Below are 70,180 nucleotides of genomic sequence, written 5' to 3'. Positions count from 1 at the left end.
AATAGTTTCCTTTCTCAGTCAAAGCTGAAGCTTTACAAAACTTTATCCCTAGTATAGATCTTTTTCTCAAAAAAGACAAAAAATAAAAATAAAAAAATAAAAAAAATGCAGCATTTCTGTTCATTTGCTTTACCGATGAACATCTTTCATAAGTCTCTCCTTGCTTGCATCCTATTTAAATATTTCGACATGCTTTTATTGGTTTCCCATTTTAACAGGACATTAATAACGGGCTAAATAAATGGGCCGAGACACTCAAGCTTGGCTTCCCTGAGTCTCATTCAAGCACAGGTTGTTAGAAAATATCAAACGCATTTTTAAGCTTGTAGCTTGAAAAACAATATATTGCATCCTCTTTTAACAGTCAGCCGATTTCACATCCACTAAATAAGAAATCAGTTGAGAGTTTGATCACATATAACAACCTAAGATCGAGCTATTGTAAGGCTCACTAGATCAATCAAGCCAAGCTTCAGCACCCTAAAGTTCAACTCGGCTCACATTTGCTCAGCTCAATTACAACTTACATACCCAGACCCATCACAACTTTTTTCTTCCTGAATTTGGCTATAAATATGCACTAGCCAAAAGTCTACTGTATTTGAAACACAAGAGAATAATCGTTTGTTTCTAATACCATTATAACAACCAAAGCTATAAACAACAATTTGGCCATTTCCACAGACAAGCAAATTGAATCGAGATAAATCAGAAAGCAGAATTAAATATCTAACAAATCCCAATAAGCAAACCCCATTAATTAATATTCAAACTTGGCTGTAGGTAAGCATAAATAAATCACTAGCAAATCTCAACGAGCCAAAAAATTCACTAAAATTCAAAATTGGCTATAAGAACACTTGAACAAATCACTAGAAAATCGCAATAAGAAAACCCATTAATTAAAATCCAAATTTGGATGTAAGAAAACACAAATAAATCACTAACCAAGGCGTTTGGGTTGGGATCGGCGAGCAGGGAGCTGAAGACAGGGAGCGCAGAGTCTGGAGGACGATTGGAGGGATCCAAAAGAGGATCCGTCGGAGGATGAAGCTCCGAGAAAAGGTTTGGTGGAGATGGACGACGCCATTATGCACCGTTATCGGTGGGTCTGATAAGAGTGGAATTGAAGGCAAATTTTCAAGTGTGGGAAAGTGTGTGTATATATATATATATATATATATATATATATGAGTATCCGACTGGCTGCAGTTGGTGTAAAAGAGGGACGCCTCGTGAATCAAGCAAGAGTTGGGTGAAGAATGGAGCCCACACTGGCTTGCCACCTACCCCTTCCACGTTTGTGTGGTGCAATTACAGGTTTATGTTTTGGAGAAGGCTATACCAACCCAAAGTTGGATAATTGAAAGTAGTTCGACTTCCATCTCACGTGCCATGTCAGCTGCTTCACGTGACTAGTCAATAGTGTTTGTTAAGTAAATTGTTTGTATATGTCTCTTTTGATTCAACTAAAATTTTGATTAAAAATTAAATTAATCTCAATAATTAATTTGAACTACATATTTTGTGAATTAACAACTTTTCAATCATACATTTTATTAATTTTTATAGAAATTTACTTAAATTCTTATTTTTATTAAAATCAAATGATTAGACTACATCTACGAAAGGACTGAGTTACATATACAGTCCGAATAGTCCAGCTCGGACTGTACATGTACAGCCCCTCACATGTTGGGGGGGGCTCGCGCTCAATAAAAAAATTGTGGGCTCCTCACATGTGAGGGATTGTCATTCGAGTACAAGCATCAATTCCCTCTAAGAATGTGGAAAAAGGGAAGTACTCATTTCATATTGGAACATTTGAAATTCTAATAAGATATTGTTCTTAGATTTTATATTTCTTGTCTTCTATACTACTTGTCATGTTAACAGGGTCACACTGATTAACATCAATGGCTTTGTTACAAAATACTATTGTGTGCGTTGTTGCTTTGACAAACTCCATTATGCTTGAACTTGTGTATAACAAGAATCCATCAATTCTGGTTGCAAGACCTCTTCGTATTCAATTTTTGGAGAGAAATCTCTCATAGAGAAAGCACAAATGGTCAAAATCATAGTTATTAAACCCAACTGATAGTTGACCCGAAAAAATCATCGGGTCACTAGGTCAATAGTTCAATGGGTGACTCGATGGTTGAATCGGTGGATCATTCTTAGATCGTAGAACTAAAAAGAAAACTATTTTACTAAATCTAAATTATATGTTTGACTCTCAATATATTAGTGAAGTTCTCAAGTTTCCCAAAAGGTCAAGGAAGTGGAAAATGTTTTTGGAAGTCAAGGTTCGATTCATTGTCGTTGCGAAAAGAAAATAAAACTATTGATCCTAAAATATGTTGTCAATGGATACCGAACCCACTCGCGCATACTCAAGCCTAGTCCAACACACTATGACATGTGAACGGTCTGGAACGGGTTGATTAAGGGCTGGGAGCGGCTCAAAGGCGTGGGATAACAATGTTCGAAATCCGGCAAGACTTTATAACAACTGTACAATAATTACCAATTGCGATTTTGTAGAATGTGTATGTAATCTTGAATTATCTTTGTAAGAGAATGAGAGAGTGTAAAAGAGAGAATATTGGTTCTTGTATTGAATCTTGCATTAGCCTTTGTATGGGGTACAGGGAGGAGTATTTATAGTGTTACAATTTAGATCGTGGCCCTTGGTTGGGAGTACACATGACTTCATCTTGTTAGTTTACATGTTAAAATTGTAGGTAATAAGTTTGACCACCTAGCCTGCTATACATTTATTAATTGGCAGTGTCGTCGCTAAGGATGGCAATCAAGCTTGTCGGCTCGGGTCGCTCGTTGCTCGATTCAAAAAAAGCTCGGGCCGGCTCAAGGCATCGAGCCTCATTTTTTAGAGTTGGCTCGAGCTTGACTGGCCCATATTATTATAAAAAAAAGGAAAAAGAGAGAAAAAATTTGCTGCCTGTTTGGCAGCTAAACTACCTTAACCGCCAGCTTCATAACTGTCGGTTAAGGCAGCAAACTTGCTGCCAACAGACAGCTATATCAAGCTACCAATGGCAGCAAATTTGCTGCTGGTTGGCAACAGATTAGCTACCTATTTGGCGGCTAAATTAGCTGCCAAACAGGCAGCAAGAGGTATATATTAAAAAAAATCCAAAAATCGAGCTCGGCTTAGCTCGGGTCGCTAAAGCCCAAGCCGAAAGCTCGGGTTGAGCCTTAATTTTCCAAACAAAGCTCACCTTAAAAAACCTCAAGCCGAGCTCGAGCCAAAAATTTTGGCTCGCGAGCCGACTCGACTTAGCTTGTTGACATCCCTAGCCATCGCTACTTTGAAAAGACAAGACACTTGCATTCTATGATGGGTGTCCCATCAATCATTCAAAGAGGATTCTTGTGTAAGACCAGATCTCTGGGAAGAAGTGATGCCAATTGTCCTGAGCCTCGGCTTCAGTATAATGGGCCTCAATATGAAGAGCCTCGGCTAAATGCACCACTTCAACTACTACACTTCGTCATATAAAATCTAGGCCACGTTGTAGAAGCTGTTTGCTGGTGTTGGTCACTCTTCATTGGCTTAGGGGCCTCGGCCAAAATGCCATGTGGTTCAGCATGGGTGGCCCATGGGCTCCAGTGGGTTGGTCAAGTGTATCAACACGTAACAATAGTCCCCCAAGTCCAAGTATAGTCATTTATATAATGCGTGGACTTTGAGTAAAGTGAGCTCATTTTCATTGGGTAAAAATTGAATGAATGAATTTTTCAACCATGAATAATAGTCCCCCTAAATCCAAGTATAGTCATTTATGTTATGGTTGGAGTTAAAAGTGTACTATTGGGTTGATTTGGTGAAGGTGTGATGAAGGAGCCGAGGCGATGAGTAAATCGAACCTGCTAAAACTTGTGAAGATGTGGCTGAATTGTGATAAAGGGCCGAGACGGTGAGTGGATCGAATCTATCGAGGCTTGTGAAAAAGTGGCAAAATTGTGATCAAAGGCTGAGGTGGTGATGGATCGAACCTGCCGAGGTTTGTGAAGATGTGGCAGAATTGTGATCAAGGGCCAAGGCAGTGAGTGGATCTAACTTGCCGAGGCTTGTGAAGATGTGGCTAAATTGTTGACGCTCGTTTGTAATAATTGTTTTCGATAGATGTGCCAATGATTTGATGTTTTGCGCATGTTTTCGAGAAAAGCCAGTTGAACCGTTACAGCTCCCGAGGCACGTACGGCTGCTACATTAATGTGCAATGACGGCCACAGCTAGAGCTTCTAGAAGGTGGCGTTTTTGTAGAGGTGCGTAGGAGGCACGTTTGAATATGAGCCATTAATCTCAGAGACGATTTGAATCCTATGCCTCAGATTAAATGAGAAAATGAAAGACTGAGATTTGTTGGGCCTCAATCCAGTGGCTGGGGTTTGTCTTGGCCATGTATAAAAGGCCAAAGACTCCCATTTTGAACCCCTATTGATCCGATTTATTTCATTTTCTTCTGAATTTCCTTAACTTTTCGACGTCCAGACTCCGCTTCGATCTCATTTTCTGGCATATCTTAGTTTCCCATCCCTTAGTCACCTCTGTAGGTATTCCATTCTTCAATCAGAACTTGTGATTTTACGTTTCTCGATTTAAATGGCGTCCAGTTCTTGTATGGAGTTAGTCACCATTGCTAGGTTGGGAGTTGAAGAGATGCTTAGGAAGGATTCCGAGGTCGGGCACATCGCTATGGTTGAGGAGCCTATAGATTATGAGCAATATTTGGAGGTATGTAGAATAGCTTCAAATATGACCTTAAAGAGGCTGGGGTGAGATTAGGGAGAAGTGTTGTGTCTTCCATTACATAAACATGTTGGTTCCTGAGGCCGACAAGTGGGCATGCTTTTCGAGGCCTGGATGTGTAGCAGTAAGTGAATACTTGTTTAAGGCAGGTACGCGTCTTCCTCTGCACCCCTTCTTCAAGGCTGTGCTAAGGAACTTTATGTTGTCACTGACCCAGGTTCTGCCAAAATGGGTGGAGCTAGCTCATTAGGTTGTACTTCTTATGGAAGAAAGTATCCATAGGAAAGGACATGCTTCTGCACGTCTTTTAGACCCTCTTTCAACCTTGAGTCTTAGGTAAAAACGAATCCAATGGATGGTACTACATCATTGCCTGGGGGCTCACGCACCTTTCATGGTGGGGCTGCCTTCTTCCATCAAGGGATGGAAAGAATTGTGGTTCTAAGTGAGAGGCAGGTGGCAGACAGTGGAGGGGGACACAGCCTTGGCTTGTACAGTACCGACCTAGTACTACGAAGCTCATGAGTGTCCCAACTTAAGTTGTAGTTTACTTTCTACTAAGTTTTTCACAATTTTTGTCTAACTATTGTTGGTTAGATTCCAGTACGAGGTTTGAGCTCAGTAAGGAGGAGTTCTAGGTCATAGAGGATATAAACAAGCGACCTTTAAAGCTTCGTCACTTTGACCACCTCATTGATCGAAGCCGATATTTTTTTGATTTCGAACTAATGGCCTCTAAGGGTAAGAGGTGCTTATACTTATGAAATTTTTATTTGATTGATGTCTAGTGCTGACCTGGTGCTGTACCCTTCGTAGATAAGTTTAAGAGGAGGGAGTGCCCTATTCCAGACATGGCCTCTCTCCTCAAGGCCACCTCCACTGTAGGGGCGAGCCCTCTGAAGCCCAACTCCAATGCAACAAAGGAGGTGAGAGGCAAGTTGGAGCGCCTCTCCAAGGAGCATACACCCAGGGGCTTTGTGGAGGAAGCGCCCCAGAGAACTAAAAAGAGTAAAGAGCCTCGGGGCAAGAAGAAGGTTCCCAAGGGGTCCCAGAAGAAGAGGAAGCTGGTCCATATCACCAGCTCCTCGAGGAAGTTTGGGACTTTGGTGTCCCATTCGAGCAAAGATGCCCCTCCGTCAAAGTTGTTGGACTCTGTCATAAAGGCAGTCAAAGTTGAACTGGTGAGGCGAGCCGACGGGGAAGAAGCTAGAGAGGAGGCTGCGAAGAGGGCATCAGAGAAAGCAGAGGAGGAGACGAAGAAGAAGAAGCCCACCAGGACTCAAGGGAAGTCCCCTAGCTTCCTGGCGAGGTATGAGGAAGAGCTGGCGCCAGCCTTGTTGAAGGCACTATTAGTGGAGGTCCAGGGTGCCACAGAAAGTTTCTACAAATTCTGGACGGACCAGTGGTAACTATATGCCTCAAGCTGTGATGTTGTAGACCTCACCAGGGCTTTAGTGAGCTAGAGCGTAAGGACTCTGGGCCTTGCACTTGAGTGCACAGCAACACTTATTGACTTCCAGATGAAGAATAAGTCCACGAGGGACAAGTTGGCCTCCACTGAGGAGTAAATAAAGAAAATAAGTGCTGAGGCAGAGGAGATAAAGGCCCAGAAAGTTGAAGATGGTGCCAAGTTGGAGTCTACCTTGGCCCAGATTGAGGTCTTGAAGAAAGAGGTTTACGAGTCTCAGTGTGAAGTTACCTCCCTCACCAAGAAGGTGGAGACTTCCAATAACCACCAAAAGGTGATTGTCGAGGCTCTGGAGAAAGCTAATAGAGAGTTAGCGGGGGCCCAGGAGGCATAAAAGTTTTTGGATGACCAAATAAAACGACACATTGATGAGCTTAAGAAGGCAAAAGATGAGGTCAAGGTTGTGAAGGAGGAGGCAGTTGAGGATTACATTGCCAACTTCCACCTCACTGAGGAGTACCAGCGCTTCCGCTTATACTGGAGGAACTTTGCTTATGTTGAAATGATGGAGAGTGCTGAGGAACTTTACCCAAACAATGACCTATCACAACTGAGGTCAAAGTTTGTGGATAAAGTTCATCAAACCTGTTGAAGAGGCAACCGATGTGCTAGCCTTAGGCCTACCTCTTGTAATATGTTGAAGATCAATGAATGTCATATTTTGCAACTGCAGTTTGTTTATCCTCTACTATATATTGTTGTTTTTCTTCCAAGTAAATTGGCCACGTCAAGTGATCGAACTAAAGGATGAGCTAACAACTTGAACTTGAAATCCTAACTTCAATCACTTGAACTAATAACTCAAGCTACTTGATCAATGACTCAACTAAGATTGAATTTAAGCCTCATTACTTAAGCAAGTTTGATAACTTCATTACCTGAAGGGATGCTTAAAATGAACTCTTTCAACTAAACTAGATTACTTCGGCACGCTAGCAACATTGGTAGATCAAATTGAGGTAGTTTTATTATGTAGATCATAATGAATCAGCCTTGTCGTGCAAATGGTAGAGGAGTTCGATCTAAGTAGAGGCTTCTCCTCTTGGCGTTCAGCCTCACCAAAGGGATAGTACAGCCGTGTAGAGGCTCTTCCCTTTAACGTTCAGCCTCGCCAAAGGGAGGCATGTGGCGTAAGTCTCGGAGTTCAGGCTAGGTAACCCAGAGTTGGGATTAGGACCTCTCTTTCTAGGCGCCCATGCTTCCCTACATGGTGGATGGTGTAACCATGCAAAGGCTTCTCCCTTTGACGTTCTATAACGCCCCAATTTTTTATAAACATCGGAACGTTACAAAAAAAAAACTCACTTTTCTTTATTTTAAGTGTAGAACTATAAAAATAAAATTCTTCATTAAACAAGTAACTGTAACATTTAAAAATTTAAATTTAAATCATGGAAATCGTATCTAAAGATAACATAAACTCCTAACTAATTCAAATAACATGTTCTGAGCAAAATTAAACTAATTGGTAAATTTAAAAACGACAAACTTATTTCTTTTCCTTTTCCTTTGATCCACTTGGCAGTCCACATCACCATTTCGCCACCGTTCCAATCGATCCGAACTAACCTATAAAAATTTGTAAGAGTGAGTATTTGAAAACACTCAGTAAGATACGTGTTGTTTCCATATATAGATATATAACAATAAAATCTAGATTTTATACTACTATGCTCTTATGGAGTATATCGGTGATCAAACGACACACCCATCTTAGGTCCTCTTATAATCCCGTAAGATTTCATATCTTTTAAAAAATGAATGTCCACTGGAAATTCATGCATATTTAATTGTATATAAAAATATAAGGAAACAAAAGCACTTGCACATAAAATAGCTTACCTTGTTATTTCAAGAATCGAAATAAATATGAATGCAAGTTCCACACTTCTAAATTCCTTGGCTAAAAACCAGCTTGCTTTCTTCCGCTAAAAGTATCTCTCTCTCTCTCTTTGTCTTGTGCATAATATTTATGTGAAACTATTTATGATCTCTCTCCTCTCTCTCTCTATCTCATTTTTTTCTTTTTTGTTTTCTATGAAGGATAACCTTAACTTCATGGGGTATTTATAGGACAAATTAGTATAAAGAGTTCTAGTGTTCCCAGGATTGAAAACTGTATCCCACAAGCAAAAGAGCTAGATAGGGATGATACATATAATTTTTTTTTATCTCAATCTTGATGTGTTGGGAAAAGAGTCCTAAGTACAAACAATTAATGAGGTGGAACGAGTAGGGCAAAACATGGCATACAATTGATGAGATAGAAAGAATCTTGGAAAAAGAGTTCACATTATCTACTCCTTCGCTCTCATACGTCTAGAAGAGAAGTTGGTAAATTGACTAGGATTCTAATTAGATAATTGTAACAGGAGTTAAAACGATATCAGATTATCATTACCCATTAGCATTTATCCTAATCAAATTAGGATAATAACTAATAATCAATATTTATCATAATCAAAATAGTACTTAAACTTATCAAAATAAAATATGATAACAACTAACATTTTCTTCACTGGATACATTTAGTCCCATTTGCCTAGGAATACACAGTTGGAAATAAAGTAGAGTTTTAAAAATAAGATTAGAATTTATCTCTATCCGACAACTAATGATGAAACTTTGTCTATTCACCAATAAAAGAAAAGGAAAATATGGATGTGTTTATCAAGAAAACACATGGACGACTCAAGAATTGCAGAAAAAACCAATAAAATGCCATTAAATAGCAATTTCTTTAAACGTTAATATCTTAGGCTTGACTTATTCAAATTAACTTTTTCTCGAGTCAAAGAGTTTTAATTAATTACAAGTTTTAAAATGAATCCAATATCAATGTACTTCATCCATGTTTATCAAAATCTAATTATCTGAATGTGATTAAACATTTTTCAAATTTAAGACAATCTGCTTATATAAATGCAAGCAATCAATTTAAATAATCGAAATTCGCAAAAGTGCATACGTGGGAAATCTTTATTCTGGGCTATTGACGTCTAAATACTATAATTTAAACTAAATAATAATAACCAAAATTTTATATACCATTAAATTATTTAAATCCTTAAATTAGTCCCATTAAATATCTATATGCTATTCAATGTTACTATTATATAATAGGGTAAACAAGATTTCTAATACCAAGGCAAATATTAAATATTAAAATTTATTGACAACTCTTATCTACCATAACCTACCCCTGTACTATGCCAAGAAAATTTTCCCTATATTGTATATAATAAGTCATTCCATTCTAAACGGAAGGCTATTTTATCTCTCCATCAAATCATGACGAATTAAGAAATACATCTCTCTTTTTCCAACCAAAAAACTCACGTGGGATTGAAAAATTTTAAAATGAATAATAACATAACTAATTATAAATTTAGGCAAATCTTTCAACCTCAATAATATGGATATAACTTATTTGAAATAATTATTTTTCGAGTCCAACGTGCATTATTTACTACGAGCTACATAGTGAGCCCAACATTGATATACTTATACTTGTTCTATCAAAATTTAATTATTTGACTCAAAATATAAGAATTGAAAATATATTACATCTTAGTCCCTTAACTTTCGAAATATAAAAATATAACATATAAAACAAATGTGTTTTTATTCTAAAATTTTATGGGGGTTACATGTTCAATCTCACCAAAGGGAGGCAAGTGGTGTACGCCTCGAAGTTCAGGCAAAGTGACCCAAAGTTGGGATCAAGATCTCTCCTCCGAGGCGCCCACGCTTGGAAAAACTTGTATCTGAACTTAAACAAACTTATTGAAACTTGAAGTTTGATATGCGAGTTGGGAAAGATCATCAAGTGAGGCGGTACAATCACTGATAATAAATTTGGAGGTGCTCAATATTCCATGGACGAGGCTGTGCCTTGCCGTCCATGTCTTCAATCCAGTAGGTACCATATCAGATCTCTTCATTGACTCTGTATGAGCCTTCCCAGTTTGGATCCAAGGTGCCTACGTTTGTTTTTTGGAGAAGAGGAAGACCCTCCCGAGAACGAGGTCATTGATTCAAAAAGACCTCTTCTTCAACTTAGAGTTGTAGTATTTTGTCCTCTTACTCTGATAGGCAATAAGCCTCAGCTGCGAGTTATCTATTCTTTCATCAATAAAGTCAAGGTCGAACCTCTGATGCTCGTTGTTTGTTATTTCGTTGAAGTGCAAGCGACGAGGTGATGGTAAACATACCTCAATAGGACTCACAACCTCGATGCCATAAGCCATCAGGAAGGGTATTTCCCTAGTGGCGTCCTAGTTGTGGTCCGGATTGCCTATAGAACTTGTGGTAGCTCATCAACCGAGACCCCTTTTGACACATCAAGGTTCTTTTTGAGGACATGCTCGATTGTTTTGTTCATAGCCTCAACCTGGTCACTTGCCTAGTGGTGGTGAGGAGTGGAAAAGTGTTTCTTTATGCCGAGCTATTCGCACAAGCTCCTGACTTTCTTGTTGTAAATTGCTTTCCATTATATGAGACTATAGAGTGGGAAATTCTGAACCGACAGATAATGTTCTTCCACAATAACTTGGACGTGTTTGTTTCTGTGATTTTTGCCAGTGGTTCAACTACGACCCATTTCGTGAAGTAATCAATGGCCACAATTGTAAAGTTTGCGCCTCGTCTATCTTTCAGTAGGGGACCTATGAGGTTCGCGCCCCACTTGAAGAAAGGTCAGGGACGGAGACTGCGGTCAATTCTTGTGATGCCTGCCATCGGATAGGAGAGAAACATTGGCAGTTGTCATATTTTCGCACAAATTGGAAGGCATCCTTTTTCAAGGAGGGCCAGTAATACCCTTGCCTTAATACCTTCTGTGCCAAAGCTAGACCTCCAGAGTGGTTGCCACAAACAACTTCGTGGACTTCTATTAGAATGTAGGTGGCCTCTTCCCCACCCACGTATTGAAGAAGTGGGGAGGAGAAGCTTCTTTTATAAAGCACATCATCAGTGAACACAAAATGAGCTGACCTCCTTCTCAGTTTGTAGGCCTCGTCCTTATTGGTGGGTAGGGCCTGGTCCTTTAGATAGGCTACAATAAGCTGCATCTAGGTAGGAGTTCCTTCCACCCACATCACATCAGGGGCCTTGGTTGATGGCTTGAAGAGGTACTCAATCGGTACCACTGCAAGTAGTTCGGAGTCTTTGCTGCTCGCAAGTTTGGAGAATGCATCAGTGTGTGCGTTCTCAACACGAGGGATTTGGATCAATTCAAACTTTTCGAAGGATGGGAGAAGGTTCATCACCATCTTCGAGTAGGAGGCCATGGTTTTATCAGCCTCATCTCTTTGGCAATCTAAGGCCTGCAAGGAGTGCACCATACTCTGCCACATTGTTGGTGGCCTTAAATCTGAACCTCACAGCTAAGTTCAGCTTATGGCCTTCTGGGCTAAACAGGACAACCCTAGCTCTCGAACCTGTGTCTCCAGCCGAACCATCCACAAACAGATTCTACGTGGAGGTTGAATAGGTTTCATAACTTCTTCCACGTCGGGTACATTGGCAAACTTTGCCACAAAATCAGCTAAGACTTAGCTCTTGATGGCCATCCTTATCTTGAAGACTATATAAAATTTACTTAGCTTTACTGCCCATTTCAATAGACTTCCCGAGGCGTCGGGCTTCTGAAGCACCTGTCTTAGGAGAAAGTTGGTTAGTACGTGAATGGTGTAAGCTTGGAAGCAGGGCCTCAACTTCCTAAAAGATGTAATCAAGGTCAAGGCTAGCTTCTCCATATCGGGGTAGTGAGTTTCTGGGGATAGAAGTGCCTTACTGGTACAGTACACGGGGAGTTGGGTGGTTCATTCCTCTCGTATTAGGACTGCACTGATGGCCTCATTGGAGATGACCAAGTATAGTTGAAGAACATCGCTAAGCTTTGGCTTGGAGAGGAGAGGGCCTACCCTAGATACCTTTTCAGGTCCTGGAAAGCTCCATCACACTCCTCTGTTTATTGGAACTTCTTCCCAACTTTTAATATTTTGAAGAACGAGACGCATTTATCGGTGGTCTTAGAGACAAAACGGCTGAGTGCCGCCACCCGTCCAGTTAGGCTTTGGACTTCCTTTAGTTTTTAAGGTGATCTCATCTCGAGCAGGGCATTGATCTTCTCGGGGTTGGCCTCAATTCCTCTTTGATTGGCCATGTACCCTAATAATTTAGGAGAGGCAATATCGAAAGCGCACTTGAGGGGGTTGAGCTTCATCCTATATCTCCTTAGGATTTGGAAAGTGTCGTTTAAGTGTGTCACATGGTTGTCTGCCTTCAAACTTTTCACAAGCATGTCATCTACATAAACTTCCATTGTCTTGTCGATGAGGTCCACAAACATTTTGTTGACAAGCCTTTGATATGTAGTACCAACGTTTTTCAACCCAAAGGGTATCATTTTGTAGCAATAAATGCCTCTATCAGTGATAAAGGAGGTGCTCTCTTCATCAGCAGGGTACATGAAAATCTGATTGTAGCCTAAGTAGGTGTCCATGAAGCTTAGAAGTTCATGCCTGACGGTGGAATCTACCAATTGGTCGATCCTACAAAGTGTGAAGCTATCTTTGGGACATATCCTTTTATGATTTGTAAAATCAATACATACCCTCCATTTGTCTTTTTGCTTCTTAACAAGCATCGGGTTGGAGACCCACTTCGAGTAGACAACTTCTTTAGTAAAGCCATTCTGGATTAGCTTCTACACTTCTTCTTTCAGGACCTCATACCTCTCCAGGTTGAGGACTCTTCTCTTTGTCTATGTTGGACAACCGTAGGATCGATTTTTGCATGGTGGCAATTGACCTTGGGGTCTATGCCTACCATGTCATCATGCCTCCAAGTAAAGACATTGAGGTTTCCTACATAGGAAGTCCTTTAATTTATCTTTCAAGTAATTGGGACCCATTTTTGACATGTCATACGATCATATTAGAAGATGACATCTGAAGAAAATTTGTAGTTCTTTGAGCTAACTTTCCAATGCAACTTGAATAAACTTAATTGGACATCGGAAAAGGAAGATATGTTAAAAATACTGAAAGCTGTCCTGTAGAGAAAAATTTATACTATGCTACGCCTACTGCAAGCCTTGTGTACACGAGATTCCAAAAATCCACTACTGAGGCCTAAACAAATCTACTGTGGGTACGTACCATTAGAACCATGCATAACATGGTTCATTCGAGGGCCGAATCTCAGTTTCCTAATTTCGATCAAACTCTTATGATAACTGAATTTTTCACGACTTTTAAACCCTAAATCGACCCAGAATGCAAGGAGACGCCTCCAGACCCATTCTTTTCACCTTGGTGCTCAAGAAACTCCATGGAAAACTAAGGAATTTGGTGAAATTACGAAGGAACTCAATCGGTTTTGGTGATTTCGACATCCTTCAGTTCATGTAATTGAGTTTTTCATTGTTAAACAATTTTAGAATCAGATTTCCATGTTTTGAATGAGTTTTTACATTAATTTAACATTTATTAGAATTTCCATCGACTCAATCACGCTTTTTCTATCGAATATTCGAAATATTTGTTGAATTGCAATTTCAATTACTTAAAATTATTAGTGTAATTCTCTACTACCTTAAACCTATGTATATGGTCATTTTTGAATTTCATTTCAATAATTAATAGTGTGAATTTTTTTTTTTTAGGAAACTTGATTTCTAGAATTACCATAGAATTGAATTTGTGCTTAACGTTATATCTTTCGATTAAAGAGTTACATTTAATGTCTTTAATCGAGTGAAAACATATGAATTGAGGATGTTGAATGACACAAACCGATTGGGAAAATTCTGACGCTTCATTTTCATGTACATTGATTTAATTTCACTATGTAAACTTTGATTTCATTCAAACCATAAAATCATTACAAATTTTGAGAGAACCATCAACTTTTGGACCTTTGGATTATTTTTCATCTCTTTGTGGATATGATACCCCAAAGCTATACTACAATTACCACGTTATACTTTGGGCATAATCAAATTTTGGTGCCATTGTCGGGGAGACGGTATGAGTAATCAAGGGATCGATCGGAAAGGGTGATATTGTTCATTTCTTTTCATTTTTATTTGATTTTTCTAGAGTTATTTTTATTTTTCTTCACACTTTTTTTTTGTGTTTGATGAGCAGGGATTGAGGCAATCAAGGGAGTTCTACCAGAGCGCCTTTTATAGTGTTTGAATCTCGATATAATCCTTATTTTTCTACTGCATCAATTGCCACGAACATCTTAACATATAAGATAATGTCTGATAGTGAGCACGACGATGCGCCCTATAGGATTTGTATGATTATTTGCACCCCACGCGCACATCCACACCATCATGCATAATGTTTTCGTCGAATATGCCACGTATGGAACTAAAATCGGGAATGATTCAACTTCTTCCCACTTTTCATGGACTTGACAGTGAAAATCCATAGTGTATATTAGGAAATTTGAGGAGGTGGTTGCAACCTTCCACAATCAACATGGTACAACGGATGTAGTCAGGTTAAAATTTTTCTCGTTTTCACTTAAAGAGAGAGCAAAGACCTGGCTATATTCGTTGAGACCACGTTCGATTCGTATATAGGTTGAAACGACGTAGACATTCTTTAATAAATACTTTCCCACCATAAGACTAGCACCTTTAAGAGGCAAATCTCATCTTTTACTCAAAATGATAGTGAGACCCTATATCAGGACTGGGAAAGATTTAAAAAATTACAAGCCCTTTGCTCCCCTACCATGGTTATGGAAGCTGGTGTATAGTGAGTTACTTTTACGAGGGATTAACACCTAGGGAGCATCAATGCGTAGAGACGATGTGTAATGGTGACTTCCTGCAAAAAGATCCGGATGAGGCCATAGAGTATTTGGATGACCTTGCTGAGAAAGCTCATACTTGGAATGGACCTAGCCCCACTGATAGTACCAATAGGTCATGACCCATAGGTATCTATCAACTCAGGGAAGATGATAGTCTTAAAGCTAAAGTGGGAGCCCTCACTAAAGGACTTGAAACCTTGCGTGCTAAAGGCTCTAAATCTGCACAAACTGTTTCCTTTGTTGAATCTTTAGGACCTTGTTTTATGTGTGGTAGAATATATCACCTAGTCCAAGAGTGCACCAATTTGATTGAGATGTGAGGGGTTTATGAGGAACATTGTAATGCTTTAAGCTCATTTAGGAAGCCCTATTCTCTTTTCTCTAAGACCTATAACCCAGGATGGCGGAATCATCCCAATCTCAGTTGGAAATCTGAAAACCAGCAAACTACCCAATCAAATAGAGCTTACAGTGCACCATCATATCAACCCACATCCTCTAGGAATTCCATAGAAGATACCCTACATGCATTCATAGAGGCACAAGATAAGACCAATAAGAAGTTTGAGGCTATGATTAACTAGGTAGTGGAGGAAAAATAAGGAGATAAAAAATCATGTGCCTAAACTGACCAATGCCTTAGCTGTAGGAAAACTGTGGGAAATTTTTAGCACATGCTCAACCAAATTTTAAGGGTCAACACATGGCTCAAACCTCAGGTTCGAGAGGGAGCAACCTTAAGGAAGTGAATGCCTTCACCACTCAATTTGGGAAGGTTATAGAGCCAACTTCCAAACCTTGGAAAAATGAAAATGAGTTTAGTGAGTATGAAGAAAGTAGCCCTAGTGATGAGGTAGTAGGAAATCCATTTATATTACCTTTTCCTCAAGCCCTTAAGCTTAGTCCGAAATCAGTCAATCAACATAGTGAGATCCTAGAACACCTTAGGCAAGTAAAAAATCAATCCACCACTCTTGCATGTAATTTTGCAAGTGCCTACTATGCTAAAGTCCTTAAGGACTTGTGCATTGTGAAAAAGAGACACATTGCTAATAAGACTGCCTTCTTGACCTAACAGGTGAGTGCTATGATTGAATAAAGAATCTCATTGAAATATAAGGACCTTGGCTGTCGAACAGTTTTTTGCATCATCAAGAACCATGAGTTTGCACAAGCTCTCCTTGATCTAGGAGCTAGTGTTAATCTCATGTCCCATTCCATATACTTGTTGTTACGTCTAAGTGAAATAAACCCACTTCTCTGGTTCTACAACTAGTTGATAGGTCCACTGTAAGACTTAGGCTAGGGGAGTAGTTGAAGATGTGTTGGTTCAAATTGATAAATTTTACTACTCCATTGATTTCTTAGTCTTGGATGTGAAGGTAGATGTGAATGTTGATTCTAAAATTCTCATTATTCTTGGTAGACCTTTCCTTGCCACAGCACCACACACATATGATTGAGGCATTCACTTAGGAGGAGGCACCTGAAACTACAGATTTGACCCCTTGAATCTTTTTCTTTTTAATTTTGTAATTCTAACAAGTTTTAGTGATGAAGAATATGCTAACATTTGTGCTGTTTTTGCAAAATTTCAGGACTATGGGACATCACCATGGCAACCCAAGTCTGAAGAATTGCTAGAAAGGACGAGGGAACAGCAACCATCAAACGTTGAGAGTTCTAAACCAGAGTTGAAACTGCTGCCCCAGGATTAAAACATAAATTCCTTGGACTAGGTGATACTTTTCTTGTGATTATTTCTTCATAACTGGATGCATTGCAATGTAAGCAACTTTTAAACATTCCGAATGAACACAAATCTGCATTAGGCTGGACCATATCTGACATTAAGGGTATTAGCCCTCTAACTTGCTCACATAGGATTCATTTAGAAGAAGGACCACTCCTAAAAGAGACCCACAACATAGGCTAAACCCCACAATGAAAGAAGTTGTGAAAAATAAAGTGCTAAAACTGTTAGATGCATGTATCTTTTATCCTATTGCAGATAGTAAATGGGTTAGTCCTACACAAGTAGTCCCTAAAAATTCAGGTGTCACAGTGTTAAAAAATGAAATAGGTGAAATAGTTCCAACAAAAATAGTGACTGGATGGCACATTTGTATTGATTATAGGAAGTTGAATACTGCCACCCTCCTCCCCTTTTTAGACCAAATTTTGGAACATGTGGCTAGCCATCCCTTTTACTGTTTTCTGGACAGCTACTCTGGTTACTATCAAATTGAAAGAGCCTTAGAAGACCAAGAGAAGACCACATTTACTTGCTCCTTTAGTACTTATGCATTTCGTAGAGTGCCATTTGGGCTTTGTAACACCCCTGTCGCATTCTAAAGATGCATATTTAGTGACACGGAAGGGGAGTGCATGGAAGTTTTCATGGATGACTTGACAATGTTTGGAGTCTCGTTTGATACATCCTGTATAACTTGAAGAGAGTCTTGCCCCGGTGTCAGGAAAAAGGATTAGTTTTGAATTGGAAGAAATGTCATTTTATGGTACCCTCAGGAATTGTGTTAGGACATATAATTTCTTCTAAAGGAATTGAAGTCGACAAATCAAAAATTGAACTAATCTCTAAATTGCCTACACCTAAGACCGTTAAAGACATTAGATCATTCCTAGGTCATGCTAGTTTTCATAGGAGGTTTACACAAAATTTTTCATCCATATCTAGACCATTGTGCAACCTTCAAAATAAAGAAGCCACTTTTGAATGGACCCCAAAATGGGAAGAGGCATTTAAAACACTGATTAACAAACTCACTTTTGTACCCATCATGCAACCATCTGATTGGTCCTTACCATTTGAAATTATGTATGATGCCAGTGATTATGCAATAGGTGTTGTACTGGGACAACGAAGAGAGGATAAGCCTTTTGTCATTTACTACGCTAGTTGAACTCTTAACAGTGCTTAGATGAACTATTCCACAACTGAAAAAGAACTATTAGCTGTAATCTTTGCACTCAACAAGTTTAGATCTTATTTGATTGGTTCTCCTGTTACAATTTTCACAGATCATGTAGCCATTAAGTATCTTCTTAAAAAGAAGGATGCTAAGGCGCAGTTAATGCAGTGGATTTTGCTTTTGTAGGAGTTTGACATTACCATCAAAGACAAGAAAGGAGTGGAGAATGTCGTGGCAGACTATTTGTCAAGGCTAATCTTTAGAGACAATACAAACACCTTGCCAATCAAAGATGAATTTCCAGATGAGAATTTAATTTTTGTTTCTTCTTTATTATGGTTTGCTCACATTGTGAAATACTTGGCTGCAGGTGAAATTCCAAAAGAGTTGAGTGCACAGGATAAGAGAGAGTTTTTAGTTGAGGTACATAATTTTTATTGGGATGATTCATGCTTATTTAACTATTGCCCTGACCAAATCTTAAGATGTTGTGTCCCCAATAAAGAGATGCCTACCATACTTAGTTTTTGTCATACCCAGGCATGTGGTGGCCACTTTTCTATAGAAAAGACTGCTGCAAAAATTTTGAAATATGGCTTTTATTAGCCTACCTTGTTTAAAGACACAAATACCTATTGGAGATCTTGTGAAAGATGTCAAAATTAGGTTCTGTGTCTCGACGTAATATGATGCCTTTAAACCCCATTTTAGCGATAAAAGTATTTGATTATTGGAGAATTGACTTTATTGGACCCTTTCCACCTTCTTTTGGTTATCTGTACATTATTGTTGCAGTGGATTATGTGTTTAAATGGGTAGAGACAACTGCTTGTAGGGCTAATGATAATAAAATGGTTGTTAAATTCCTCAAAGAAAATGTCTTGTCTAGGTTTAGTACACCACACGTCATTATTAGTGACAGAGGCACACTTTTGCAACCGATCCTTAGAAGCACTAATGAAAAAATATGGAGTCATTTATAAAATTTTCACTGCTTACTATCCTCAAACTAGTGGACAAGTAGAATTGGCTAATAGGAAAATTAAACAAATTTTGAAAAAAATAATGAACCCTAATTGTAAAGATTGGTTTTTAAGATTAAGTCATGCACTTTGGGCTTATCATTAGGCTTTTAAGACTTCCCTAGGCATGTCACCATATAGACTCATTTTTGAAAAGCTTTTCCATTTACTTGTGGAGCTTGAACACCGAGCCTACATTTTAATTTCAACCTAGAAGAGGAAGGTAAGCTCAGGAAATTTTCAATTGGCTTAGTTAGAAGAGTTGAGAAATAAGGTCTACGAGAGTTCTAGAATCTACAAGAGAAAAATGAAAGCTTTTCATGATAAACACATTTTGAGAAAGACTTTTGAGCCAAATCAAAAAGTGTACTTATATAATTTAGACTCTACAAGCATCCTGAAAAACTTCATCCTAGGTGGACTGGCCCCTTCAATTAAGTTCATCCTTCACTTTGCTTTTCTATATATTAGTTTTAGATTTTTCTTTTAGTAAATTTTGTATTCATTTTTAGGTTTATTTTTATTCCTTGCATTATCCATCCATTGAGATCTTTTAGGCTTCCCATCATTCGAGCTCAAGCTAATTCACTGCAGTACTCAAGTGATATGTTTTTTTTTTTTTTTTTTTTTTTTTTTTTTTCCTTTTTTGAAGAAATGTTTATGCATTGAGGATAATGTAACATTTAGTTGGGGGGAGGATATATTTTGTTGTGAATTGCATAGTAAATTGTGTAATCATGGAATGGTGAAAAATTTTGTTTGGACTTCTGATTTGCTGCATTTCTATCCCCTAGTAGCACAAAATATGCCACTAGGAGTTGATTGTGTTTATGAGAATTTAGATATCGAAACACTTGCTGAATTTCTTTTTGTGCATACAAGCCTTGTGGTAAGATGGTAATTTAATATATGTAGCTAGAGGAATCTCCTATTAGAGCATTCTTGTAAGAGAATTGGTGAGGATTGAGAGCCACATACACTAAAAATGGTAATAAGTGTTCATTGATTGTGTGAAGTGGAAACTCCTTCCGAGAGTAACATTACACTGTCTGTGGTAAGACGGTGAATTATACTTGGAAAATGATAACAGTCAATTTAGGATTGAATTTGAGCTTTCAGACTAGTTTTTCTTTTTATAATCCCCTAGTAGCCACTTTGAGCCAATACACGTACATATCGTTTCTTTTCATGCACCTAAGTTATTCATACCTTTTCATATTGGAATAAAGCCTATAAACATTTCTTTTCCACCTTCAGTGCTTTCAAGTGTATAGTGGGTATAAAATGATTATGTGAGAAGAAAAGTAACGGAGAAAGGTAATAAGAATTGATAAGTACTCAAATGAAGCGAGAATGTATGAAATGAAGAGAAACTTAAAAAAAATAAAAAAGAGAGAGAGAAAAGGCGAAAAAGTGATGAAAAATGAAAAATAGAGGAAAAAAAGAAAAAAAAAAGTAAATTGTTGTTAGGGATTTAAAGGTTGAGAATGCATTGATGTAAGGATTGATATGTTGAAATACTTATTGAGATGCCTAGTTAGATACTTAGAAGTCCTTAAATTCATTTCGCTCTACTTTTCATGTAACCCAACTTAACCCTTTTCATATCTTTTGCATTGACTGTTTTGATCTCAAGTCAGTTTATGATAAGAAGTTGATGAATTCTCAATTGGTAGTATGCCTATCATGTGATTAATGTTTGCTTGTTGCTTGTCCATAAATGTTTAAGCCTCCATGTTCTAAATGTACATCTTTTCTAGCTCCATAGAGAGAAACCTCGTACTAAACACTTTGATACCCGTGAGTTATGGGGATGGACCTTTAGATCGAGACACACTCGATGTTGCATGTGTTAGGTTTGGCGGTGAGATGGCTATGACTTAACACACACTCACACAATTTGTAAGTGATTTTGATGTCTTGATGATCATGACATGGTTAATCTCTTATGGTGCTGAGTTTGAAAAGGGCATAAACTATGGTTAAATTAGGACTTAATAATTTGAATTGAATTGTGACCCACTCATCCAGTTGTCTTGTTTTGCATTAAAAATTGCTAGGGACTAGCAATAAGCAAGTTGGGAGGTGTGATAATATCACAAATTGTTAAGTAATTCATTTATTTATACTTGCATTTGCATGCTTTATTGATGCCTAAATGCACTAAGTACCCTTAGATTTTGATTTAAGTTGCAAATGAATGAATATGGCAAAAATTAGGAAAAAAGAGTGAAAAAGGACCAAAATGAAGGAAAATGGAGGAAAGTGAAAGTTCAGGGACTAAATTACAATTTCCCAAAAGTTGAACCGAAAGGAAAAATGAAGATGCAAAGGATTTGAAGGCCAATTGATTGAAGAATTAAAGTTTTGGACCAAGGGAAACAAGAAAAGAAGTCAAGAATCGAAGAAATAAAGTTCGAGGACTAAAGTGCAAATACTATGCACTTGTGCTTAACCTTATGATGAAAATTTGAAAGTGTTAGAGGTCAAGTGGATGAGGAAATAGGTCAAAGGGATGAAATATTATCAAAGTATGATCACACATCAATTCCCTGTCGAAGAAGTTACGCATCGATTTTTAGCATTGGGACCCATTTTTGACATGTCATACGATCTAATTGGAAGATGACATCTGAAGAAAAGTTGTAGCACTTTGAGTTAGCTTTCCAATGCAACTTGAATCACCTCAATCGGACATTAGGAGAGGAAGATATGTTCAAAATACTGAAAGCTATCCTGCAGAGAAAAAATTATACTATGTATATGCCTACTGCAGGCCTTGAGCAAGTGAGATTCCAAAAATACACTACTAAAGCCTAAACAAGTCTACTGTATGTACGCACCATTAGAACCATGCATACGCATGGTTCATTCGGGGGCCAAATCTCAGTATCCTATTTTTGATCAAACTCTTATAATAACTTAATGTTTCACGACTTTTAAACCCCGGATCGACCCAGAACACAAGGAGACGCATCCAAACCCATTCTTTTCACCTTGGTGCTCAAGAAACTCCGTGAAAAACTAAGGAATTTGGTGAAACTACGAAAGAACTCAATCGATTTTGGTGATTTTGACATCCGTTAATTATGTAATTGAATTTTTCATTGTTAAACAGTTTTATAATCATATTTCCATATTTTGAATGAGTTTTGACATTAGTTTAACATTTATTAGATTTTCCATAGACTCAGTCACGCTTTTTCTATCGAGTATTTGAAATATTTGTTGAATTGCAATTTCAATTAATTAAAATTATTGGTGTGATTCTCTACTTCCTTATGCCTATGTATATGGTCGTTTTTTAATCTGATTTCAATAATTAATTGTGCGAATTTGTTTTTAGGAAATTTGATTTCTAGAATTACCATAGAATTGAATTTGTGCTTAATGTTATATCTTTCGATTAAAGAGTTACATTTAATGTCTTTAATCGAGTGAAAACATATGAATTGATGATATTGAATGACACAAACCGGTTGGGGAGAAGTCCGATGCTTCACTTTCATATACATTGATTTAATTTTACTACGTAAACATTGATTTCATTCAAACCGTAAAATCATTACAAATTTTGAGAGAACCATCACCTTTTGGACTTTTGGATTAATTTCCATCTCCCTGTGGATACGACACTTCAAAGCTGTACTATAATTACCGCGTTATACTTTGGGCGTAATCATGATCATCTTGTCAAAAGTAAACCCAAATAGGATGTTAATGAAGCTACCATTGTCGACTAGCATTCGTTTGAGCCCATTCCAGACCACTATGACCCTTACCACAAGCGCATCGCAGTGGGGGTGGGGGTAGTGAACTCCCTCAGAGTCTTTTTGGGTGAAGACGATGGGTGGTGCTTGATTTCTTCGGGAGGCGCTGCCCATAAAGTAGATGGTCAACGGGGGGTGTTTGGCCTTTTGGGCTTAGTTCCTTTTCGCATTTCGTGTTTAAATCACTCCCAATGCAATTTGAATGCCAATGTTTAAATCACTCCCAATGCAAATTAAAAAAAATTAGATTTTTTACTTTATTTTCCCAACATATAACTTTTAACAAAATTATATAAAAATTTGATTCTATTTGAGTACCCGTGGTCGTAAAAACAAATATTACGGATTCGAACCCTTTTTTCCCCCTTCGCATTATGCCCATTTCCATTATTTATATATATCAAGTCTTAATAATCCTAGTTTTCATTTTTCGCTTTTTCGAATAAACAAAATTGGGTATGAGTATTACAAGTTAAATTTACTGTCGAGTTGATGTTTTATTGACGAAAATTGGGTTCCAACTGTTGAGTAATTAGATATCCAATTCAAATCGAGGAAATTTTCCCCATAGAACATTTGAAGAGTGAAAAATGAAATTGAAAAAAATGAATCTTTTTAACTGATTTGGGTTTGTATTTAATATTTATGTTTCAGACTTCTCAAACAAACTCGAAAAAGTAGATATAATTTTTTAGAGTTTTGTGACAACTTAGAAGTACTATTCTTCTCAATTTTGCCTAGATGCATTTTAATTAAAGAACACTACAATCATTTTGCATGATTGGATTACTATACTTTGGATAGGAGACATACTAAATTGACAAGAAAATAAAAAAAAAAGAAATTCCTGTAGACCCTGAATTAGTACTTCTTCAGCTAAAATCAATAGGCTAGGTTTGAAATTTGATGAGGCAATGAATTTTATTTTTTATTTTTTTCCTCTCTCTCTCTCTCCAGAATACAATTAATCAACATGTTCACTAATCGTAGTCTTGCCCTATATCTGCATTTTTCCTAAAAGAAATATGGAGTTTTGCTTCTAGCAGTGGTTCTTCGATCATTGCTTTTAGAGGCGGGATTGCTTCGTTGCTGGGGTTTCCTTTTCACCAATTCGGTTTTGTCAGCCTTAGTCTAACATTTTGTTAGAAAAAAGTAATACAATATAAAGATGATCTAAATTAATACTAAAATTAAATATACCCATGTATGCAGCATGGCCATAATTCTATCAACAATATTTTCGCATCACCATTTTTAGCCTCTTATAAGCTCTATTTTTTAGTTCACTGAAACCCAGAAATATAGCAAAGGTAGGTTGAGTTGAAAAGGAAACAGGAAAGATGAAAGAGTACAAAGATTGTAAAATTAGGTTCACCAAACTCAGTTGTGGCAGTACCACGGCCATACCAACTTATATTTAGGGAAAATTGCAATAATAGTCCCTAACCTATTAACGTTGTGTCAAATCCATTTTCGTTTCTTTTGACAGCAACGTGTATATTTTAAAAATAAATGACTCATGCATTCAAGTTATTTGTCTTCTCATGTCTAAGTAGATCTTACATAGTCTACATGTTATGTAAATTGTGATGGACACTTTCACAAATCACAATCATAACCTTGATTGGAGATGGACAGCATTTTCATTGCATCGACTAGAAGGTCCATGCTAACAAAAGTTTATAATTACCATACTTTAAAAATACAACTTCTAAAATAACAAATTTGTAGATTTCTTTCAAAAATCAAGTCATAATTCATATTTATCTTTCATAAAAATCATTAATTATATATGCACGATTTTTTATTAAAATATTATGTTATTTAAATTAAGGGTTATTATTCTCTTTCATTTCCAAAACTAAAGGCAGAGCCCTAAGATTTTATAATGGAACCCCTTTCAAGTAACTAAAACATATATTAGAATAATATTCCAATAGTATTATTTCATTGCAATAATATGATATTTAAATTTTTTTTTATTTTATTTTTTACATACATGAACAAGAAAAATATAGATAAAACTCAAAAGCATCTCTCGAATTTCATTAAAATTCATGTTATCAACAAAGAACCATCCAAGCCACTAGCCTCTTCGTATAATTTCATATAAGCAAATCTTGAAAAAAATATATATATTAAGTGTAAAGCTCGAAATGTAACAATTATGTAAAAATATTTCTTTTCGCATTTTTAAAAGCAAACTCACTAATTGAACTTTCGTAATCAATTTTTTCTAGAAAGTCTTGTTCAAAAGATATCAAAACTAATCCATTCAATCGTTCTTGTAGCATGGTTGATCGCAAATAAGATTTTAATAATTTCAATTTTGAAAAACTCCTTCAGCAGATGCAGTAGTAACATGAATTGTCAATAATATTCTATAAACAATACATTTATTTCTTTTGGTAAAAATTTCGCAAAATTTTTAACTCTTGACATAAATCTTCGACATCAAGATTAAAAAAATTTACATGTCTTAAAACAATATCAAGATGATTACAACATGCTTTCAAATTAGCATCATCCAATGAGTTTAACTTGTCATAAGAAAATAGAAATTTAAATTTTTTCATGTGAATTGAATTAATCAAACCTTCATTCAAGTTATCCAATTGCTTGATATACTATATAAAAGAAATAATTGGCTCCGAAAGAATCTTCAGGTGATTGTGCATTGTCTATAGTAGCATTTTCATCAAAATGTTTCTTCCTATGAATTATACGTTTTACTTGAAATAAAGGATTATTTTCATTTCAATGGTAATTTCTTTAGCAATATTTATCGCATCATTGAATCTGGTTTTCCCATATTTTTTTGAAAAAAGAAGAAGAAGAAGCAATTAGCCCTTTCACATCCTCAATAGCAACGTCAATAAGCATATCATTAGATTTTCGACATAAAGGGTTGCCAAAGCATGAGCCCTGACACCTTACATCATTTTCATTTTCAATTTCAGCAACTTCAAGTAAAGCTTCTCTTAATTCAGGAGCTTGGAATCTAATTGCTTTAATAGCTTCAACATGACTTTCCTATCATGTAGCTGACAATGGCTTGACATTAGTTTTAAAACTATTTTTCAATATTTTTCCATCTCTTTGTAGATTATAAATACCTTGTATAGCACCAAAAAAATCTTTTGCTCTGACACAAGAGTTTGTCATATCACACAATGCTAAATTCAGACTATAACATCCACATGGTGTATAAAATGCTCTAAGATTTATGTCTAGCGGTTTTTTTTTTTGAACACCTTGGTGCTTACCGTTCATACTAGATCCATTATCAAATCCTTGTCATCATACATCATTAATGTCAACATTAAAAGCTATTAGAGTATTTTGTAATTATTCAAAAAGTCCTTGACCTGTTGTGTTGTTCACTTTTAAAAATTTAACAAAATATTCAAGTATTTTAATTGGATTACTAGATAAGTCTACGCATCTTAAGATCAAGAACATTTGTTCTTGGTGACTTGCATCTGGAGTACAATCAAGTATCACAAAAAAAAATTTTGCTTCTTTGATTTTTTAATAATTGTGCTTTGGATTTTAGAAGCTATCAACTCATTTTAAATTTTATGTGAAAGATAATGATATTGAATTTCATTACTTTCAAAATGCCTCATATGGTCCTTCATGATAGGATCCCACTTTGCAATTATTTCAATTAGTCCTAAGAAATTCCCTTTACTATCCTCAAGAGGTCTCTCGTTAGTACCACGAAAAACCAAACTATTTTTAGCTAGGTATTGCACGACATAAGTTATTCTTTGTAGTACTTCCTTCCAATTTGAATTTCTACATCAATTGTTTCATTTTTGTTCAATCTAGCACGTAAATCAATCCAAGTAGCCATGTTGTTGATATGCACACTACTCATTTCATGTTCTTTAAGCCTGACACTGAGATGTACCCAGTCACTAAATCCTTCATGTATTAACCTACTTTTTTGTAAATCTCTTTTAAATAACTTACAACAAAAACAAAAAACCCTATCAAGATCATTTGAATACACCTGTCGTGGCCTATCACATTTCTCACCATTTGATAAATAACAAGTGTAATGGCTTGAAGAGAAACATCTAGACAAATTATCTTTTGCACCCTTTTCAAGTGTCGGGTCTCTTGTAGGACTATTTATCACTGGCAAATCTCTATATTTTATATCAAGATTATTCCAAGTACTTGGATCATAGATATTGAAGGGAATGGACTTATTATGAATTAAACCATCTACATCTTCATTAGTACCATTTTCTTTTACAGATTTATCATCAACCTCTTCAATAGTAACGTTTTCCTTAGGAAATTCATCATCATCGTTATCATTTTTGTCATCATCAACATTGTCAGGTATATCATTTTCATTTTTATCATCAACATTGTCAAGCATATCATGTTCATTTTGTCTCTACTCCTCAACATCTTCATTTTTATCAGCTTCAAGAATTTGGTCCATATTTTTAGTTTCTTTAACAATAAATCTGTCAATAGCACCTTTTTGATACTCTATCAACTCTTCAATTTTTCTATTTTTGGTTTCTTTTCCAAATCCTGATTGTTGTTTTCTAGGATACATTTTAAACTTCCATTTGCCAACAACAATAAAAACTATAAAAGCATATAATGTTTAAAGGAGATTAAAAAAAAAAAAGAAGAAGAAGAAGAAGAAGATAGCACTTGGTTAAAGATTAAATCAGCAAAATCTTTATACACAATTAAAGCAATCTTGATTCTTCAATAACTTGTGTTTCACCAATCAAACGAAAAGAAAGTCAAAGGGCAATAAAAATTCAATAAATCAATTTCATTAGCAGATTTCACTTTATAATTAATTGATTTCACTTATTAAATTAGTAATTATAAATTATGAACAGCGAACCCATTTTGACAGATAATTGATATCAGTTAACAATAAATCTCTTCAAAGTTAATTGATTCCATTTATTAAATTAGTAATTATAAATTATGAACGATGAATCCATCTTCAAACCATTGAAAAAATATTAAAAAAGAATTTTATTTTTTTGAATATTCAGAGAAATTATTGAAGAAAAAATATGTTAAGGAAGTGTTCAACTTCTCTAGAGGAAAACTATGTCGTGCTGCCTCAATCCTCAGTTTCCACGTTCAGGCAAAACAAATTCATATTTTAACAAGTTCTTGCAAAGCGAATTCAAACAAGTGAAATCACGGAGCGAGATTGACAAAAAGATAATCACGAAAAGATAATAAGCAATTCAAATTTTCAGCAAGAGTAATGAAAAATATGAATCGTCAATCTTTGCTTAAGGAAAAGAGAGAATTTTTTAGAGCCAGATCAAATATTATTGAAGAAAAAGACGATTTCTCCAAAAAGACGGTTGGTTTTTCTCTTTTCTGTCTCAATTATCTTTGAAATAATTGGAAAAGACGATTGGTTTCTTTAATTCTTTTCTCCAGAAAGATGATTGAAAAAGGCGGTTGTTCAATTTTTCTTACTTATCTCAGTTCTTTAGGCAGCCTGATCTCTTTTCGACTTTTCCATTTTCCCTCACATAAATTAAGGTAGGAATACTATTTAAGAATATTATATTCAAGGATATTATAATTAATTAGTGACATTATTCTTAATTTTAATATCTTATGCATAATAATAAAAATTTTATAGTTTAAATATTTAATTATAAATAAATATACAATTATAACAAGAAATTTTTTGGTTCCCCTACAATTTTGAGGCACTGTGCGGCCGCTCAACTCGTGCACCCTCAGGCCGCCTCTGCTCATTAAATTTCCCTAAATTCACAATTTCTATCGGGCATTTCATCCAACACTTTCCTCGCATTCTCAAACATGCCGGATTGTCTATACAATTGACAAGTCTGATAGAGAAGTGAAAATATCATGTCTGAATTGCTTCTAGTGTTGAGGAATTCCTTCAATCCACTTGAAGCGTTTGGCAGAAGGCAGGTGGTGGACTATGGACTCATAAATGCCGTTATTGGTGTGGAGATGAGGTTGTCTCCATGAGGCAGAAGCTTGAAAAATAAGAAGATATTCTCTCACTCCATATTTTACGGTTGAAATCTATTAAAAATGATAATTATCCTTAAATTCCGGGATTCCTTACTAAACTATCAAACACATTATTTTGTACATAAATTTAACTGATGTTTGGATAAAATTTTTAATGACCTGATTAACGATAATACAATCTGTTTCTCTTAATTTTCTCCCAGCGAAAATGGCTTAGAGAAACATATGTTAATTGCAACCCAAATCTCCAATAGAATTATGATTCATTCAAATATCCAATGATGAAAAAATTATGTCCCGTTGATATAACCGAGGTTGTCAAGAAAGCAAAGGGGCCAGACTTAGAGCTCGAATTCAGTAAAATAACAATATTTTAATTCATTGATCAACATTAACGTACATCAGTAAATCATTATATCCATGGATGACAATGGGTCAGGTTTGGGACGGGGCACGAGGCAACGGCTTGTCTGGTTTTTTGCCCTTTTTTTTTTTTTTTAATACATTTTCAAAATTTCAAGTTATGCTATTATTAGAGAATAAAATACAAATTCAAAATGCACACGAATATTCCATAATTTCAGCCATTTCGTATAATGATAAATAATGCAAAAGACCATTACAACATCAATGCAGTTTTCGGCAGGTCACCTGTAATGACATTATAGGGGAGGGAGGAAAGAACACAAATTAAGCAAAAATATAGAAGATAGAGCCCTCTTTTCTGAAAGTACTTCCACAAGAAATGGGGAAACGAAAAGACGATATTTATGGGCTTCACAAACTATTCTAATGGAGTATAGAATGACTTCCTACTTTTTTCGTGCTGATGTTTTCTTTGCATTACAGCTTACCTATGACTCGGTATATTCCGATATTGTACTTCTCTCATATTCCATAACAGCTTCTGTGGGAGCTCTTGTTTTCAAAACCATTTCTTCATACTCGTCGCTAGCATTTGAAAGTGCTGTAATAGCCCCTCCTGCCCCTATGGAAGCTTCACCGTCGTGCATGATAATAGTTCTTATAACTATATTAAGGTCAAAGGTTTGGTTATACGAGAAATATCCAATGCATCCAGAGTAAATACCTCTTGAACAACTCTCCAGAGAATCCAGAATTTCCATTGATCTTAGCTTTGGTGCACCTGTCATTGACCCACCGGGAAATGCTGCTTTCACACAGTCGATTGCACTAATATCTGGTTGCTTTGTTCCACGTATCGTACTCACCATTGTGTGAACTGTAGCATAGGATTCAACTTCCATAAGATTAGGCACATGAACAGAGCCCGGCTCACAAACCCGCCCCAGGTCATTCCTCAGAAGGTCAACGATCATCAAATTTTCAGCTTGATCCTTTTCACTATTCATGAGACAATGAGAAAGCGTACATTATTGAAAATATAAAAACCTTGGTCAATAAAGAAAATGCGGCTCACACTGGTTACCTAAATGCAAGTATTGGTAAGCATGGGAAAGGGGGAAATTGAGGCCACTAAAAGGTGCTTGAGAAAGCAAGCAAACCTGTGGGATTTACATATATAAAATTATTAAATTAGTAATTATAAATTATGAACAGCGAACCCATTTTGACAGATAATTGATATCAGTTAACAATAAATCTCTTCAAAGTTAATTGATTCCATTTATTAAATTAGTAATTATAAATTATGAACAGCGAACCCATTTTGACAGATAATTGATATCAGTTAACAATAAATCTCTTCAAAGTTAATTGATTCCATTTATTAAATTAGTAATTATAAATTATGAACGATGAATCCATCTTCAAACCATTGAAAAAATATTAAAAAAGAATTTTATTTTTTTGAATATTCAGAGAAATTATTGAAGAAAAAATATGTTAAGGAAGTGTTCAACTTCTCTAGAGGAAAATTATGTCGTGCTGCCTCAATCCTCAGTTTCCACGTTCAGGCAAAACAAATTCATATTTTAACAAGTTCTTGCAAAGCGAATTCAAACAAGTGAAATCACGGAGCGAGATTGACAAAAAGATAATCACGAAAAGATAATAAGCAATTCAAATTTTCAGCAAGAGTAATGAAAAATATGAATCGTCAATCTTTGCTTAAGGAAAAGAGAGAATTTTTTAGAGCCAGATCAAATATTATTGAAGAAAAAGACGATTTCTCCAAAAAGACGGTTGGTTTTTCTCTTTTCTGTCTCAATTATCTTTGAAATAATTGGAAAAGACGATTGGTTTCTTTAATTCTTTTCTCCAGAAAGATGATTGAAAAAGGCGGTTGTTCAATTTTTCTTACTTATCTCAGTTCTTTAGGCAGCCTGATCTCTTTTCGACTTTTCCATTTTCCCTCACATAAATTAAGGTAGGAATACTATTTAAGAATATTATATTCAAGGATATTATAATTAATTAGTGACATTATTCTTAATTTTAATATCTTATGCATAATAATAAAAATTTTATAGTTTAAATATTTAATTATAAATAAATATACAATTATAACAAGAAATTTTTTGGTTCCCCTACAATTTTGAGGCACTGTGCGGCCGCTCAACTCGTGCACCCTCAGGCCGCCTCTGCTCATTAAATTTCCCTAAATTCACAATTTCTATCGGGCATTTCATCCAACACTTTCCTCGCATTCTCAAACATGCCGGATTGTCTATACAATTGACAAGTCTGATAGAGAAGTGAAAATATCATGTCTGAATTGCTTCTAGTGTTGAGGAATTCCTTCAATCCACTTGAAGCGTTTGGCAGAAGGCAGGTGGTGGACTATGGACTCATAAATGCCGTTATTGGTGTGGAGATGAGGTTGTCTCCATGAGGCAGAAGCTTGAAAAATAAGAAGATATTCTCTCACTCCATATTTTACGGTTGAAATCTATTAAAAATGATAATTATCCTTAAATTCCGGGATTCCTTACTAAACTATCAAACACATTATTTTGTACATAAATTTAACTGATGTTTGGATAAAATTTTTAATGACCTGATTAACGATAATACAATCTGTTTCTCTTAATTTTCTCCCAGCGAAAATGGCTTAGAGAAACATATGTTAATTGCAACCCAAATCTCCAATAGAATTATGATTCATTCAAATATCCAATGATGAAAAAATTATGTCCCGTTGATATAACCGAGGTTGTCAAGAAAGCAAAGGGGCCAGACTTAGAGCTCGAATTCAGTAAAATAACAATATTTTAATTCATTGATCAACATTAACGTACATCAGTAAATCATTATATCCATGGATGACAATGGGTCAGGTTTGGGACGGGGCACGAGGCAACGGCTTGTCTGGTTTTTTGCCCTTTTTTTTTTTTTTTTTAATACATTTTCAAAATTTCAAGTTATGCTATTATTAGAGAATAAAATACAAATTCAAAATGCACACGAATATTCCATAATTTCAGCCATTTCGTATAATGATAAATAATGCAAAAGACCATTACAACATCAATGCAGTTTTCGGCAGGTCACCTGTAATGACATTATAGGGGAGGGAGGAAAGAACACAAATTAAGCAAAAATATAGAAGATAGAGCCCTCTTTTCTGAAAGTACTTCCACAAGAAATGGGGAAACGAAAAGACGATATTTATGGGCTTCACAAACTATTCTAATGGAGTATAGAATGACTTCCTACTTTTTTCGTGCTGATGTTTTCTTTGCATTACAGCTTACCTATGACTCGGTATATTCCGATATTGTACTTCTCTCATATTCCATAACAGCTTCTGTGGGAGCTCTTGTTTTCAAAACCATTTCTTCATACTCGTCGCTAGCATTTGAAAGTGCTGTAATAGCCCCTCCTGCCCCTATGGAAGCTTCACCGTCGTGCATGATAATAGTTCTTATAACTATATTAAGGTCAAAGGTTTGGTTATACGAGAAATATCCAATGCATCCAGAGTAAATACCTCTTGAACAACTCTCCAGAGAATCCAGAATTTCCATTGATCTTAGCTTTGGTGCACCTGTCATTGACCCACCGGGAAATGCTGCTTTCACACAGTCGATTGCACTAATATCTGGTTGCTTTGTTCCACGTATCGTACTCACCATTGTGTGAACTGTAGCATAGGATTCAACTTCCATAAGATTAGGCACATGAACAGAGCCCGGCTCACAAACCCGCCCCAGGTCATTCCTCAGAAGGTCAACGATCATCAAATTTTCAGCTTGATCCTTTTCACTATTCATGAGACAATGAGAAAGCGTACATTATTGAAAATATAAAAACCTTGGTCAATAAAGAAAATGCGGCTCACACTGGTTACCTAAATGCAAGTATTGGTAAGCATGGGAAAGGGGGAAATTGAGGCCACTAAAAGGTGCTTGAGAAAGCAAGCAAACCTGTGGGATTTACATATATAAAATAGTTTCTATGTTATGTAAAAGACCAAGTTACAAACATAAACCTCGAAAAAATGGAGTAAATAAGGAAAGGCAAGGAGAATCTCAAGGCAATTTGAACCATGATCTTATATGGCACATACTTTGAAGATACTTCCTCCAGAAAAATAAGCAGAAAGATTACTTAGCCCTTGTTTGAGCCCCATTTTTGCCATGAAAATGCATTTTTGAATAGTTTAATGATGTGAAATGTGTGGTTAAAAAATAAGGAAAAATTTTAGATTTTCGTGTAATATTATTTTATTGAAGAATGTGTGGTTGAAATGATGTCAAAACACTGTTTAACAATGTATTTTTTCAAAAAAATGAGGCTCAAACGAGGGCTTATTTTCTTAATAAGCCATAGGTTTATATTACCTGTATTGCAGTTGTAGTTTGAGTAACTCATCTTCCTCTGGTGTTGATCCACGAGCTATGGTACCCTTGATAGGTTTGGCTTCCAAAATACCATTTCTATCCAATTTTAGGAACCTCTCAGGGGATGAGGAACAGATGCATAGATTTTCCCCTGAAAAATTAAGCCAGGCAGCGTATGGCGCTGGATTTTTTTCTCTAAGACTAAGATACAGTCCCAGGAAATCTATATCTCCTACTTCTCTTCTCATCTGAGTTGTAAGACACAACTCATAGCTTTCACCATCTTTAATAAATTTCTGGCACTTCCCAATATCTTCAATGTATTGCTCTCTAGATTTTTCAGTGGAAAACCCGGGCCTAAATGAGACATCTGTTGAAACGCGAGATGCCTCAGATATAGACTTCATAGTAGGATAAGTTTTAAAGTCGAGAAGCTTCTGCTCAATATCATCCAACCAAGAAGTGTCATTCTTGTTACCATCAACAATAGACAAGATATAGACATCACCATAGTGATGATCTATCACCACAAGGTTATCTGAAAAGAAAAGGCAAGCATCTGGGGTTCTCGATTTGTGACGATTAGAAGCAATGCCACACTCAACTTTAAGATCATACCTGCAATGAGATTCATTGTACGCATCATAAAAGACTAATATAAAGACATTTATGGTCATTACAGTATATAAGAACTAGAACATTCTTTGAGAGTTTGATCAAGGCAAAAGTTTGAGTTCTAAGATCCTTGCTTAAGAACAAGCCTTTCATTCAAGATTGGGAAAACAAAAAGCCGAACAGTTCTTTTACAATACAGCATAGCTCATATTTAAGGTCGTCAGACCTGAATAATTCAAGTCAGAGTTATTTGGTATAATGTCTTCCTAAGACATATTTAATGTTGCATCAATGAAAAGTTCCGATTTATTATTTCTCTTGGAAATCAAATTAAAGACCCTATCTCCAATAAAGATTGCTTCCAAGCCTGGAAGATGCATATTTAACTAACATAGCAGAAAACTTGAGTAGGAAGACTGTTTATAGAAGATAGAGTTGAAAACTAAATGTGCAGACTTAAATATAATTTAGTATCGGAATATCAGCTTGTGGAAAACTATTCCTATATGCTGGTATAAGTGTGCATAGAGTAAGATACTGCGTAAAATCTTGTGGATTTGGAAGGCTGGGAATATTTTTTTCCTAGTTCAAGTTTTCACATTTGAATATCTTATTTATGTCTAAAGATGTATTAACTACCTTAATTCTAATTAATTTTGTGTACAGAGCACAATTGTAGATATATGTAAATGTGGTTTCCATTATGCAACTGAATTCAAGAATATAACACAAAGATCAGCCACATACCCAATGTAACCAATATAACCTCCATAAAAATCAAAGGGCAATCCTTTGTAATCATTGGCATCATATTGAAATGACTGGAGCTCCTGATTCCAAGGTGAAATACAAAAAAGTAAGGTGTAATCCAATACATACAGTAAACCGCGGATCATAAGTTAAGCATATAGCACTAACATTAGGAAAGAGTATCTTATGGAGAAGAAAAAAAAACACAAGAATCATCAATGATATACCGGGTTGTGCTGATACAATGCTTCACTGCATCTGTAATTAATGCTACAAAAGTATTCTTAACAAAAATTGCCATTTTAAGACAAGAAAATTGCTAGAGGATAAATATAAGCCAACTGTAAGAAGATGAAAACATACAGCAATATTTCCAGAATCTGCACCCAATCAAATATAATAGTAGCCTTTGTTCATGTAAAAGTACTAAAAAGTAACCTTTTCATTTAGTCTATTCAAACATCAACTCAGTCACTCATTCACAACTACTACCCAATTTATTAATCAAACATTTCGTGGGAACCAATACTAGTTCTCCTAAAAAATTACTAATATTTTCACCCTGAAACTCCTGAAATACATTAAAAGATATTCTTTAAACATACTCAACCAAGTGAAACTTTTCCTCAAAGAACACAAAAACATCGATTTTTTTTTTTTTTTCTTCTTTTTCCCTTTTAAAGCATATTGATATATAAATATATATACTTCTAACATGCCCTAAAGAGTCAACAAGGGACTATGGCATGCTTTCGGTCAAGCTAATAATGATAAAACCTCATAATATGAGGCGCAGAAAAACAATGAGAGAAGCATATTTTTTTAGCAAGCATCAACAAATTAAATAAAAAACAAAAACAATATAATTATGAGGCTCTCACGAAGTACCTTATTCAAAAAATTAAAGAATCCATCTTCCAAAAATGTACTTCTGATAGAGCCCTTAGCATCTTCAATTAATAGATAGCCTCCTGCCTTCAACGTCATATTGCTAGAAGCGGTATCCACATGTTGAGATTCATGTCAGACCCATGAAACACAGTAAATCGAATCAAATTATGTGATCAATACTCTATTAAAAAAATTGACCAACTTCTAACCTTGGATTTTTCAATCTAAACGTCACTTGCTTCCAGAGAGAACCACCTTTTGCCCCCATGAATGAAAAGCGTGCCCTGCTCTAAAAATATGAGATGGTTTATCATCAGAAAATATAGAAAAGAGAAAACCTCAAGAACTTACAAAAACCAACAATGGATATTAGTTTAGACTATTTAACCAACAACAAACGAAAAAATGACAGTTGACTGATGGAACCAAGAATACAAGGAAACAGTTGTCAATTTCCCCAATCGAAATGAGCCTTAATAGCTAGTAATAGTAAGTAAAATTTGCAATTCAATGTAATTTATTTTTCAGTTAAAAACAAGCAGTTGACAGACACAACTGGTAGAAATTTACACTAAAAAGCCAATTGATATGGGGTTTCCAAAATGCATAATATTGTAGCTTAAGAATGAAAAACCTTAACTCAAACTGGAAGTCAAATCAAACTCTTGCAGAATATTTATGAAGTTCTACCAAAGTTACACTGAAGAATCAAATATTTCATGCCTGTGGGAGATTTTCTTCTTAAAGAAGAGAACCCCTAAATTGACAATTAATAACAGCACTTAAGGATATTGAAGTACTAAAATAATGAAATGAGTAAAAATTGTCACAGTTCGTGACTAATATTCAAAATTCTTAATTTTAGAATTGGAAGTGAAAGGTCTAACAAATACCAAGGAAATGAATTGGGTAGAGTGGACATTACAAGAAAAGGAAGAACAACAACAAGAAGAAAACCTTTTCCATTGAGGAACTATCTAGCCAAAAGGTGTTTTCCGACTTCTGATCTCCAAACAGCTTGCTGAAAATGTTCACCGCTCCACCAGCTTGGCTCACCAGGCCTTCGATTTTTCTCCATTTCAACCTCAAATTTTTTGTACCACTCCTAGAATGAGATGGATTTATTACGTTACTCATGCTAACATGATTTCTTTTGTCCAAGTCATTCACCACACGATCAGCTTGTGAAACATCTTGGAACATCCGCTGGACTTGGGGCACCTGCATGCATGCTAAGCAAAGTTTACTGCTCAGATTGAATGAAAGATTATGATTTAGAAAAAAAAATAAAAAAGAGGAAATATCACCTTTTAGCTACCTATGAGGCTAGATCTAAATATTGGATTTAAACATTTTCAAAGAGCCTGCAGCAAATTTGACATGCTAGGTTCACTTAATACCAGCACATATGGATCAAACCTGAAACTCATTGCAGATATGGATTCTCTGCAGCTACATATTGCTATATGATCCTCAATGATGTTACCATATATTGAACGGACCAATGAAAAAATAGATGAATGTACTTTACTTTTTTGAAGTAGATTACCATCAAAATGGAGCTTTCTCTCACTAACCAGTGATGATCTCAACCTAAACCAATGGTCCTTAGTGATGTCTGCAAAATTCTTGAATAACTTCTGCCCATGACAAGTTGCAATGCTCTCAGGATGGAACTGGAGGCAAAACCAAAGAGTAAAACTATAGCATAATAAAAAAATATACAGTAATTTAATTTACAAAAATAATAAGCAGCACACCTGCAATCCATAATGAGGTCTACTAGTGTGCATCAAGCCCATAAGAACTTTTCCACTCTGCATTTCCTTAAAATCAGAGAAATGCCATGGTGACCCATTGACTGATGTTTTGGACAAAGAGTCAGGCGAAATTTGCAGGCTATTCTGTGCGCTACAAACAACACGGGTGGTAATAGATCTATGGGGTACAAGATAAGGAAGTGTGCTGGCAGTGGAGGTCCATGCTATAGGTATGAGTTCCTTTGGAAGTGACTGTGGATCTATAACGAGGGAATGATATCGAACTACCTGCATCAAGCAGTACATATTGCAGCAAGTGGCAGAACAGAGTGAGTTCTAGTCTAGAATATATAAGAATCTTAAAAGAAGTCATTAAACAAGATTTCTTGCACACTTGTGTTCTGCCATACTGACCTTGAATCCTGAATTCTGTCCAGAAGGGATATCATGGAACAATCTACAACCATCGTGCTCAATGTCACTGAGAGTCAAAATAAAAAAATTAATAGCAATTGAAATAAGTGTGTGAACAACATACATGATAGATTGATCTTGCAGTTCAAATATTAATTTTATTCATGATGATACATTACAAAGTACTTAGCCTTTGCCTACAGTCCATTAATTTGCGTCATTCATGCACCAGTCTTTTCCCCAATAATTATTTGTGATAATATCAAATCAGAACAATATGTTAAGCTTGGCAGATGGAAATCTATATACAAAAATGCAAGCCCAGTTATTATAGCTTCTTATATGGTAAAAAAAAAAATACAAACAATAGGTTAATCACCTCAGGCGTCCATGAACAGCTTCGGGCGCACGTACAACTTGAGCACCATGGACATAACCTAAGGCCTGTAAATTTGAAGACAATGGAGTTACAAGAAACCATATTATTGACATATATGAATAGCATCCCAGAGTTCATTGTCAAAGTATTGAATGCAAGCAGACAAGCAAAAATGTGCATATGATAAACTTGCATAGAAAGAACATTTCAATAAGATAATGCAGGTGAAATTGCATTGATCCCCATCTGTCTTAACAGTTGCTATAATTTGTGCGTTCACTACATGAGTTAATGTATGTTGCTACTTTATGCTTTTAGGTAATGATGTATCAGTTTTTAGTCAGCTAAAGTCAAATTGAAATAATGGAGGATCTCTAGATTTTTAAACATGCTAAGAAATTACATTCAACATTAAAAATATAATATACATGCATTATTCTGGCTTAAATAGATAGGATGTAAAGGCTTTCTCTTGATAGGTATTGTGGAGTAGCAACTTTTTAGCAGGATGAGTAGGAATTGAGATCGAGTACATTCATGAAGGAAGAAGAAGAGGCATCTCCTAAGAGATTTAAGGTTCTCTCGTATTTTACCCAAGCAATGAATAACCTCATCAGGTCAAAGGAACAATCTTAATAGACTCAAACAATTTATTAATAAATCACGAGGCTGAAGGAAAAATCCACTCCTCTCTCCTGAGAAGTCCCAAGTTTATCTCAGCTGTTGAGTTGGCTCTTCTTCCTCATCTCACAACTGACTTCTTCAAAATAATTAATATGTTCCACTTTCCAACCCTCCATCCCAAAATCTAATGAGTGGTAATGACTGGCGAAAATTTCCTTCCAATGAGAAGATATCTAACCTTTCCCACTCTCCTCCATCTTATGTTGGATCCCTGCACCAACACAACCTTAAACAAAAGGGTTGTGGTATGCAATTCTGTACCAGTGAAGTTATAAGCATCATATTTAATGTAAATGGGAAGAAAGAGAGGACGAGCCCAAACGAGAAAATCAAACATGAACTTGACACAATCTTTAGAAGTGACCATATAAACTTTTCTTTGGTATCAATGAAAACAGCATATTTCATGCACATTTTGCTGAAACTGGGAACTTTCTCATCAGCATTAAGCACTAAGATTCCCCCAACAATCAATAACGCACTATTCTACCTCAACCGATAATTGACATTCGTTCAATTTCATATAGCGTAATTCTTCAAGAATTTCAGTAACAATATTGCTACTCTCAATGTTTGTAACTAGTAGTAAGCCATTGTAGTTTGACCACATCCATCAAACTGAAGGAAAACACTTTTTTAAGAAACATGAAACAAATTTCGAAATCAAGAAAAATCTCTCCATAACCATATTAAGGAAGTAAACAGACAACAGAAGATGATAATATGTTATTAACTTGATATCTCCAATATTTCTATTTTTTTTTTAAATAAAAGAGTTGATTCCCAATGTTGCACCAGAGCATACAACTTATTCCACAGAGCTTGAGTCTATTAATTGACTTCCTCGTTGAAAGATTGTTTTTATTGAAATGATTTGTTGACTTCTCGAAATATTCTCATTAATTTAGATACTCCCCTTGTCCTTCTTTGAAGGCCCTCATTTTAGCATTGGCAAGTCCAAGCATAATGTCCCCTTCTTTGAAAGTAGACATTGTCTCTCCACAAAATCCTTCCCTATAGTAAATTATGTGAAATACACAGATTCTTGGTCAATATATTTTTAGGGACAAAGCAGCAAATGCTCAAATTTTGAACTCTTGCCTAAACATCTGTGCCAATTCATTATATGGGGGCCTCAAATTATGAAAGAATGATTTGAAAATTCCTGCTAAAGGCAATGAGGTTACTTTCAAGGACAAGACAAAAAATGTATTTATGGGATAAGTTACACCCACATTCCGAGTGCCAATGAGCAAAGATTGCCCAATTTTCTTTTGTGTTATTCTATATAAAAGCTTACTAAATCGCATATGTTTAATCTTATTCACCCTACTCACATTATGAGATTGCTCATAGGGCAAGGGTAAAACACAAGGTTGTGGCCATAAACATGCAAGCAATGTTATATGTTTCATTGTAATTTGAGAACCAATTGCCAAAGAGCTGGGCATATTTTCTTATGTAGTTCTGATGTGATCTATGGAACGAAGGCAACGAATACATGTCCAGGTAAGGATCTGTTGATTGTTGAAGAAGGGCCAATGACTCGGTCGCGAACAAAGATGGCCAAAGAAGCGAAGGGATTGCTCGTTCAAGCAACAATGGATGAAACTCGAACTTGGCGAGCAAAAAAACAAGTTCCATGTTGGACTCAGGAGCTGAAACGAGTTGGTTCAACGTGATTCGGGCAAGGGATGAAAGAGTGGAGAATTATTACCATGCGACCCGATAGTCACAAAAACCATGCGGCCGCATTACACTAAATAGCAAAAACAGAGGCCATTTTCACTAAGCATATGAGACCGTATAGACTTACTCTATGCGACCGCATAGGGTAAAACTGTAACGCGAAAATTTCCAAATTTGCGAAATCTTTTATTTTTGTTAGAACTCTATTTTTATAGTACCTTTGTAATCTTTTAGACATTATTTCCGTTTAGACTAGGGTATGAGTTTCCTATATATAGGACTCATTATTCTACATTGTAAATTACATTCATTCATATTAATTGAGAAATTAATTTTGTGAGCATATTTTGCTTTCAATTTTTTTCCTTCATTGAACAAATTCCGAACTTATCAAGAATTACTTTCTTGTGGCGTTCAAACAATCCGGGTGATGTTTTCGAGTCTTGTATCAAGTGGTCAACAGATTGTTGGCATTTGTTGGTTACTTGGTTCAATATTCTTGAATCAAACTTAAAACTTTAATTTCTTGGCTTTCTGGGTTGTGATTCAATCTCGTGTGGGTTTCGTAACTTTAATTGTTACGTGATATCAGTTCGTATCAGAGCTTAAACTCCAAAAATCAAGGATATATCCCTTTCTTTTTTTGTTGAGTCTTTTGTTTTCTTTTCTCTTTGCGTTCGTTTTTTGGATCTTTAATCCATAAAGTTCCAAAAAAAATTTAAAAGTCGTTTGTTTGCTCATTTAGCATCCAAATCAATTTTTATTTTTTTCGCTAGTTTCATAATAGAATTTTTTAGCAAAAAAAAAATATATATATATTATTTCAAAAATTGCTAGCAACATACGAATTCATATTCTTTGATAGGGCTGGGTAAAACTCCCGAACCGAATTCGATTGAACCGAAACCGTACCGAATGGTTCTTCTTAAGTATCTGAGTCGAGAATCGACGAGTTCGGTTCGATTCTCGGTTCTAGAATAAGAACCAAAGAACTGAAAAAGAATAAGAACCGAATCTCCCTATTTTTTTAATTTATTTATTTTAAATAAGTCGAATTATTTTATTTTTTTCTAAACAAATTTGCTAACTAGTTAATTTAATTCAAACCTAAAAATATGATTTTACTATTTCTAATTTTCAGTACAAGCCCAATTTAATCAAATTGATCTAAGTTTTACCCAAATCTATTATTCTACCGTAGTGTTGTTCTACCGTTCTGCAAAAATTGAACTGAAGCTCGACAGCTCATCTCTTAATTATTGTAAGCTCGCTATCGTCATTTTTCTGTGATTTTAACAATCAAATCTATGAAGAATTCAGCAAAGAGAGACGCAAAGAACATATAAGATTGGACTACATTATTTTGTAAGAGCGATATCGAATATGCCATTAGTTGAATTAACAAAGCTTTGTAAATATTAAAAAAAATTAATTACAGTACAGAACCTGAGAACAGAATGCAATCGAACCGAACCGAACCCGAACAGTTCTATAGTCAAATTTGGACCCGACGATTTCACTTATTAAATACCCGAAAATTTTAGGTTCGGTTCGGCTCTAACGAAAATCGCATCAGACCATGCACACCCCTATTCTTTGAGTCTTGTCCAACCCAAAATTCAAGAACTACTTTTTTGAATTAATAATAGTTCCCATTCAAAATTGTCCAAATTCCTTTGTTTGTTTCTTTTCCTTCTTTCTCAAGTCTAAAAAATTGTAAATTCTCACTCACATCTTAGTTTGAATTCTTTAAGAATAAAACAAGGTATGTGGTTTGATTATTGATGGGGTAATTGTACTAATATTGTTAGTACTACACTTGTTGAGAAATTAGGATTGACTACAATAAAACATTCTAAGCCTTATAAATTGCAATGATTGGATGAATGCGGGGAGGTTAAGGTACGTAGAAAAGTTTTGGTGAATTTCTCGATTTGGAGGTATAGCAATGAAGTGATGTGTGACGTAATTCCAATGCATGATGGATACATTTTGTTGGGTAGGCCTTAGCAGTATGATAGGAAGGTAAACATGATGGATTCTAAAATATGTACAGCTTTACCAAGGATGGAAAATCTATTATTCTTTCGCCATTAATACCGGCACAAGTGTATGAAGATCAAATTAAATTGAAACGTGAGGAAGAAAAAAGAATGAGAACCACAAGAAAGAAAAGAAAAAAAAGTCTTCCAAGAGGAGAGAAAAGTTGAAAGTGAGTTTCTATGCAAAAAGGAATGAGATCGAGAGTACTTTGGTGAGGACTAACAAACCCTCCCCTATATGGATATTTCTTTATTACAGGAGTTCAAAGACTTGTTCCAGGAAGACTTAATTGATGGGATACCACCCATTGAATATCAAATTAATTCGACGCAAGTGGAGAATTTGATAGGTACTGAAGGAGGAGCATTAAACGATGACATGGTAAAGTATCAATACTCCATACATAGGTTGGATGATGGTCTAGCATGTAGGAATAGTATTTCATATGGAGCATTTACTGTTACAGATATTGATGAGTTTAAATCTTCAATGAGAATGATCAATCATTTGTTACATGCATTCATAAGCAATCATCTACTAGTTTATGATATTCTTGTATGTTGCAAAAACTTAATTTAGCAAGATAAACAATTGGGGTGCATTGTTGGTGATTTGAGGCATTAGAATTTATATTTCAATATTGAAATCCTTAACTATTTTGGTCCGAATTTGTGGAGTGTGTGGAAAACTAATTTAATATCCTCTAATACTTCTACTACACATTTTGATATGGTTTATGAATTAAATCCACTTTATTTGATTTAATTCCTTTAACTATTATTGTAAGTGGCATGGAAAGCAGGGGATTGAGTTGTATGCATCTCAAGGTAGCAAACGGAAAAGGAGTAAGTATACAGAACAGGTGATTAGGTTTGGATGCGTAGGCGACTCTGTAGCACTGACACGCTGCTGGCGACAACATATCGGTGTCCGACACATCGCAGACTCGTGTTGGAAGCAACACAGAAAAATAAATGGGAGAAAGAAGTGCAACCGGCGGAAGTCTGGCAGTCTGGGGAAGGAAGAAAAAAGAGAAGGATAGAAAAAAGAGAGAAAAGAGAAGAGGAAGAGACTGTTGGCCTGAAAAAATGCAATCGATGGTATTGACTTGTCTGGGCAAGGAAAGTAAACAGAGAAGGAAAAGAGAAAGAGGAGGAAGAGATTGCTGGAAATGAAAAAGTGGATTACTTCCAAAATTAAGATTTATTATAAGATAAGAAAAGATGTAATCTATACATTTTAAAAGAAATAGTAATTTACAAGAATAACAAGGCATAACTACTGATTTAAGTCAAAAACAATACATCTTCCGTATCCTACACAAGGCACCAGTAAGAATCATGCAAAACAAATGTACAAATATATATAGAGAATACCTGATGGCCAAGGCAAACACCTAAAATCGGGATATCGATACACTCGAGTAGCAGTCGTAGGCAAATTCCTGAAAATGGTAAATTAGTTATGGTCATACACTCATAATAAGTGATAACTATAATCAAGTAGAATTCAAATAGAAGCAAGTAACGAGTAACAAAACACTGAGTTTAGTCAAATCTTAATGGCAAAGAAGCAAAAATTCAGATGCAGATAAAACGTTAATAATGACAAGTATTATTTTCTCCTAGTGCTTTCCATGTTGAAAAAGAAGATAAAAGAACAGATGGATCCACCATCTTATGGCATTTTCTCACTTCAAAACAGCTATTAACCTGAGTTATAATATAGGTCCAGAAGAAAAGGCAAAGGCCAAGCTCAAGTGGTCAGAGCGAAGCTTTAACAGGTTGATGACCAGGGTTTGAGCCTCCTTTTGGGGGCGGGGTGAAAACCTTTGACCCCCCTTTAAAAAACACAAAAAATTAAACGTCCAGAAGACGGAGATGTAAAAATTCAGTGATTAAAAGGAATAAATATTCAATTACAGATTCTGTTCCGACAATAGGAGCATGTTCAGTAATGTTATCTTCAAACAAGGATAATGTATATGGTATAGCATTGTAAACTAACCTATATCAGCCGGGCATGTAGGAGAACCAGGCCCCGGAGATATGACAATATTGTCAAATGCCTTCTCTACATACAACTGAATAAAAATTTCTTCCCAGGACCACTCATCATTACGAATCACCACTGGAGGCACTGATAAAGTTACAATACAAAGAAAATGTCAGTAGTGGGTTATTCCACTCTTATCACCAAGAACCTACCTAGGAAACATATGTGAATTCCACTCTTATTACAGAGAACCTACCTAAGAAACAAATTCGAATTCATTTATTAAGGACATAATTCAGCAGATGATATAGAACTAGAAGTCAGGCCAAGCCCTGCTATTGATTAAATAAAATTACCTATTACTTCCAATGGACGAATTTCCATTCAACTTATGATGCCAAACTACATTTAAACCTAACAGCGCATAGAAGGTCGATAGGCAGTTTAGTCCAATTAAAGAAAGCATCAAAGAACAGTCGCATATTCCTAGAAGTTGAACTGTTGATACAAGAACATCGAATCCCTTGCATGCTATCAGGTTTCATAAACAAGTTCCGTAAAGATTACCGAAAGCATAGTGATGTAACACAACAGAAAAAACATGAGAATTCAGGAAGTTGGGATTGAAATTTCAATATCACAGAATATCACAAATCAAGGTCTAAATTATTCAATAAAATTCGTATGTAAACAACACTATCAAAAATGGAAACTTCCAAAATAATAAAAGTGAAAACCATTAATAATATTGTTCAAAGACAAAACTGAAATCTTGAAGCAGTGGTCATAGAGATTAAAAACTAATATTGGCCCAATTCACAACAAGCCCACCAAATGAATACCATTTCTGTAACGAAAATACACGGATTGACAACTGAAAACAGACTCCTTGACACTAACCCAGTAAAATATATGTCCTGAAATCTCTAGAACTTAAGCACTAGAACTGCTCACAAATGTTCTTAAGAGTTGACCTATATACACAGCTAATCTGCAGCCATACTGACACTCCCATTATATATTTTGTAATGCCACACATTATTATCCCATATTCTTCGTTATTATAAAAAACTTGTGAGTTTCTTTCTAATAGTCATGGAAACTGAATAGTCACAAAATAAGTGAAGTGGACACAAAAGAATCAGGTAACCAAAACATATATACACAAACACAAACAAATCAATATAATTGAATTATATTGTTATGCACAGCTGAGGCAGCAAAAAGTATAGGAATCCATATATACAGAAGAAAATTTCATCAACAACACCAAAATAACTACAAACTTGGGCGGGTAACATTACAACAAAAGCGAGAAAGAAAGAAAGAACGCTTACATCCGTTAATTATAGACAGCTCCTGGTATATATTGTACGTGTAGCTATCATAGTTATCAATCAACAATGTTCTAACGAACTCCAACTTCTTCGATCGATCATTTAGCTGTTTCTTCCCTCTATATGATCCCTCCAAAAGCCTGGGCACCAAATGGCTTGAAACCATGGCTTTTTTCACAATCCCATCGCACATATAAGTATTGTTTTTGTTGTTTGAATCACCGACTCTAGGGAAAGCATTAGGAGCTACTAAATTCAAGTTCTTCTTTTGGAAAATAATTCCACAACATGAAAATGAAATCTGTGAAAATGAACCTAGAATAAAACCCATTTCTATTTTGTCCCAATAACAGAGAAGTAACAATAAACAGGCTTTGTTCACAATTCAGAAAGCTCCCAATGTCCCTACACTACCCTGCAAAACAAAGTCCAAAAAATGGCAATTAAACATTTTATTTCACCGCACCTATCAAGGTTCCCAGTTCGCCAACAAAATTGAGTACAAAGATATAACAATATATGTAATATGAAGTGGGTTTTATGTAAGTTAAAATAATAGAAGCGTATAAGCAAGATCCCAGGATTTCTATTGAGGCCCTTGCAAAAATTTATTGATCTCCAAGATCTGAGAAGTTTATACCTTGGAGAGGAAACTGGAAATTCGTTTTTATGCGTTTTCCTCGATTCTGTTCTGTGGGTATATTTTTCCTCCTATTTCTTTCTCTCTTTAGTCTTTTCTTAGGATGCGGTGGCTTGTGCAGCAACCCCTTTTTTGAAGAGAGAGGCAGCGGGTATTTATGTGTAAATTAGTTATTACCAGAATAAGGGGGGAGTCGTCAAAAAATTGTTCAAAATTACAAAACTCATGGCCAAGTGGCTAGGAATGGAAAAAAAATTCGTTCAACTCGATATTCGTGGGGTCCCGTATCGAATGGGGTGAGGATTATTCGCCTAACCGAGTAAATGGAATGGGTACAGAGCGAGAGTCATTGTCCTGAAGTGAGTATGGGACGGATACGAAAAACATAGTCTCCGTCCCGCTTAAAGTTGATTTCAAATTTAAGTTTTTATCAAACGAAATAATAGATTTATCATCATTTTTAAAAAGAATATAAGTTGTTTTTAACTAATTAGTGAAAATTAATAATATTTACTAACTAAGGACATAAAAAAATAAAAAGAAAAAATAAATGGGGCGATAAATGGGGTCGGGGACTTGTCCCGCCCCACCCCGATCCGATCCTGCATTGAACCCGCCCGGTCTTGCTTTAATTGGGTGTGAGTATGAGTATGAGGCAAGATAACAAAAATACTCGATGAGACAGGGTGAGAATGGCCAACCTGTTCCATACCAGCCCTGTTACCATCCCTACAAGTGGCCAACACATTTTTTTAACTGTGCCCACGCCGCCTAGGGTGGGCACCATAATCACGTAAGTTGGTTCGATTTGGATGGTTAATAACCACGAAAATAAATTATTTTTTATTAGTTCAGCCATCAAAATTGGAAAAAAAAAAATCAATGAAAACAAAAATAGAATACTAAGCCAATTTAACAAACAATATTCCAAATGAAAATACAAAAATAAGCCTAATTCCTAAATGCAAAATCTGAATTTAACAAACAATTTTCAAATATGTTTAATATTTGTGTAGTAGGGTATAGAGTCATTGGATTAGGTTAGTTGGACTTATCAGGACGATAATGGGTAAGAATTTTGGTCTAGACAGAATCATAGAAAGAACAATGAAAAGCCCAATTTCTCAATTAATTTTTTTTTAGCGGGTAATCGGTTCAGGATGAGGCGACGACGTAAATACCATAGACGTCCCGCCAAGAACTGGGGCATTAAAATCAAATATAATATCTATCCTATTGTGCATCAGTTCAATTTTTTTTTTTTTTTGCTCAATTCGATTCGGTTAACCGCGGTCTTCTATTTTGACAGTTAGAATTATCATCCCTAACGGCGTCCCTTTTCACACCAACCTTAACGATGACATTCAATTGGAAAACTTTGTGTAATCTTGATATTAAGAAATTTTGCATTTAGAAAACTATTAAATAACATAAATAACCTTGAAATTCATCTATGAATTGTGTGTACAAGAAATATTCCCATGTATGACAAGAACCAAATTTATTTGGAGAGTTGTAGAATGACACTGATGCTCCTCAATATAAATGTTTTGTTAGATCCTGATTTACACCTCTCGAGATAATTGTCCATACCATGCCCCGGACACAATTCCAAGCAAAAGTCTCAATTAATTTTCAAGCTAAATCCTCAATGTAACTCTGAAGGGCAATACCTCGAAAAGTTTCCAGGGCTAAGTGCTCTGGTGACCCCAAAGGTCAATACTTTGAGCACACTTCCAAGAAAAAGTGCAATACCTTGGAACTATACGCACAATATAATAAGTGGTTTATTTGTGAATTTTGAAAATTTTTAAGTCTTATGGAAAAAATTTCAATTTCTCAAGGACTAGAGTGAAAATTTTCGAAAAGTTCTAAGAACTATAAATTTAAGTCCTCATAACGTTACTAGAAGCTCAAATCCAATATTGGGCTCTAAATGAAATAATTTAAAAGTTTCAAGAATGATTTCCTAAACACCGGTGACATGACACATCATCTTATTCACTAATTAAATAATGTGTCATGTCACCGACACTTAACATAAGTTAAGCACCAGTGTTTAAGAGATCATTTCCATTAAAAGTTTAGGGATCTAAATTTATACTAGCAAGAACAATTGGTTATCTAAGAAATATTATAAGAGAGCCCACGATAATACTTAGAAATTATTATTTGCGATAAGTTGTGTATGGAATACTTCAACATTTTTTGCAAATAATAATAATTAGAAATTATTATTTGCGAAAGTCATGTTTTGAATGCTTTTGCAATTTCTAAAGCGTATAGGGGACAAACGGTAAGTATTAAGATATTGCTTGCTTGATGACTTTCCTAAGCCAATATAAAACTAAGGCTCGGTATTTTATCCAAGGGAAAAATTCATTTCTAAGGAGGTAAGTATATCCTTTTCAAAATTAAAAACAAAGGTTTAAAGTTTCAAAAATCAGATTTTTTTAATTTTATTTATAAATTAATTTATTAAATATATATTTTATTAATTAAATATATTGAGGTCACAATTTTTTGTCATAGTTATCTCATTAATTAGTCACAAATTAAATTTTAGTCACAACTTATTATTAGATCACAAATCGAAAATTTTATAGGTCACAAAAATATTTTCGATCATGAATCCAAAAAATTTATAGGTCACAGATTATTCATCGATTACGAATCCAAAAATTTTATAGGTCACGGATTACTCATCGGTCACAGAATCCAAAACTTTTTAGGTCACATTATTTTCATTGCAAATTATTGGATATATTGGTTTTGATTAATTTTTGGCTCACAACTTCATCAATTATGAGTCACAGTCATAATTTTCAGATCACATATCCAAATATTAGTGAATTTATTGGTCATGATTCAAATTTTAGTCACAACTTATTATTAGATCACAAATCGAAAATTTTATAGGTCACAAAAATATTTTCGATCATGAATCCAAAAATTTTATAGGTCACAGATTATTCATCGATTACGAATCCAAAAATTTTATAGGTCACGGATTACTCATCGGTCACAGAATCCAAAACTTTTTAGGTCACATTATTTTCATTGCAAATTATTGGATATATTGGTCTTGATTAATTTTTGGCTCACAACTTCATCAATTATGAGTCACAGTCATAATTTTCAGATCACATATCCAAATATTAGTGAATTTATTGGTCATGATTAATTCTTCGATCACAATTTTTTAGATTACCTATCCAATTGCGAGTCACAATTGAGAGTCACAGTCACGGTCAAAAATTTCAATTTCAAAATCTATTTTTACCAAATAATGGAGCTCAAACAAGTGCTTAATTAAGTATCATGCATGTACACTTCACCATTTATAATGATCAATTTGTAAAACGGATCACATGGTGGTGAGCTCCCCAACCCCGTGTACGTCCGAGGTGAATTGGGTGATCTTTTAAAATCATTTTCCTGAATGTCATGTTTTATCTTTTAAGAGGTGAAAAATTTGTTGGTGTTCTAGGCATTCTCAGCCAGAGGAAAATTCAAGATCTCCATCGGACGAGCTTTGGAGACGAGCATCCGCTGCTGGTGCTTTCACCCCTATGGAGAAAAGAGCTTTTGGAATAGCAGATGACATGTGAACATCTTTCATTTTGTTCTCCTATTATGTTTAAGAAAATATAATTATATTTACACCATGTCTTTTGTGAGGTACTTTACAGATATGAAGCTGGTCTTCTTTTTGCATACCTAGCTTTCATTCCGTTCTGTGAAGCAGGAGTCATGGACAGTCTTTCGCTGAGAGTGGGTCATAAATTTATCTTAATTTGTTTTCTCATTACACTATCTACTAGACATATTCTGCTCATGGTGCTGAACATTGTGTTTCAAACTTACAGAGGCTTCTGGAGAACACATTCCAGCTTGATCTTGATGCCATGAGAGAGTAAGTTGCATTACATTTTATTATTTAGACTAGTAATTATCGGAAAGATATATGGGAAGACTAGAATGCATAGAGAAGGAACTTGAATGAAAGTGCAGACAATCATCACACTCTGCATGATTATTGTTCTTTTCACCATTGTTTTCACAGACTATGTTACAAAATTATATTGAGATGCAAGATAAAGTACAAACCTCCACTAGTACAAATTTAGGCCTGGTTGCAGGCAAACGTGCCACACAATTGTATTGCTGGAGCTCTTCTAATTTTGGGCTGAGCTTCTCTGTACAACTTCCTGCCCCAACAGTCTTACGCGGCTTTATGAATGCACTGAACCCTTAGGAATTTCATTATCTGTGTCAATCCCGATTTGAGGGGGCTATTGGTGTTATATACATATGTATATATACATATGTATACATACATACATATGTATACATACATACATACATACATATACACACGGACACATAAATTTTAATGTTGGTGAATCTTAAAATATGTTTTTCACTACAAAAGTAAAATAAAAATAAATAATAAATTGAGTTGGAAAAACATAGAAAATACAAAATAAAAAGTAATGACATCGGCTCAAAATTTTTATCCTAGTTCATTTACAAATGCATTTTTAGTATATTTTTAGGTAAATAATCATTAAGAGTTTGAATTATTTTTTTATTTATTTTTTTAAAAAAACTTTTATTTTTCTTGAATTTTTATAGAACTTTTTTGGAAATTTTGATTATTCTTTTAATTTTATATTTGATTTTATTAAATTTTTATTTCTTTTGAATTTTTGAATTTTATTTTTTTATATTTTTGGGATTTTATATATTTTTGGAATTCTTTTTTGTTAGAATATCAAAACTCTCAAAATGTTAAAAAATAAATTTTGAGTTTATATTATAAGTTTAATCTTATTTTCGAAACTACAATTTCAAAATGAAAACTAAATACAGTTTTAAATAAATTTGGATACTACTATTTATTTGGAATAAAAATATTTAATTGTCAAATCATAACTTGTATTAAATCACGTTGAAATAGTTCTAGAAAAGATTAATTTAGAATCACTTATAATATTGAACCAAAAGTTCAATTTGATTTTATTAATTAGCATGGCCGATCAGATTATCCTGGATCAACAATAATGCAAAAAAATACTAAGAATTTAATAATTTCCAATGAAGAATTAGAGGATTTTTAAATTCAATGAATTCATGTCTAATACTTATTCTTTGTATCATAAGCATGTTATTGACCATTACAAGTTAAAGTTTGAATTAAATTCTTATTATCTTAAAAATTAATTAGGATGATACATGGGGCTCCATCACTCTTCATGTTAACCATCTAGATAATTTGCAACTAATAGATACAGTTATTAGATGATTGCAAGATGTTCGCAACTTCAAGCTTGCAAAATGACCTTTTAATTATTGGCTTCTTGTGTTAACTTTAGGGGAAATTGTAAAGTACTAATACTTTTTGATAGTTAGAAATGAATGTTTAAATTCAAAATCCTTCAATGTATTAAAAATAATTTTATACGTTAAAAGTTATTTTAATACAATAATTTGATCAAATATAAAATTGACTTTTAAAATGATATTTAAACTTGAAAAATATCTTTTATCTTGAAAAGTTAGTTACAAATACTTTTCAAAACCTTCGAATCGGATTAAATGGGGTGAAAACGTAAAAAGAATATACTAATCATTTTCAACAGTCCGTTCAAAATTTAATCGTTTTGACCTCTAATTATTTCAGTACAAATAACTATATTAATCATCTAGACAAGAGGCATACGACCAAACACATTATCCGAATTTATAGATTTTTTGAACGTTTTAAACTCTATAAATACCTCCACTTCTTGCACTGATCAACATATTCTTTGAGAATATTAAAGTGAACAATTACTACGCTTATCTCTTGAGCTTACATCTCATTTATTCTATCAAACAATTATTTTCAAAATCTTTGATTGGTTTAACTTTGAAAATCATATTTTATATTAAACAATTACTTTGAAAATCTTTGATTGAGTTAACTTTTGAAATAAATCTTTTCACTAAAACTTTTTCATCTAAAACTTGATCTTCATTTAGTTCTATTGAATTGAAGTGTTAGCTCATTTCTCTCTTAGCACTTAATTTACTTATATCATTTATTAAGAGAAAAGTTTCTAATTTTAAAATCATTTCTTATCAAATTTGTAGGTCATATTACGGTCCTATAAAAGCTCAATGTTGCATATGGGTCAGTGCTTCTTATTTGTAAGTCACCAAAAGTGTTGTAAGAGTTTGGATTGCTCTATAAGTCAATCAAATATAATTAAACGGCCTTGTATCGTTTTGGATTGAACCTCCACAGTCACATCGTTTGCTCATTCTCTTTCCTTTTACTTATCGCTTTCATATTTGTGCACTTTGTTTGATTGATAAATTCATTCCCAAATTGTTTAAATTTTGATGTTTTTCGAAAAGTATTGAAAACCAATTGAGCCCCCCCTCCCCCGCCCTTCTTGGTTAGTTATTCTTAGGCTTTCAATTAGAATTAGAGTAAGGTGCACTTTTATTTTTATTATTATTATTTTTTAAGATTTTACCATCTTCAATATTAGCTAACCATAATCTTCAAAGTATTGAAGGGCATTCTACAAATCGTTCTCCCTTTTTTGATGGCACACATTAGAGTTACTAGAAAGTTATGATGATGATTTATGTTTAATTCATAGATTTTAATATTTGGGAAGTTATTGAATATGGTTCTTATGTGCCTATAAAGATTATTAAAGTTGATGGCAAACCTGATCAAATCATTCTAAAATCTAGAGAAAAATATGATGAAGATGATAAAAGAAAATTATCTTTAAATGCTGGAGCCAAAAATCTCACTACAACAAAAATGTCTTTTTGCAACATGTAAAAGGCAAAATTCATGTATTAAATGTTATTAAAGGGTCTATTGTAACATTCTAATAAGTGAATGTTGCCATGGGTGTCAATAATTGAGATTTGGCAACATTTTTTAAGTGAATGTTGCAAATGTCACCTTTTTACAACATTTATTTACTGTTGTGGCAATTTTTATTTTTAGCAACGTTTGATAAAGTTTCTCTTTCGCAACGCTTATTTAACGTTGCAAAAATAGAAACTTTTAGCAACATTTTATCAAACACTGTGAATATGACGTTGCGAAAGATAAACATATTCGCAACGTTTGATAAACATTGTGAAACGGTTTATTATTAGCAACGTTTGATAATAAACCTTTTCGCAACATTTATCAAACGTTGCAAAATGTGATACCTTTTAAAATTTCATAAAATATGTGATTAAAAATAAATTTCGTAGGTTCAAGAGATGGTTTTTGACCATCATCCCTAAAATATTCCATTATATTTATTGTTGACCTCCAAAAATGGCTCCAACAGGCACCCTAGCTTCATCCCTTCGATACCTATGCATGAAGCACCCCGTCAAGAGGCAAAGGCGGCCAGATGAGAGAAAAGGTCCGGCGACCGTTTGCACTCCGACGGTCAAGTAAACGGCCAGACGAAGATAGATATATAGAGTGCTATAGTAGAGAGATGGGGGATTTGGCTAGAGTATTCAGAACATACCTTAGTTGTGTTAGTGAATCCATATATGTAAAGAAATGGACGTGAAATTGGTCAAACGGTTTGGTGGGCCGAAGTCCAAGCCTAATATGAGGTGAGCAAAATAATAGGTACCTTGGTAGGTGCTTCGGCTGGATTTCTTAGGGCCTCGGTGGCGCCTTGGCTGGACTCTTTAGAGCCTCGGCTTTGGGGCCCAATTCTGATGGGCCTCGTCCGAGTCCAATAAGATAGCCCAATATGATGTGATAATTCATAGGCATAACAGTAGCCCCCCAAGTCCGAGCCGTATTATTTATATGCAGGTCAGACTTGAAATCTAAACTCTCAAGTAGATGAGATCTTACAGATTGCCTCAGAAAAATGGGTAGCTCCAATAAGCGAGGGCTTACGAATTGCCTCAAAAATATGCATCGATCTCGAATAGGCGAGGACTTACGAATTGCCTCGAGAAATATGAGTCGCTCCAATAAATGAAGACTTACGAACTGCCTTAGAAAATGTGTCAGAATAAGCGAGGACTTACGAATTGCCTCGAAAGATATACTACATATATTTTTTCAAAATTTCGACAGCATCTCCTCTGTAATATGGACTAAACCTGTAACGACCCAAATTATTTTATTTTATTATTATTATTATTATTATTATTATTATTATTATTATTATTATTTTATTATTTTAGTCGCTACCAACTTTATTATAAAAGGATCAAATTTATTGGAAACCACATGATTAATAAATTGGAAACCACATGATTAATAAATTTTAAATTATCATCTGGCACATTCTAGAAATCTAATCTGCTAGGAGTAAATGAGTATATTTCGACGTGTTCATGGCCAACTAAACATTTTAACTAAAGAATTTTAACTAACAGGTGACAAAAGACAAGGATACTTTTAAAAACTTATTTTCATTGAGAAAATCCAAACACGTTACATCACATGGCTATGAGAGTTACATTTACTACTTTGAAATGAATTTGTCAGTAAGGAAATATTCAATTATTATTAAACAATGACATTGGTGCAAGAAATAATATTTAAGTCGAACAGTATATAAAATGAAATGACATTTGTGTGTATTTAACATCTTTTATACTAGCATGATTAGTGAATATGGGTTATGAATATTTTTATCATAAAATCCAATTCAAAGTACAAATGAATAATACAACTCCACTCCATAAAGTTAACTATGGTAGGCAGACAATTGAAAATTTGGTGTGACAAGTACAGAATCATTGTTTTGGCCATGCATGTTATAAATCTTGAAAAGGCTGTAGATGCCTTAGAAAAATGCAAAAGTCTTTGACGTGAACTTGACAGTTAATCAATTTTCTTTTAACCATTAAAATCGATAAAAGCAGTAACATATAGTTCGAGCTCTATTTAAAATGAATTAAACAAAAAAAAAAAACATCCATGTAGCAAATAAACATAAATGATAACTTAATCTTTAAAATAGGATGTCTATGGTAATGAACTAAAATTACTTGTTAAAATTATAAATTCTCGTCCAACAAATGAGGCACAACCACGCATCGAACCACCACGCTCCAACAGGACCCGATCTAACCTATGAGGTGTAGGAAAAGGGTGAGTACATGAGAATACTCAGTAGGATATCACATTAATGGTGCGATCCCGAAAAATAATTTTAACACAAGTGTCAGAATACCATACCGTTGCATAACTTTAAATCCGATAAGAGCTCACATCATATCATATCATTTCATTTCATTGTACCGGAATGGCCATATCATAGCATTAATATCATAACTTTAACTTTCATAAATATGAAATTAGTCCACATGTAGCCAAAATAATTAAACGGGAAATTAAAAAAAATACTGCACCACATATCCTACCTTGTTAAACTACTTCAATTTTGGAAGTCAAAACAAGGTTCACGCTCCAACAATTTCTTGGAATAAGAAAACCCAAAATCACGTTGCAAACTATCTTTTCTTTTCTTTCTGCCTTATCGTGCAATAATATTACAGTGAAGTGAATGAAAGCTATTGTTTTCATATGATATAATAAAAATATCTATATAAAAAAAATGAGGAAACGTGTGGGAGTGGGGAAAGAGATATGGATCAAAATAGTTGAAACAGAAACTTGACCCAATCTTGCCAACTGCCCACAATTTAAAAAAAAAAAAATTTTATATCTTACACGTGGCAGTGCACCATATATATACAAGGGAATTAGTTTTAACCATTAGGAACGTGGCTTCCCTCATCTTTCCCTTTCATTTTCTTATAAAATCATTATTGAATCAATTAAATCCTACCAAAGCCACTCTATACACGTGCCACCTTCATAGAGTTTTAAATTCATTAAATAACACAATTAAAATATAATTTAAGGTTACATCTTTCGACCTCGATATCTCAGGCTCCGCTAATCCAAATTAACTTTTTCTCGAGCCTAATATGCATCTTTAATTATAATCTACCCAACGAGCCCAATATTCATATACTTATTATCACTCCGCCAATGCCTACGTTTTAACCGAAATTAAATTTAAATTTACTTTATATACACTTTAGTCCCTAAACTTTCAAAATATTAAATTATAACATACATAAGTTAAATTCTATTCTACGAAATGTCGGAATATTACAAAACCAATCATGTAATACAATACAATATATCCACAACACATATACCAAATAAATTTGGAGTCCATTGTCCCTTCAAATACTCATAAGGTGTAACATATTGCATTTCTCCAAGATATATGCAGAGGGTCTGTCATGCATTATAGTAAATCATGTGCTCGTGCAGCTTATTGTATCAATAGTGCTATAGTGAAGTAAGTAACATGATGTCGACAATAAAATGAAAATGATGATAATACGACATACGTACTGGCTGTGATGAAAATAATGTATGACATGGTAGCAATGATATGTCATGGCATTCATGCTTGGAAGCAGTAATGTGATGCGTATGCTAGAAGTAATAGGCCCCCCAAGTTTGAGCCGAATATTTATATACGGGTCGGACATGAAGTATAAGCCACTAATAAAGTTGATGTAGAGGCGATGCTCTGAATGTAAGTAGCATAGGCGATACGGGTGATGCTCTGGATGCAGAGGCAATGCTCTGATTGTAGTAGTAGCAGAGGCGATGCTCTGGACACAATAGCAGTGGTGATGCTCTAGATGTAGTAGAGGCGATGCTCTGGATTGAATATGAGTAGCTGTACTGATACTGCAGCATGCTGATGTATGTCAGCCATTGACTTTTTAAGATCAGCTGAGTGTATGGTTGCTGCTGTGATTGTAGATTCAACTGTCTCTACTGAAGCGATGACTCATAGGACAACACATGGGAGATGCTGAAACTTGTGAAGCTGAAGTCTAGGACACATCTTCAATTGAGGAGCGAAGCTTCAATGCTACTTGAGGAAGGAGCTCACCTGCTACCGGTGCACTGACCCACAGGGGACGACACGTTGGGAGATGGCTAAAACTTTGTAAAGTTTAGGAGGGAACGCAGCCACCGAGGCGATGACCGACAGGGGACTCTGCGTCAGGTTGCGTCTAAGCTTTGTAAAGCTAAGTGAGGAGCTCATTTGCGATCGATGCGGGAGAAGGCTGAAGGTTGGTAAAGCTTTGCAATGCTCCAACCGAGGCGATGACCCTTAGGGGACTCTGCGTCGGAAAGGTTAAAGCTTTGTCAAGCTGTATACATCATCTGGTGATGCGGGGATAGACATCCCGCGAATAAGTCTCGAACTATCGGAGCCTTAGTGATTTACCTTGGAATGACGAGGACTTAGAGTCAGGCTCGACGATAGTGAGAAGTGAGGAAGACATCTTGCAGAGCCTTAAATAAATATATAACGAACTATCGAACTGTCGGAGTCTTATAAGCTGGCCTCGGATAGATGAGGACTTAGAGCTAAGCTCGGCGATAGTGAGGCTAAGGATACTCATCTTGTGGAGCCACGAATAAACCTCTAATGAACTGTCAAACTATTGGAGTCTTATAAGTTGGCCTCGGTAGATGAGGAGCTAAGCTCAACGATAATGAGGTAAGGAAAAGACATATCTCGAAGTCGGAGAACACATGTCTGGCGAAGAGTTGAACTATCGAAGTCTTATAAGTTAGCCTCGGATAGATGAGGGCTTAAAGCTAAGCTTGACGATAGTGAGGCACGAGGAATAAGCATCCCGCGAAGCCAGGGATAAACATCTGGTGAACTGTCGAACTATCAGAGTCTTATAAGCTGGCTTCTGATAGACGAGGACTTAAAGCTAGGCTCGATGATAATGAGGCGGGGAATAAGCATCCCGTGAAGCCAGGGATAAACATCTGGCAAAGTGTTGAACGATCGAAGTCTTATAAGCTAGCCTCAGATAGAAGAGGACTTAGAGCTAGGCTCGATGATAATGAAGCGGGGAATAAGCATCACGTGAAGCCAGGGATAAACATCTGGTGAGGTGTCGAACTATCGGAGTTTTATAAGCTGGCCTCGAATAGACGAGGGCTTAAAGCTAAGCTCGACGATAGCGAGGTGCGAGGAAAAGACATCTCACGACTGAGGTCAGGAAAGACTCCTTTTGCAAGGGCTGACATGTCCGCTTCCCTTTTTCAAGGAACGAAGACTTATAAAATAACGCCTCTTCCTTTATTCAAGGAATGAGGACTTCAAGGTACCACATCTTCCTTCACCGAGGGAATGAGGAATCAGAGGTACCACCTCTTCCTTTATTCAAGGAACGAGGACTTCAGATCATAGCCTCTTGGAAATTGTGGTGTAATGACAACTTTTATATTTTTTATCTTCCATTTTTCTTGCCGAAGGAGATAGCTCGAGTAGAACAAATTGAAATGGTGAACTGATGACCATGAGTTTGAAGTCCTCCTCTACTCTTTTTATTTCTAATTCTCCAAGTCAAGTATTTGTGTCCTCTTTCCATGTGATTTGGAATAAGGGGCAGGCCAAAATGGAGGCAAGAAAGACCAACTAGCCAATAAATAGGACACAAATGAGGCTAAAGTAATATGACCTTAATTCCTAACCATAAGGTCAGCGTCTTCAGAATACTAGAAAAACCTGATGCCTTGGTCGAAAGTGAATTTGCATGCTCGCATAATCTGTACTCCGGCACTTATGACGGTCTAATTAACAGTGAGCACATTTGAGATAATGGGGAGGACAATGCATGAGAACTTATTACAAATGACACTCCCCAAGCCTCCAAAGTGAACAAGATTTTACTGAAAATGAAGCCGAGGAGGATAGCAGGCTCTCATTCAAAGGAGGCAATAATTGTGTTGAACTGAAGAAATACAGTGTTGATTTGCAGCTGATTAAGAAGAAGTCGAAGTACCCCGTCAGGCTAGATGGAGAAGCTGAAGTGGAATGAGAAGGCTGAAGTGGGTGGAAGAACCGAAGACTCTTTTTGTTATGATTACGGCAAACCCGCTAAAATGGAATGTTGAAGCGAGGCCGAAGTGAGAGGAATCGAGGCGGTAGAACTGCAGAACTGGGAAGTTGAAGTGGGAGGCTGATGCAAGAATCGAAGGGGTGGAACTAAAGTTATCCTTCTACGGTTATTCTAGCAAACTGGATGTCCAAATGATTCCAGTAGCCGAAGTGGAAGAACTGAATTGGAAGGGCTAAAGTGGAAGGATGAAGTGGGCGGAGCTGCCGAAATTTGCTTCCCATGGTGATTTCAGCTAACCCACGTTTCCAGCAAGCCCAAATGTTCCAATGTAATTAAAAGAGTTATGGGCCAAGAGAAAATACATTTTTGAGCCCAATAATAGAATGGAATATTTAATTGGCCCAAATGAAATAACCTCCAGCAAGGTTACGTGAATCAGCTATATCTAAAGAATTCAATTGTAAAAATGGGAGATTAATTTAATATGAAACTATTACCTAGGCTAGCAAAAAGTCTGCAAGACCTGTTGAAATGGGCTACCCATCTGCATGCTACCACCAGTTATGTGTCCATCAACATAAATGCTTCGTGGACAAAAAGAATACCTATGTATCGCTGGCTATTGAAGTTTTTCTTGCACCAATAGCCATTGTGTGGTTTTTTGCAAAACCCATTTCCATGGTAGTGGAAAGGATGGTTTTGGTGTTGAAATTAGTAGTATGGATTGTTGTAGCAATGGTTATGACTTCATTGTTGCTTGGGAGTTCCGAACCACTTCAAGCTAGCAGTTCCTTAACTTCAATTGGCGTCTGACTTCTTCTAAGAATGTGTGTAAATATTTTCAACAATAAGGGACATAAAAGGCACCTTTTGAACAAGTCCACTGGTGGATCTTTTCTTCAAATAATCCCAGTAGTCATTGTTATAGCCAGAGAGTTCCTTTTTCAAGGAGTTTTTCATGCCTCCGTTCATCCTTGCAGTAGCTATTTTCTTATTTTTTTCAATGGCTGTGTTTGCTTCTTCTTGGTGGAGAACACTGCCCAGAAAATTCCATTTTTCATGTTGAAAGTTTCCTTTTTTCAAACAAAGTTTTCAAAAATGGTTTGGTAGCCATTTTTCTTCTTTTTCATGACCATTTTCATGGCCAGAATATTCATCGAAAAACTTCTTTTTTCAAGGAGATTTTTGTATCCCAGTCAGTAGCTATCTTCCATCATTTTTCTTCATTTCTTTGTTACTGCCTTCGCCTTTTCCGGGAAATAATTCCATTTTTTCGGTGGCTTTTTATATGTGGTGTAACATGGTTAATGTAATGATTCCCACAAACGGCACCAATCTGTTGACCTCCAAAAATGGCTCCAATAGGCACCCTAGCTTCGTCCCCTCGAAACCTGAGCATGTAGCACCCCGTCAAGAGGCAGAGAGGCCGGACGAGAAAAAAGGTCCGACGATCATTTGCACTCCGACGGTCAAGTCAACGGCCGGACGGAGATAGATATATAGAGTGCAATAGTAGAGAGATGGGGGATTTGGCTAGAGTATTTAGAACATACCTTAGTTGTGTTAGTGAATCCATATATATAGAGAAATGGAAGTGAAATGGGTTAAACGGGTTGGTGGGCTGAAGTCCAAGCCTAATATGAGGTGACCAAAATAATAGGTACCTCAGTAGGCGCTTTGGCTGGACTTCTTAGGGCCTCGGTGGCGCCTCGACTGGACTCTTTAGAGCCTCGACTTTGGGGCCCAATTTTGATGGGCCTCGTCTGAGTCCAATAAGATGGCCTAATATGATGTGATAATTCATCGGCATAACATTTATCTCTTATTATTGTTCTTTAGTTTAAGGGAAAAAAATTAAACAACTATTGCCAAATCAGCACACCAAATTCTAAATAAGACTTAACCAACAAAACATGACTTTAAAGGAAAACAATCCCAAACCCTTTAGGCGTGAAATCCATCCCCCCAAATCAATTTCTCCCATTCGTGCAGATCCTTAACTTCTCCTCTCAACTCAATTCTTCTCTTAAACCCTAAGTATTTGAATTAAGGACTCCCCAAAATCTCTTGAATCCCAACATCTTGAAATCCATTTCTCCAAAATCTCTATGTTCGAGATTGCTGGCTTGTTATATGTTGCATATAGTGGAAGCGGTCACTCAACTTTGCAAATTGGGGCCTCACACATCACTATTTTAGTGACCTCCCAGAGACTTTTTGCAAAGTTCAGTTACCACTTAAGGGACATTTTGAAGTTCGATGATCAAATGGGGGACTTCGACAAAGTTCAGTGACTATTCAGGGACGTTTTGAAGTTCAGTGACCTCTTGAGGGACTTTGGCAAAATTCAGTGACCATTGGGGGGATTATCTCAAAAGGCGAGTTTTATACAGAGGAGGTGCTGGAGTTCAGGGATTTTGATCGGAGGAATATTGCAGATACTGCAATTCATTGTAAAAAGCATTACTGAAGTGGGTCGATTCTAATTCGATTTGACATTTACTTGCTGGAGGAGGTGAGTTTCAAACTCCCGATTTCCGCTTGAGTTTGGATATTGTTTAGTTTTAATTTTCACATTTATTGTTTTGTTTTATTTTATCACAAGAAGAAAGAAACCTTAACTCGTGTTTCAGTTTTGTTAAGATTCTTCCTTACTTTCTTCGAAAGTGGAATTTTTGAAATTTTATCGAGGGAAATTAAATATTTGGTGTGTTTGAGAATCATAGCTTATGCTAATGGTCTTGTCTGTGTGTACATCATCATCTTTTTCACGTTTGTCGATTCTTGATTGCCTGATAATTATCATTGTGATTACTTTTTGAATCTTGCCAAGGTTGTAGTTTTGGGTTTATAGATTACAACAAATTCTATAAACAACAAATTTGTCTCCCTCTGCATCTAGCGCATGAGTTTTTCCCCTTTCGTTATTGAGATAAAGTGATACATGAATATCGGGTCTTGCATGTGGTATGGTGATAATCTCATCTTTTTCATGTTTGTTTGAACTCTTACAGAAATTCTAGAGGAGTCTCAACTCGAAGAGGAGCAAATGGATGGTCATGGATCAACACAAGGGCCACTGGTAATTGTTCTATTCACATCTTACTAGAGATCAACAATGTATTACATCATAATTGTAAGCTTCCATCAGGTTCACTATCTATGGTGTCATTCTTTGTAGGATGAAAGAATTTCAAGTTGATTGGTGTTCTGTTTCACAAATATAATCAATAAAAGGAACACGAAAGTGTCAAAATTATCATTATCTTGTGAGTGATTATGAGTAAGTCCCCAAAGATTACTAGTGGTTTTTTTGAGTGTCAGATCTTGAAAGTTGCTGGGTTTGAAAATGCTTTTTTAGGTCTTGATTTGTAGCATCCTATCGTGTTTAAAATGGGGGAGACGGTCAATCAGATTATTCATACATGATATGTTTGGTACACAAGTTATCGAGCTTTAGATCAATTTCATTTTTTGCAACAGGAAAAGACGAAAGTGTGTTCAAGCAGTCATCTCAAGATTTCTGCAGCAATTGATTGTCAAGCTTCTGTATGTAGGGATTTTGGAGCCATGTACTTGTTGCTGTAAACAATGGGATTTAGTCTTGACAAATGCAGAGCAGAACTGGGACAACAAAAGATTAGGGTATGTACTACCAACTTTGTAATTAGTAAATATATTAGAGAATTCTTTGGGTGTTAATTGTATGAGATGCTGCAAAATGGTTATTCACAATTTGAAATTTGAAGCTATTAGATGGAATTTGGAAGGTTATATATATAGTTACAATTTTATGGTTACAGACATAAAAGGTGGAGAACTTTAGAATTTGGCACTTACAATAGAATAATAAACAAAATAGGTAAATCTTTGGAAGCGTACTACAATAAAAATGTGATCAAGGAAGTTTCATATCAAAATCAAATGCTCAAAATATAGACACCTTATCAAGAAGAAAATAGAAAATGGACATTTATATTCCTCTTATTACTAGTAAAGAACAACTAGCATATTTTTTTGACAAAAGAAGTGTAGAGACCTTTATTCCCTCAAAGAAGAAATGATAATCCTTCTGTTTGTTTTTTTTTTTTTTTTTGTATATCTACTTTGGCTTACTAATTCTTTGAAGATTGTACTCTACAAATGCAGGACTTGCAATTCTTTGGAGATTGTCACTAAATTCTTTGGTTTACTACTGGATTACTGCATAAAAAAGGACTTGCAATTGTTGAGAGCAATGGGGATTGGGGTGAGTAGCACATGACACTAAAACTTGGTACAAGGACATCCTAAAATATCATTAATTTCAATATGAATTAGATAAAGAGAAGTTGGTTATGTTTTACAATAGCATGCTTGCTTTTTTACATTATGGATTCAAGTGTATTGGAGAATATTGTCATGTTTTACATTATGTATTCAAAAAATTGTAATGAATCTATCAATTTTTATGCAATTTCAAAATTTGTCATTTTCAAAATTTTGAGTCAATTAACATAAATTACTGTAAAAAAACTATTGCAAAATACTTACGGCAATGTTTTTTAAATGTTGCAGTAAGTGTCTATAGCAATGTTTTTTAAACGTTGACGAAAGTGTCTTTCGCAACATTTAAAAAACGTTGTCGTATCTTTCCGCTCTATGACAACACTGAGGTTTGCAACATACGTCCAAACATTGCAAAAGGTCTTGATCAACGTTTTTTAAATGTTGCATATGGATGTTTTTGTCGCAGTGTTTACTTTATTGTGCTTTTAGATAGAGACGAATTTAATCGTATTAGCACATGTGATTCTACATAAAATGCATTAGAAGTTACTCATGTTAGTACTAGCAAAGAGAAGGAAACCAATATCAATCTTTTGGCTAAAGGATTTGAGAAAATTTTCATGAAAGAAGATGAACACATTGTCTATATGATTACTCGCTTCATCGATATTATAAATGACCTTAAAAGCTTTGATTGTAAATTTACTAATAGTGAGCTTGTAAGTAAAATGCTTAGACTACTATCGGAAGATTGGAACTCATTAAGGATGTTGATAGAGAATGCCAAAGTATCCATTGAAAATTTTTTATGGAACCGTAATGACTTATGAACTTAATAACGCCGAAATTAAGGAGAAAATGAGGAAAATTAAAGAAGAATCAAATAAGCCCCCTAAGCGTCAAGTTGCTTTAAAATCGACAATTGAAGGAGCTACAAGTGAAAACATGAGTGATGAAGAGCTCAATGATCTAGTTCTTCTTGTTAAGAAATTAAGGTCTTCGTGATAATTGAAGATTCCAAAAGAAAGAGGAAAATGGAGAAGAAAGAAGCAATAAAATTATTTGCTATGATTTTGACAAATCTGGTCACAAAAGAACCGAGAGACCAAACAAGAAAAAGGCACTCCAAGCAACATAGGATGAGAGCAATGATTATTGTAATGAAAATGATAGTCAAGAATAAGTAGCCAACATGTGCTTCATTGTAAATGAAGATGAGGTAAAATCTATTGAAAATGTTCATATGATGATTTATCTATGAAATTCTTGAGGAAGTTGAAAAACTTGCCTTAAATCACTCCATCCTCGAAAAGAAATGTTCATTTTTGGAAAATGAAATGAAAAGAATTTTAGAAATTCAAAAGGATTTTAAAATGAGAAATGTTGATTATGATTCATTGATTAAAGAAAAATTTTCTCTAAAAGAAAAGGTTGAAGATTTGACTAAAACTGTTCGTAAATCCATACAAGGTAAGAAAAATTTGAATTTAATGCTTGGCAATCTAAAATGTATTCTTCACAAAGGAGAAACCTAATATAAACCATTCCTAAAATAAAAATCTTTCAAAAATTTATTTGTTGAAGCATCCAATTTCTCTATTCCGAACAGTATATGTAGCTTTTGCAATAAATATGGATATATTGCTTTTAATTGTCTAACAAAAAACACGCTACATTTTGAAAGCAAAAACAAGTGGATTCAAGAGTTCCACTAACACTAACTACAAAGAATCCAAACTTGTATGGTACCGAAGATCGAAAATTGAATTATTTTGTAGGTACCAAAGAAGGTATGAAGCAAATAGTTCTTGGATAGTGGATGGTCAAAGCACATGATAGGAGATAGATGTTACTATTAAACTTCAAAAAAAGGATGGAGGTCACATCACTTTTGAAGATAATACAAAAGGAAAAATCATTGGAATTTGAAACATTGGTAATCATTCATCTCATTTTATTGAAAATGTTTTATTAGTAGATAGCCTCAAATGTAATTTGCTTATTATTAATCAATTATGTGATAAAGGATATCATATTAAATTTGATTCTTCCAAATGTATCATTAAGGATACTACATCAAAAGATGTGATATTTATATGAAGTCAAAGTACATATGTTTATATCATAAATATCGAATTTGAAAGTAACGAAAATTGTTTATCAAGTGCATAGGAGATTATGTCATATTAGCATGGATCTTCTCTAAAAAATTTCAAAAACTTGTTTTGTCAAAAGATTGCCAAATTTAAAATTTGAGAAATATAAGGTTTGTGATGCTTGTCAATTTGGGGAACAACTGAAGAGTTCTTTTAAACCTAAACTATACTCTCCTACTAAAAAATCGTTGCAACTTCTCCACATAAATCTTTTTGGACCATCTAGTACCGCTAGTGTAGACAGTCATGATGCATTCTTAGTTGTCGACGACTTTTCTAGGTATACTTGGAAATTTTGAACATAAAAGATTAAGCTTTAAATGCTTTTTAAGCACTTTTGTGAAAATGTTCAAAATAAAAAGTGATATACTATTATATCTATTAGAAGTGATCATGGTGGAGAGTTTTGTAATAAAAATGGATATGGACATAATCTTTCCGCTCCAAGAACTCCTTAACAAAATAATGTAGCAGAAAGGAAGGATCATACATTGCAAAAAATGGTTAGGACTATGCTTAATAAAAATAGCATACCCAATATTTAGGCCAAAGCCATTGACATTGCTTGCTACATCATTAACAGGGTTCTTGTTAGTCGAAAGAAAACAAAAGCTCCTTATGAGCTTTGTAAAAATAGAGTTCCAAACATTAGTTATTTCTAAGTATTTGGTTGCAAATGTTTCATTTTGAATACAAAGTTTGGAAAAATTTGATTCAAGATCGAATGTTGGAATCTTTCTAGGGTACTCTTCGATTAGTAAAGCTTATAGAATCTTTAACAGAGAACTCTAGTCGTTGAAGAATCTACGTATGTTTCCTTTGATGGATCTAATTCTCTTGATCAAGAGAAAAGTATTCTCATGATATAGGATTGGAGATTCCATTCGACCTAATAAATATATCCAAGATTAAAACAAGAAAGATCCTAAAAATATTATAAACCAACACAAGGAAGATGCAAATGACCAATAAGATGAGATAAATCTTCTGTAATATCAAATGATCCATCTCTGCCTAAAGCATGGAGGTTTGTTCATTTTCACTCAAAAGAAATTATTATTGGTGATCTATCCAAAGGTATTATTAGTAGACTTCAACTAGAAATCAATTCAACAGTTGTGCATTTATATCACAAATTGAATTAACGAATTTTAAAGAGGTTGAGTTTGATGAATTTTAAATTCTAACTGTGCAAAAAGAACTAAATCAATTTAAAAGAAATCATGTTTGGAGTTTAGTCGCTAGACCAAATGATCAAACCATCATTGGCACAAAATAGTTCTTTAGAAATAAACGAGATGAAAATGGGATAACTATATATGACAAGGCTACATTAATGGCCCAATGTTACAATCAAGAAGAAAATGTTGATTTTGAGGCAACTTTTGTATCGGTTGTTAGATTAGAATCCATTCACATTTTTCTTACAATTACTTTCCATAAAGGATTCACTCAGCATCAAATGGGTTTATGCAAGAAGAAGTCTTTGTAGAACAGCCATCTAGTTTTAGAGATTACAAGTATTCGGATCACATTTTCAAACTTAGAAAAGCTCTTTATGGTATAAAGCAAACATGCATAGTTTGATATGAAATGTTGAGCAAGCTTCTTCTACTCTCAAATGATTTTTCAATGGGTAAAGTGAATGCTATCTTTTTTGTAAAAACTAAAAGGAAATATATGATTCATGTTCAAATTTACGTTGATGACATTATATTTGGTGTTATTAATATTTCTCTTTGTGAGAATTTTCAAAATGTGTAAGTGAGGAGTTTGAATGATCATGATGGAAAAACTTAAAATTCTTCCTTGGACTTTAAACTAAGCAAACTAATAACGTAATATTCATTTTCAAAACAAGTATATATTGGACATGTTCAAAATTTTTGAAATGGAGGAACTAAAGCCAATGAACACTCTGATGAGCTCATTCATAAAATTGGACGAAAATAATTAAGATACTTTCATTGATGTAACTAAATATCAGGGTATGGTCAGATCTCTTCTTTACTTAATCGCAAGTAGATCTGATATCATGTTTAGTGTTTGTCTATGTATGAGATTTCAATCTAATCCCAAAGAATCACACATTAGTGCCTTAAAGTAAATTTTTAGATGCCTTAGTAACACTAGAACATTAGGTCTCGGGTATCCTAAGGGCACTCACATTGATTTACTTAGTTATTCAGATGTCGATTGGGCAGGTTGCACAATTGACTATAAATGCACTAGAGGAACATGTCACTTTCTAGGCTTTGCACTTGATTCATGGCTTAGTAAGAAATAAAACTCGATTATATTTTCTATCGTCGAAGCCGATTATATTTTAGCCACTAGTTATTGTGCATAAGTTCTATGGACGAAACAATTAGTGATTATCACTTGACATTTGACCATATGCCTATCATGTGTGATAACAGGAGTGTCATAAACTTATCAAAAAATTCCATCTTGCACTCTTGAACGAATTATATTAAGATTAGACAATACTTTCTATTAACTCATGCACAAAAGGGAGGTACTATATTAGAATTTGTGAATACAGAAAATCAATTGTTCGACATTTTCACTAAACCTCTAGTACTTGATCAATTCTCATATATTCGAAGAAGCTTGGGCATTATTGATGAATTAGAAGTACATGGCTAAGTCAAATTCATACTACGTGTTCTTATATGATTAATTTCTACATGCGGTATTGTTTAATATTTATTATATTTTTGATTTAGTACGGTATAAAAAAAAGTCTGGATGCTCTAGTACTTGATCAATTCTCATATATTCGAAGAAGCTTGGGCATTATTGATGAATTAGAAGTACATGGCTAAGTCAAATTCATACTACGTGTTCTTATATGATTAATTTCTACATGCGGTATTGTTTAATATTTATTATATTTTTGATTTAGTACGGTATAAAAAAAAGTCCGGATGATGTCCGATCGACCAAAGATAGATCTTTTTTACAAAAGTTTTTTGATCAACAGGATAGTATAGACGGTCAACCAAACTGTCTTGATTTTTAGGTTTTAAAATGCTTCAACATATTTTTCTCTCACTTTTCTTCTTCTTTTTATAGATCCACTTCCGAACTTGCTATGTCCTTCATTAATCTTCAAATTCTCCACAATATTTCAAAAATCCATTACCTTTTTTATTACAAATCTCTTTAAAACCACGATCTTCATTTCTTTCTTTGATGGTTGACCGTGCCCTAGTTTTCTCTTCTGCACTTTTCTAGATTTTTCTATCATGTCATGGGTCAAAATGCTGGGAAAGAAACCAAGCGAGTAGAGGTTTCCAATTCCTTCATCGGAGGACGAACCCGAGGCGTCGAAAAATGACCCTTTTGATAATCGCCCATTCTTATAGGTAAGACCGTCGATTTCATAGTTTTTAATATTCAAGCACTTGCATTTTATATTGAAGAATTCTTTAAGAGTATGGGTTGGGTCTTCATAGCGACTATAGAAAAAATACATATTCTAAACTCATGAAAGAGTTTTACAAAGATATGGTTTATACCCCTTGTTCGGGAAGCATTCTTTTTATTCTCAAAGGCAAAAGAGTTAATATCACCAAAACTCTTCTTCATTATCTACTTGAGCTTGCGGAATGTGAAAATCAAATATTTGGTCATATAGCTTATCCAACCACGGAAGGTTATAATACTATCGTTGCATGTAATAGAGTAACCGGTAAAAATTTTGAGCATCATATAAAACTTAGCTCTAACCAACTTTCTCTATCTTGTAAAGTTTTGCACAATATAATCATCCATGCCATTCTCCCTAGGAAATGACACCTCGATGAAGAGTTATTTACTTTGATCTTTTCCTCTTGACTACTTTGTAATCGAGCGTAAATTAGATTTTCCAACAATTGTGATTAGTCATAGAACATCGTTCATTCCGCCATTCGTATCAAGGCCTTACCCTTTAGCATATTTCTCACCAAAAAATTTAAACATTTTGACATTCTTTTAAATGGTGAGGCTTTCATTTCACCCC

General features: G+C 35.0%; 4 protein-coding genes and 1 long non-coding RNA gene across 6 annotated transcripts; 2 read left to right on the top strand and 3 right to left on the bottom strand.

Annotated features, from left to right (window-relative positions):
- Positions 1-26,577: 26,577 nt before the first annotated feature.
- LOC111408433 (zinc finger MYM-type protein 5-like) lies at positions 26,578-27,207 on the bottom strand. The gene has a single exon (XM_023038194.1). The coding sequence runs from the start codon at positions 27,205-27,207 to the stop codon at positions 26,578-26,580; it is 630 nt and encodes a 209-aa protein (XP_022893962.1).
- Positions 27,208-29,400: 2,193 nt separating this feature from the next.
- On the bottom strand, positions 29,401-30,226 carry LOC111407550 (aminodeoxychorismate synthase, chloroplastic-like). The gene has a single exon (XM_023037114.1). The coding sequence runs from the start codon at positions 30,203-30,205 to the stop codon at positions 29,687-29,689; it is 519 nt and encodes a 172-aa protein (XP_022892882.1). The 5' UTR covers positions 30,206-30,226; the 3' UTR covers positions 29,401-29,686.
- A 1,997-nt stretch (positions 30,227-32,223) lies between these two features.
- Positions 32,224-46,947, bottom strand: LOC111407549 (aminodeoxychorismate synthase, chloroplastic). Of its 2 annotated transcripts, none has more exons than XM_023037112.1 (14): positions 46,796-46,947; positions 46,156-46,570; positions 44,831-44,962; positions 44,200-44,267; positions 38,408-38,472; positions 38,029-38,095; positions 37,615-37,902; positions 37,404-37,530; positions 36,812-37,086; positions 36,064-36,143; positions 35,852-35,954; positions 34,961-35,043; positions 33,599-34,216; positions 32,224-33,020 (listed from the first exon to the last, which is right to left on the bottom strand). In XM_023037112.1, the coding sequence occupies exons 2-14, from the start codon at positions 46,484-46,486 to the stop codon at positions 32,510-32,512; spliced, it is 2,748 nt and encodes a 915-aa protein (XP_022892880.1). In that variant the 5' UTR covers positions 46,487-46,570; positions 46,796-46,947; the 3' UTR covers positions 32,224-32,509. The 2 variants fall into 2 exon arrangements, with proteins under 2 accessions (XP_022892880.1, XP_022892881.1); XM_023037113.1 differs by having other exon boundaries at positions 36,812-37,075; positions 37,432-37,530.
- Positions 46,948-50,090: 3,143 nt separating this feature from the next.
- LOC111408210 lies at positions 50,091-51,088 on the top strand. Its single transcript, XR_002705297.1, has 3 exons — positions 50,091-50,402; positions 50,488-50,569; positions 50,665-51,088. It is a non-coding gene; the product is annotated as an uncharacterized LOC111408210 (long non-coding RNA).
- Positions 51,089-62,136: 11,048 nt separating this feature from the next.
- Positions 62,137-64,162, top strand: LOC111408209. Its single transcript, XM_023038007.1, has 4 exons — positions 62,137-62,261; positions 62,761-62,828; positions 63,230-63,391; positions 63,896-64,162. Exons 2-4 carry the CDS (start codon positions 62,800-62,802, stop codon positions 64,008-64,010), a joined length of 306 nt encoding a protein of 101 aa, XP_022893775.1. The 5' UTR covers positions 62,137-62,261; positions 62,761-62,799; the 3' UTR covers positions 64,011-64,162.
- Positions 64,163-70,180: the final 6,018 nt, after the last annotated feature.

The sequence above is a fragment of the Olea europaea genome, chromosome 13 (genome assembly GCF_002742605.1).
Source record: "Olea europaea var. sylvestris chromosome 13, O_europaea_v1, whole genome shotgun sequence".
Lineage (NCBI taxonomy): Eukaryota > Viridiplantae > Streptophyta > Magnoliopsida > Lamiales > Oleaceae > Olea > Olea europaea.
This window is presented reverse-complemented; position numbering and strand designations above follow the sequence as displayed.

Coding starts and splice junctions, on each gene's coding strand:
- LOC111408433 (XM_023038194.1), bottom strand. CDS start 27,207: ATGCTTGACAATGTTGATGATAAAAATGAAAATGATATACCTGACAAT.
- LOC111407550 (XM_023037114.1), bottom strand. CDS start 30,205: ATGAATAGTGAAAAGGATCAAGCTGAAAATTTGATGATCGTTGACCTT.
- LOC111407549 (XM_023037112.1), bottom strand. CDS start 46,486: ATGGGTTTTATTCTAGGTTCATTTTCACAGATTTCATTTTCATGTTGT. Junction 44,963..46,155: donor GCTGTCTATAATTAACGGAT/GTAAGCGTTCTT, acceptor TAACTTTATCAG/TGCCTCCAGTGGTGATTCGT. Junction 44,268..44,830: donor TACATGCCCGGCTGATATAG/GTTAGTTTACAA, acceptor TACCATTTTCAG/GAATTTGCCTACGACTGCTA.
- LOC111408209 (XM_023038007.1), top strand. CDS start 62,800: ATGGTCATGGATCAACACAAGGGCCACTG. Junction 62,829..63,229: donor GATCAACACAAGGGCCACTG/GTAATTGTTCTA, acceptor TTTTTGCAACAG/GAAAAGACGAAAGTGTGTTC. Junction 63,392..63,895: donor TGGGACAACAAAAGATTAGG/GTATGTACTACC, acceptor CTACAAATGCAG/GACTTGCAATTCTTTGGAGA.